The 72089-nt window shown below is 45.2% G+C and overlaps 1 protein-coding gene across 1 annotated transcript; it reads right to left on the bottom strand.

Moving 5' to 3' along the window:
* Window positions 1-17518: 17518 nt before the first annotated feature.
* On the bottom strand, window positions 17519-55524 carry LOC127602238 (aldehyde dehydrogenase family 3 member A2-like). Its single transcript, XM_052068262.1, has 10 exons — window positions 55340-55524; window positions 39601-39759; window positions 39267-39498; window positions 37247-37332; window positions 35591-35799; window positions 22057-22174; window positions 21827-21968; window positions 21589-21755; window positions 20166-20265; window positions 17519-19597 (listed from the first exon to the last, which is right to left on the bottom strand). Exons 2-10 carry the CDS (start codon window positions 39754-39756, stop codon window positions 19284-19286), a joined length of 1524 nt encoding a protein of 507 aa, XP_051924222.1. The 5' UTR covers window positions 39757-39759; window positions 55340-55524; the 3' UTR covers window positions 17519-19283.
* Between the last annotated feature and the right edge of the window lie 16565 nt (window positions 55525-72089).

Below are 72089 nucleotides of genomic sequence, written 5' to 3' on the forward strand. Positions count from 1 at the left end.
TGATCAAAACAGTGTCCCCCCCAAGAGGATACTCCATGAATTGCTATGTATTATAAATATTCATTCTGTGTCTTTTATACATTTTTTTCACTTTTAAATTATCCTGCAGGCGTGATTAAAGCTCCTTGCGGGCCGTATGTTTGACACCCCTGGACTAGACCATGGGTCGGGAACCAATGGCTCGTGAGCCATATGTGGCTCTTTTAATGATTGCATCTGGCTCGCAGATAAAACAAAATATTCTCGTTTGTTTAATCTCATCCATGGATTTTTTTACTGCTAATTTCCTGTTTAGGGCTGCAGTTGGTGCCAGGAGCAATTTTGATTGGATAATACTGGCCTACGTTGCCGTTGCTGCGGAAACAGGTAAACACCCCATATTGAATCAGCCTGCTCGGTCATTAGCTCAAAGCTAATCCTAAACGAATAAGATGGCGAAAAAGAAAAAAGATTATGAGTATGGTAGACTTCAGGACGAAAGGATAGAAGGATTTGTCTTTGTGGAGGGAACAGGTTCGGCAGTGTGTCTAATTTGCAATGACAAAATACCATCAATGTAACGGTCGAATGTAAAGCGGCACTTTGACACGCGCCATGCTATGTTCGCATCAAAATACGAAAAGGAAGTGTGCAAGCTACAGAGCAGGCTTGCCAGCAGCAACTCCGCGTATGGACCCAGCAAGCTGACTTTCATTCTGATAGTTTTGCTGGATTTTTAGCAATGTTGAGGAACGGAAAACCATTCACATTAATAGTGAGTATTCTCAAAAAATTAAGAATACATTTAGAGACTTATTATACAGGCATTTTGTTGAATTCACTTTTAAAATAAATTTTGTTATATACGTACTGTATATTGTTGAGGAATGGGAGCTGTCAATTTGCTCTTGGCCCTTCCTTGGTTACAGATTCTTTTATCTCTCTTTTATCTCTAAGGTGGAAGAAGACCCAACACCACGTAGTCTTTTCTTCAGTTTATCACAACGCAACACGAATCGATTCGGGCTCCTGTGAGTCTCAGATTTCATCAGGAAGCCCCGAGCAACTACAGTCACACGTACATATAGGCATAGTATGTTAATTATGTTAATTAGGGGCGGGTAGTCCTTCCCCTTATGTAAAAATCAGAAACAAAGTAAGTCAAGCAAAGTTCAATGTTGGCATTTTGACAAAGTGCAGACCATATCTGCTGGTTCACAAACCTTGAGACTAGGTTTACTCCTCGAAGGCACTTGACAGCCTTCAGGGACTTTTACGATGTGGGAGGCGGAAAGAAGATAGCCAGGTGGCTGTTAATCAACCAAGGGGAATTAGGGCCCCAACTTCACCCTACACTCTTTGTTTTAAGTACAAGCAAATGTTCAGGACAGAGACTAGTGTCAATAGTTCTCATAGCAAGATGAAATTCATCAACAATGTTCTACTACTACTTCTAGCGGAATAATTCCTTAACAAATCCCTCTTGATCACAATTAATATTGTGATCACAAAACTTTGGTGTCAAACTCCGTCGTCAAAGCGGAACAACCAATTCTGTCTTGTGCAAAGCATCATCAAACAAACTACAGCCGGAAATAACAGCTTCAGCGAAGCCTGACATCAGTGCCCACATTAGTAGAGAAATAGAGACCAAAATAACCAGTATAATCAGGAAGATATGTTATTAGTTCTGGGCCCCCTGAGAACTTTGTCTTGGTTTCACGTCCAGTGTCCTTCTGAATGTCACTTTGAAGTTGGAGACGCTTCTTGGGGCTGACGCATTCCTTCCCGGTAGACAGTATGATGGGTCCTTTCTGTCACTCTGCGTGGTCCCATTCATCTCGGCTGGTGCCACTTCCGCTGTAGGACCCCCAGATACACATGCTCGAGATACGTCTGTGGTTTCATGGCATGTTCACCCTGGAGTCTCGTCCGCTCCTGAAAATAGGAGACGAGAACACTTAATGACTCCTTGTCTGCTTCATGGGGAATCGTTTGATGAAGAGCCCCCGGGTCCATGAATTGCCATGGAGCGGGGAACTCCTGGTCCCGTCCCATCTTAAAAGGTGTGAGACCCGTGGTGGACTTAACGGTGGACCTCATGGTGAAAGCGCAAGTGGTAGCGCCTCATCCCAATCCGATTTCTCTGAGGTCATCACCATCTGAGTTTTTGATATAAGCCTCTGATACGTTGGTTCGAGCTTACCTTGAATTGCAGATGAAAAAACCCATGCCTCCCGAATTGGAGTCTTCAATTTAGTTGCCGACAGGACTGGACGTCCATCAATTTCATGCCGATACAAACCAGTCTCATCCCTGGCCACCCGGTTAGTTCTTCTCCTCCAGGATACCCTCTCTTGGTCTGAAATAAGGTTGTTAGTTTGGAAAACATACAATTTCCCATTTTTGATTCCACTTCCATCACTAAAGATCAAGTCGTCTTCTACTGTCTCTTTAGTCATCTTGTCTGCTTTGTCATTCCCTACTTTTACGTGGGAAAAGTCCTTCTAATATGTGTCCTGCATATAATAACTACTTCTTTTGGTTTTAGCAGAGCCTCTCTAAGTTTTTTTTTCTTTGTTTTTTCTTCACGCTATGTTGAATCGATGTTCCTGTGGCAGTTTTTTTTTTCATTGTAAAGTTTTGTCTCATGCTGCCGCATATCTGATGCATGCTGAATGTTTTTGTTCAATTGGGTCCAATTGCATGCTGACGTATGTCAAAATTCATCAAAATTTATTTTACTTCCCTGTTGTTCACGTTCCTGCCATTCACATTCCCCTCTCTTTTCTGAAAAAGAACTACAGAAACAGAACCTTCTTTTTCAGAAACATCTAAGTAAATCAGCTAGACCAGGCTGCACACAAGAAACCGGCATCGCTGTACCTTCTGATATGTTCAGTCTCCCCAAAAATATAAAGGCAATTCGCATTGTAATTTTTCCGTGCGATAGTTTGAAACTGCAAAAAGCCAAACGTCAAAGGAGCCACCTTGCGGCTTCCAAACAGCAAATCCATCCGTAGGTCGGAAAGAGTAGATTAGGTGTTTAAGCACTTGAATAAAAATTCCAGAAGACAAAATCGAATACGTGGGGCAACCGAGTGTAGTAAAATTTAACTCCAAGGTGAGAGAATGAGAAAATTCCCTATACGATTCTGAAAGTGGTATATAGAAAAAAACCTTAGCTAAATCGATTACAAAAAAGGTGTACGAATGAGAATTTTTGTATATTTGAGTAGACGGCAAAAACAGTATGAGCGGCGCGGCCATGTCAGGCCTAGATACCAGTCAATGAGATGAGATCCTCTGACAGGTCCACTCTGGCTACCACACCCTTCAGGACCTACAATAATTGAGGAGGAGGGAACATTAAATAAATTGCCTTGTGTTTCACCCAACCAGGCCATGCGATAAATTTCAATCTCTAGTTTGTCAAAAGCATTGTGCAGTGGGAAGGACCGATCAGCGCATGGTAAGTTCATATGGAGGAAGTCTAAGGAGACCAAAGCCGATACTGTTGGAAGACAGAGTTCAGTGGTGGGTCATTGGCTGACTTTAGCAACAGTCAGCCTTGTATCAGCAGGCATTGTGAGCAAGTGTGGTCCAGCATGTTCAAGTTCATGACAGTCTTTCAGTGAGGCCAGCAGTGATCCCTATCGTTGGGGATTCGGGTACCCATGGAGCAGATGGGTATTGTCCATTTGGGGGTGCCGTATCCTGTCATTGTTGTTGGTTTTGCGGAGGAGGAGTCAGAGCTTGTTGATCATAGCCTGATTGATGAACAGGTGGGTGCCGGCGGTGCGGGCATTTCCTTGTCCAATGATTCACATCACCACAAATGAAACAGCCAGCTTGGCTCCAGTGACTTCCTCGTCCACGCCCGCCTTCCCGTCTCAGACCTCCCCCCAGCCATGCGTCTCGGCCCTGCCTTGTGGGCAGGCCGTAATGTTGAGGTGTGGCTTGGAGCTGCGGTGTGGGTGTGATCAGCCGCGGTGGAGCCTGTTGAGAGACACTGATTGACATTTGATTAGATCTCCCAAGTTTCTCTTTTTTGCATGCATTACTGGAGGCTCTCTTAGCCTCTTGTATTTGTGAATTCAAAAAGTTGTTCTGTAGCTTGGATGTTTTCTCAGTCTCTTCCTCGGCTCTCATTCGAGATTGTTGCACATAATATAGGAAATGAGTTCGCCAATTCACGTCATCTGAAGTGGGGAGAGAGTGGGAGAGTTAGTCATCATTTTCTGCACATCAGACGGACAACCCCCCAGCACTGCTTGCCTGAACAAAGCTTGATTCAATGGACGACTATTGGGGTCCTGTCCTGTGACAGTCACCCAAGCATCCATACAATTAACCAAATACGTCATTGGGTGTACCTCAGATAGCAATTCAACGCCAATTGTTGTGAAGGACCCAATGTTGTTGGATAAATGGAACTCAGCGCGTCTGATTTTCTATCATTCAACCTAGTCAATTTGCAAGAGGCTATTCCCTCTAATAGGTCCATAATCTCTTTGGGTAAATACTTACTCTTAAGCCAGTCTATTGCCCACAACTGTATGTCATAGTCAATTTTAGGCATATCCAGCAACATTTGCCTCGTCAATTCAGTCTCCTTAGTTACAAAAGTGGTCGCATCCCAAACACTCATGCTTTCATTATCCTGTTTAATTTGCATACATTTTTCTACTTTTACCAATTGTTTATGACCCACCCTGGGCAGATCAGGGGGAAGCTTGGCACACAAGGGATTCAGGTGGGGGCCAGTAAAATGGCTCGTATGCGTTATCCCCCTTCCTGTAGGTTTGTGCTTACAAACCTGCCTGTGGAGCCTACACAATGATTAAAGTGCCCCTCTGTTAAGACGTTTATAATTTTTTTTTTTTTTTAATTCACTCAATATCTTTAACCCTCACAACAGTGTCTGCGATTGTGATGAATATAGACACATTTTCGTGTGTGTGGTGAGCTCAGGTCTCTCTGCCTGCAGATTGACCTTCCGCTCCAATTTCTTCTGCCTTGTCTAGGTACAAGTGACCACTCGGCGCTTGTAGTGAGGTCATAATTTTAGCGCTCGTCACCTCATGCGGTGAAGGAGGCATCCTCGCTGCCCTGTTTACCATAACTTTGTCGAGTTACTTTGGTTATATATTTTTTCTTTTTCCAATGTCGAAGGCAGTGGTCAAACTGCCCATGAAATGCAATATATAGAAGAACCTCTACTTGTCAACTTGACCCTCTCTTTTCCCCTCGCATATCAACCACATCATATTATCATCCTAGAAACATCCACCGGCTCCGCTCTTTTCTCACTCCTCACATTCAAAGCCATCCATAAACTAGCCCCTCCATACCTATCCGACCTCATCCACATTCCTACACTTATCCGCTCTTTTCGTTCCTACTCCTCTCTCCTTCTCTCTGCCTCCCCTGCTCGTCTCGTCACCATGGGAAACAGAGCCTTCAGTCGATCTCCTCCCCAGCTCTGGAACACACTGCCCGCTGACCTTCGTAATACAGACTCATTAACACATTTTAAATTCCGCCTCCAAACACATCTGTTTGGACAAGCCTATTCACTCGGACCATAAAGCCATTATTCTTTCTGTTGTTGTATTTTTTTTTTCTTATTTTATTTGATGTTGATCTTAACATTGTATTCGTGATTTTAACTGCTTGTTGTAAGGTGTCCTTGAGTTCATAGAAAGACCCCCACAAATAAAATGTATTATTATTATTATTATATTATTATTATAGCTCAAATTGAATACACTTAGTTTTTTCTTTTTATATTTCAAACTATTGTCTTATTCTTACAATTTATTCTTAAGACCTTGTTTTCTCGCTTTACTTACCCCTCTGTGCAGTGCATTCGCCCTTTTCTCTCTCTGCGCAATGCATTCGCCTTCCTTTCTTTCCTACTTACCACCAGACGGTATTTCAACTGTTTTCTTGCCTTCAGGCGTTCCGTCCATCTTACAGTTCACCATGTTTTTATCATACTCACCGTCCAATATACTCCCTTATGGACCATGTGACGTCACATAATTCTCCAATTGTAACAATGGAGCTGTCCCTAACTTGCCCTAAATATACAGCTGTTTACTCAGACCGCGATCTCCAGTCGTCAGTCCTACAATTTATCAGCATCCAGAATAATAAAAATTACCTGGACCTGCCTCAGCAATTAACCACTAATTTTTTAATTGCCTACGAACTCAGTATGGTCTTTGCTCGTCAGCTACTAGCCAAACCTACGACTCAGCGGTTCTACCTAATTTAAACCGCCTACGTGGTGCCTCAATAACTGTGCCAATTCAGTTATCTACGACTCAGTGGCAAAGTTTGGACGGTATATTGTTTTGAATATACCTCACACCTATACTTTAATTCCTTTTTCCTGTACAGTACTTCATTTTTCCATTGTCACATATTTCATACAACTCATTATCAATTTGTTATTTGCCACCTACAAGACCCAATCACTATACTTGGTTCAACACATTCAGGTTCAGAGCAGTTTGATTTGATCGGTCCTTATTGGACATAAGCCGAATCTTGACACTTCGCCCGTAATAACAGGAACAGGTGTGTCTTACCTGGTTATAGTGGAGCGCTCCTTGGTTACTGCCTGAGTCTGAAGGTCCTGAAACCGGTGTCGGTCTTTTTCCAGAGAGATCCTGTTCGCGACGCCATTTGTTGAGGAATGGGAGCTGTCAATTTGCTCTTGGCCCTTCCTTGGTTACAGATTCTTTTATCTCTCTATAAGGTGGAAGAAGACCCAACACCACGTAGTCTTTTCTTCAGTTTATCACAACGCAACACGAATCGATTCGGGCTCCTGTGAGTCTCAGATTTCATCAGGAAGCCCCGAGCAACTACAGTCACACGTACATATAGGCATAGTATGTTAATTATGTTAATTAGGGGCGGGGAGTCCTTCCCCTTATGTAAAAATCTGAAACAAAGAAAGTCAAGCAAAGTTCAATGTTGGCATTTTGACAAAGTGCAGACCATATCTGCTGGTTCACAAACCTTGAGACTAGGTTTACTCCTCGAAGGCACTTGACAGCCTTCAGGGACTTTTACGATGTGGGAGGCGGAAAGAAGATAGCCAGGTGGCTGTTAATCAACCAAGGGGAATTAGGGCCCCAACTTCACCCTACACTCTTTGTTTTAAGTACAAGCAAATGTTCAGGACAGAGACTAGTGTCAATAGTTCTCATAGCAAGATGAAATTCATCAACAATGTTCTACTACTACTTCTAGCGGAATAATTCCTTAACAAATCCCTCTTGATCACAATTAATATTGTGATCACAAAACTTTGGTGTCAAACTCCGTCGTCAAAGCGGAACAACCAATTCTGTCTTGTGCAAAGCATCATCAAACAAACTACAGCCGGAAATAACAGCTTCAGCGAAGCCTGACATCAGTGCCCACATTAGTAGAGAAATAGAGACCAAAATAACCAGTATAATCAGGAAGATATGTTATTAGTTCTGGGCCCCCTGAGAACTTTGTCTTGGTTTCACGTCCAGTGTCCTTCTGAATGTCACTTTGAAGTTGGAGACGCTTCTTGGGGCTGACGCATTCCTTCCCGGTAGACAGTATGATGGGTCCTTTCTGTCACTCTGCGTGGTCCCATTCATCTCGGCTGGTGCCACTTCCGCTGTAGGACCCCCAGATACACATGCTCGGGATACGTCTGTGGTTTCATGGCATGTTCACCCTGGAGTCTCGTCCGCTCCTGAAAATAGGAGACGAGAACACTTAATGACTCCTTGTCTGCTTCATGGGGAATCGTTTGATGAAGAGCCCCCGGGTCCATGAATTGCCATGGAGCGGGGAACTCCTGGTCCCGTCCCATCTTAAAAGGTGTGAGACCCGTGGTGGACTTAACGGTGGACCTCATGGTGAAAGCGCAAGTGGTAGCGCCTCATCCCAATCCGATTTCTCTGAGGTCATCACCATCTGAGTTTTTGATATAAGCCTCTGATACGTTGGTTCGAGCTTACCTTGAATTGCAGATGAAAAAACCCATGCCTCCCGAATTGGAGTCTTCAATTTAGTTGCCGACAGGACTGGACGTCCATCAATTTCATGCCGATACAAACCAGTCTCATCCCTGGCCACCCGGTTAGTTCTTCTCCTCCAGGATACCCTCTCTTGGTCTGAAATAAGGTTGTTAGTTTGGAAAACATACAATTTCCCATTTTTGATTCCACTTCCATCACTAAAGATCAAGTCGTCTTCTACTGTCTCTTTAGTCATCTTGTCTGCTTTGTCATTCCCTACTTTTACGTGGGAAAAGTCCTTCTAATATGTGTCCTGCATATAATAACTACTTCTTTTGGTTTTAGCAGAGCCTCTCTAAGTTTTTTTTTCTTTGTTTTTTCTTCACGCTATGTTGAATCGATGTTCCTGTGGCAGTTTTTTTTTTCATTGTAAAGTTTTGTCTCATGCTGCCGCATATCTGATGCATGCTGAATGTTTTTGTTCAATTGGGTCCAATTGCATGCTGACGTATGTCAAAATTCATCAAAATTTATTTTACTTCCCTGTTGTTCACGTTCCTGCCATTCACATTCCCCTCTCTTTTCTGAAAAAGAACTACAGAAACAGAACCTTCTTTTTCAGAAACATCTAAGTAAATCAGCTAGACCAGGCTGCACACAAGAAACCGGCATCGCTGTACCTTCTGATATGTTCAGTCTCCCCAAAAATATAAAGGCAATTCGCATTGTAATTTTTCCGTGCGATAGTTTGAAACTGCAAAAAGCCAAACGTCAAAGGAGCCACCTTGCGGCTTCCAAACAGCAAATCCATCCGTAGGTCGGAAAGAGTAGATTAGGTGTTTAAGCACTTGAATAAAAATTCCAGAAGACAAAATCGAATACGTGGGGCAACCGAGTGTAGTAAAATTTAACTCCAAGGTGAGAGAATGAGAAAATTCCCTATACGATTCTGAAAGTGGTATATAGAAAAAAACCTTAGCTAAATCGATTACAAAAAAGGTGTACGAATGAGAATTTTTGTATATTTGAGTAGACGGCAAAAACAGTATGAGCGGCGCGGCCATGTCAGGCCTAGATACCAGTCAATGAGATGAGATCCTCTGACAGGTCCACTCTGGCTACCACACCCTTCAGGACCTACAATAATTGAGGAGGAGGGAACATTAAATAAATTGCCTTGTGTTTCACCCAACCAGGCCATGCGATAAATTTCAATCTCTAGTTTGTCAAAAGCATTGTGCAGTGGGAAGGACCGATCAGCGCATGGTAAGTTCATATGGAGGAAGTCTAAGGAGACCAAAGCCGATACTGTTGGAAGACAGAGTTCAGTGGTGGGTCATTGGCTGACTTTAGCAACAGTCAGCCTTGTATCAGCAGGCATTGTGAGCAAGTGTGGTCCAGCATGTTCAAGTTCATGACAGTCTTTCAGTGAGGCCAGCAGTGATCCCTATCGTTGGGGATTCGGGTACCCATGGAGCAGATGGGTATTGTCCATTTGGGGGTGCCGTATCCTGTCATTGTTGTTGGTTTTGCGGAGGAGGAGTCAGAGCTTGTTGATCATAGCCTGATTGATGAACAGGTGGGTGCCGGCGGTGCGGGCATTTCCTTGTCCAATGATTCACATCACCACAAATGAAACAGCCAGCTTGGCTCCAGTGACTTCCTCGTCCACGCCCGCCTTCCCGTCTCAGACCTCCCCCCAGCCATGCGTCTCGGCCCTGCCTTGTGGGCAGGCCGTAATGTTGAGGTGTGGCTTGGAGCTGCGGTGTGGGTGTGATCAGCCGCGGTGGAGCCTGTTGAGAGACACTGATTGACATTTGATTAGATCTCCCAAGTTTCTCTTTTTTGCATGCATTACTGGAGGCTCTCTTAGCCTCTTGTATTTGTGAATTCAAAAAGTTGTTCTGTAGCTTGGATGTTTTCTCAGTCTCTTCCTCGGCTCTCATTCGAGATTGTTGCACATAATATAGGAAATGAGTTCGCCAATTCACGTCATCTGAAGTGGGGAGAGAGTGGGAGAGTTAGTCATCATTTTCTGCACATCAGACGGACAACCCCCCAGCACTGCTTGCCTGAACAAAGCTTGATTCAATGGACGACTATTGGGGTCCTGTCCTGTGACAGTCACCCAAGCATCCATACAATTAACCAAATACGTCATTGGGTGTACCTCAGATAGCAATTCAACGCCAATTGTTGTGAAGGACCCAATGTTGTTGGATAAATGGAACTCAGCGCGTCTGATTTTCTATCATTCAACCTAGTCAATTTGCAAGAGGCTATTCCCTCTAATAGGTCCATAATCTCTTTGGGTAAATACTTACTCTTAAGCCAGTCTATTGCCCACAACTGTATGTCATAGTCAATTTTAGGCATATCCAGCAACATTTGCCTCGTCAATTCAGTCTCCTTAGTTACAAAAGTGGTCGCATCCCAAACACTCATGCTTTCATTATCCTGTTTAATTTGCATACATTTTTCTACTTTTACCAATTGTTTATGACCCACCCTGGGCAGATCAGGGGGAAGCTTGGCACACAAGGGATTCAGGTGGGGGCCAGTAAAATGGCTCGTATGCGTTATCCCCCTTCCTGTAGGTTTGTGCTTACAAACCTGCCTGTGGAGCCTACACAATGATTAAAGTGCCCCTCTGTTAAGACGTTTATAATTTTTTTTTTTTTTTTAATTCACTCAATATCTTTAACCCTCACAACAGTGTCTGCGATTGTGATGAATATAGACACATTTTCGTGTGTGTGGTGAGCTCAGGTCTCTCTGCCTGCAGATTGACCTTCCGCTCCAATTTCTTCTGCCTTGTCTAGGTACAAGTGACCACTCGGCGCTTGTAGTGAGGTCATAATTTTAGCGCTCGTCACCTCATGCGGTGAAGGAGGCATCCTCGCTGCCCTGTTTACCATAACTTTGTCGAGTTACTTTGGTTATATATTTTTTCTTTTTCCAATGTCGAAGGCAGTGGTCAAACTGCCCATGAAATGCAATATATAGAAGAACCTCTACTTGTCAACTTGACCCTCTCTTTTCCCCTCGCATATCAACCACATCATATTATCATCCTAGAAACATCCACCGGCTCCGCTCTTTTCTCACTCCTCACATTCAAAGCCATCCATAAACTAGCCCCTCCATACCTATCCGACCTCATCCACATTCCTACACTTATCCGCTCTTTTCGTTCCTACTCCTCTCTCCTTCTCTCTGCCTCCCCTGCTCGTCTCGTCACCATGGGAAACAGAGCCTTCAGTCGATCTCCTCCCCAGCTCTGGAACACACTGCCCGCTGACCTTCGTAATACAGACTCATTAACACATTTTAAATTCCGCCTCCAAACACATCTGTTTGGACAAGCCTATTCACTCGGACCATAAAGCCATTATTCTTTCTGTTGTTGTATTTTTTTTTTCTTATTTTATTTGATGTTGATCTTAACATTGTATTCGTGATTTTAACTGCTTGTTGTAAGGTGTCCTTGAGTTCATAGAAAGACCCCCACAAATAAAATGTATTATTATTATTATTATATTATTATTATAGCTCAAATTGAATACACTTAGTTTTTTCTTTTTATATTTCAAACTATTGTCTTATTCTTACAATTTATTCTTAAGACCTTGTTTTCTCGCTTTACTTACCCCTCTGTGCAGTGCATTCGCCCTTTTCTCTCTCTGCGCAATGCATTCGCCTTCCTTTCTTTCCTACTTACCACCAGACGGTATTTCAACTGTTTTCTTGCCTTCAGGCGTTCCGTCCATCTTACAGTTCACCATGTTTTTATCATACTCACCGTCCAATATACTCCCTTATGGACCATGTGACGTCACATAATTCTCCAATTGTAACAATGGAGCTGTCCCTAACTTGCCCTAAATATACAGCTGTTTACTCAGACCGCGATCTCCAGTCGTCAGTCCTACAATTTATCAGCATCCAGAATAATAAAAATTACCTGGACCTGCCTCAGCAATTAACCACTAATTTTTTAATTGCCTACGAACTCAGTATGGTCTTTGCTCGTCAGCTACTAGCCAAACCTACGACTCAGCGGTTCTACCTAATTTAAACCGCCTACGTGGTGCCTCAATAACTGTGCCAATTCAGTTATCTACGACTCAGTGGCAAAGTTTGGACGGTATATTGTTTTGAATATACCTCACACCTATACTTTAATTCCTTTTTCCTGTACAGTACTTCATTTTTCCATTGTCACATATTTCATACAACTCATTATCAATTTGTTATTTGCCACCTACAAGACCCAATCACTATACTTGGTTCAACACATTCAGGTTCAGAGCAGTTTGATTTGATCGGTCCTTATTGGACATAAGCCGAATCTTGACACTTCGCCCGTAATAACAGGAACAGGTGTGTCTTACCTGGTTATAGTGGAGCGCTCCTTGGTTACTGCCTGAGTCTGAAGGTCCTGAAACCGGTGTCGGTCTTTTTCCAGAGAGATCCTGTTCGCGACGCCATTTGTTGAGGAATGGGAGCTGTCAATTTGCTCTTGGCCCTTCCTTGGTTACAGATTCTTTTATCTCTCTATAAGGTGGAAGAAGACCCAACACCACGTAGTCTTTTCTTCAGTTTATCACAACGCAACACGAATCGATTCGGGCTCCTGTGAGTCTCAGATTTCATCAGGAAGCCCCGAGCAACTACAGTCACACGTACATATAGGCATAGTATGTTAATTATGTTAATTAGGGGCGGGGAGTCCTTCCCCTTATGTAAAAATCTGAAACAAAGAAAGTCAAGCAAAGTTCAATGTTGGCATTTTGACAAAGTGCAGACCATATCTGCTGGTTCACAAACCTTGAGACTAGGTTTACTCCTCGAAGGCACTTGACAGCCTTCAGGGACTTTTACGATGTGGGAGGCGGAAAGAAGATAGCCAGGTGGCTGTTAATCAACCAAGGGGAATTAGGGCCCCAACTTCACCCTACACTCTTTGTTTTAAGTACAAGCAAATGTTCAGGACAGAGACAAGTGTCAATAGTTCTCATAGCAAGATGAAATTCATCAACAATGTTCTACTACTACTTCTAGCTGAATAATTCCTTAACAATATATATAAAAAACAAAAAAAAATCCTCGTCTCAACCCTCGGGTGGTGTCCGTCTCCCATTCAGCTCGGGTCCTCTGCCAGAGGCCAGGAAGCTTGAGGGTTCTGCTCAGTATCCTTGCTGTTCCCAGCACTGCACATTTCTGGACTGAGATGTCCGATGTTTTTCCCGGGATCTGTTGCAACCACTCATGTAGTTTGGAGGTCACTGCCCCGAGTGCTCCGACAACCACAGGCACTGCTGTCACCTTCAGTGTTCTCTCCAGCTCCTCTCTGCGCCCTGGGTATTTCTCCAGTTTCTTCTTTCTGATGTTTCCATCGCAACATCCACGACACCGGCTTTCCTCTGCCCTTTATCTATATCGTTTGCCCAGCCTTAATTTTTGCCATAATCTTAGCTCCCAGGTGAGTTGCTGCCTTGCTCAGCATTTCATTCATTGGGGCTGGCCTTCCAATCCCTGGTATAACCTCCTCCTCCTCCTTCACCATGGCATTGTACCTCATCAATCTCAAGTTGTGATAGCAATTGCCGTTTGTGGATGCTCCAAGTTGTTTCATGGTCAACCGTGACTGTGGGTTTCAAAGTAACCATTTAGCCCACATTCTCTGCATGCAATCCCTCTGGCTAGGGTTGCTTGAGTAGTAGTACTAGCATTCCAGCACAGCCATGAGCATCTCGCCCATCTCCACTTTGTTCCAGTCGCCCCTTTTTCATTAAGGTGCTCTGGTTCCCAACACCTGACGTCCGAGCTGGCATGTCATTTATTTTATTGTCTCTCATCATTGTGTGAGGTATGGTGGATGGTGTTATGTGCTCATATTGCCCCAATCGGGATTCGAACACCCGTCTCCCATATGCTAAACCGGTGCCTTACCAGCCGAGCTATCCAGCCGCTTATATACACATACATATAAACACATTATATTCCCAATGAGAAATAATTGAGGGGGCGAGCGGTGAGATCCTTGGGTAACGTGCAGAGAACTGAAACCTAACGCTTGGTTTGGTCGGTAGCAGAATCAAGTGTCTCCTCATTGGATCTTTATTATGAATGTCTAATTGATAACCCTGACAGTTTTTGGTGTATTGGTCAGGAACGCAATACTCCTCATCTACGGGCTGAGGGTTGACGTGTAGCCGGGGGGAGAGTGGATGACACTTGGTGAGTGAGAAACTCATGAAGGTAAAGATGAGTTTTGGCGCGCGTCGGGTCAGACAGAGTGGTCTATCAAGCTATTTCAAGCCCTGAGCCATACTAGTCCCTATCAGGCAGATAGACAGAGTTGAGTCTTTAAAACTGTTGAGGGCGGCGGTGTCCTGTATGTACTTAATCTCTACATTTACCATATATCGAACTATACCTATGTTACATATATTCAAATAAAACGTTGCTTAAAGAGTGAATGTGTAACTGTGTGAGTGGAGGTTTGCTACCTCATCCAAACAGGAAATTTTGTGTGGCAACTGTCTGAGGAAGCGGATGTTTGAATTTCCTGCCACCTTTGTGGGAGAAGGTTGGAAATTACCTCAGTCGGAGGAATTGTCACCCTGTTCAAGGGAAAACTCAGTGCAGTCAGCCTTGGTGAATCGCTGACTCTCAAATTTGCAAAATGGGGATGCAAATCAGTAAAAAACATGTAAAGCCGCAGATGACAAGGGTCCTGATAAGAAATTAAGGACTGGTCGTTCATAAAGAACCAATGCCCTTCCAGTATAAAACATCTAAATGTGTGGATAATATAATATGATTTTGCTGGCCAGCTAGACACACATAAAATAGTGCACCTGCAGGATTAAATAGTAACTGTAAAGGACTATGGGCTTATTTGCCTAATTGTCGAAATATTGGACCTTTCCTTGTTGGCTTCCTGTTCGAAGGAAGTCTTATTTTGAGGGAATGCGGAAAGGGATAATGGCTTGTTTGACGGTCAATTGATGGTGTATATCAAGGAGTTTTGGATGAGGCTAAGTGGTTTCGCAGATGACAAAATTAAAAGTTTGGAGGTACTTGGCCTGGTTGAGAGTGGTACCGAGGTGAATATTTTAGTTTGTAGAGTTATGTCTGTGATAAGGATATCTGCTTAATTAATCTTTGCATGTGTGTAGATAAGCGCGACTCTTGGCGCGACTCGTCAAGTCAAGTCAACAGTATTTATAGAGCGCTTTCAAACAGTCATCGCTGCATACAAAGTGCTGTACATGGAGCAATTTAACATGCACAATAAACAGTAAGACAAATCGGTAATAAAGGCGGTAGAAAGCACCAAACAACTCATGGCGTCGTGTTTGTGCTATTTTCTAGCTTTTGCGGTGTAGGGGGTTTGTGCGGCATTTTATGGAATTAACAGGAAACTTCCTTCCACCAGTTGAGCTTCATTATTTCAACCGGCGCTTCATGTTGTATGTGTAAAACTGATCATAAGAAAATGGATGAGGAAGTGAAAATAATGACGGGCAGGGGTTAAATCAAAGAGGAAAGACAAGGGGCCAGCCAGGCAGCCTCCTCAGCCAGGGTGCTCTGCACCTCACACATGTCTGCTGTTGCCTATCTGCTCGTTTGGACTGGTATAAATTGACTCACAGACCATTCCTCAGTGCAAGTTCGTGCCGTCACCACGCCAGTGGACTGTTGGCATCATCTGTAGTTTCTTGTTCCTTGTGTGGACATTCCCTTGTGGACTCCTCGTGCTTCCCCCTGAGCGTTAAAGTAAGTCCCAGTTTTCTCCCTGAGTTAGGGTTCGTTTCCTGTGGACATTTTCCCTGTGGCTTCTTCGTGCTTCTTCCTAAGTGACTTCGCTAAGACTCTTCAATAAACTACGCCAAGTGTTGGCTTCAACTATACCTGCCTGTTGTCGTGCTATTGGGGTCACATCCAAACCCTAACAGGTTGGACACAGTGATGCTACGAAAGTGGAGGTCATCATGTGTTTCAACCTAACAAGTATAATCACTGTTTACATATTTTAAACATGTTCGCACCCACATACACTTACACAAAAATTCTTAGTTTTAAGTAAAACCTCCTTCTCGGTTTTTCACTCATGGCATCTGGGTCTCTGTCCCCATTAACCGTGATAAGTGAGGGATCACTGTATAACATTCCAAGACAATTTCTTGGAGCCACACCATTAATCTATTCAGACATTCGCTATTTTAATTTCCTTTTTAAAAATTGTCTATAATTTTCCACCTTTTAAAGTGGCCATATTTTATTGTACCACCCCAAGAGATTTAATGTGATGTGCTTCAAACTTGGGCTGGTTCATTTGAAGATTTACCTAATGCATTTCATTTCATCAAAGGCTGTTGCCATTGTGACATACCATTATACCAAGTGTGATGTTTCTTCACTAGCAGTGAATGCAGGAACAGTAATTTGGTTTTCTATATATTTTCATGCGTGGACAATGTGTATGAGGGATTATTTCCAATGGGTTTGTGATGCCAAGCAAAACTAAACAGGAGTTAAAACCAACAGTGAATATAAGAGTAAAGATAAGTCAGGTTATTTTATTTGCATAGCTTATTGTCACAAGAGTCTCAAAGGGCTTCACGGGTTATTGGTTGAAAATGTTTGGTGAGATGCCATGAATCAAACCCCCAACTGGATGACCCCATTTTAGGGAAAAAGAAGAAACCTTGAGAAGAGACCACAGATGAGGTTTGAAAATCAGTGAAAGCGCGTGAAACTTTGTGCGTCTGACATTTATGTCTGAGGTTCATTGTGCCATTTTCAAAAATTTAAATTTTATTGTGCCAGGTCCGCCATAGCTTCTCGCAACTCAAGTTCAATGTAGTCATTTCATTTGAAGGTGCAAGTCACGCCAGCCACTGCAATGATTATTCATCCTGTAAATTGGCGGTGAAGCACTTCTGGCGCTGTGCACCCGCCTTCAAAATGAAAATCGAACAATGCATTAATGTCCGTGTAATTCATGGTTGGGCTTTCGTTTTGAAGTGGGCCCTTTGGTGCATGTGTTGTGATCTATTGCCGTGGCAGCTGGTTTGACTTGCATTTCACCATGAAAAAGTCTTTCAATTTTTCGACTTCTTGTGTCTCCAAAAAAACCCACTCTTCTAAGTAAAACATGTTAAGTGCTTTATTTTTTGGAATGTAAAAAAAAGTTCCCCAAGATGTTTTTATACCATTCATTTATTTATTTATTGTACATATCTTTTTGTTATGAATACAGTTTTTTTCACTCTATGTAAAACTTTATGGAATATAATTTATTATCGAGAGTGGAGCCCACATAGGAAGATATTATATTTTTGTGAGAAATGGTGATTTACCGTTTTGATGAAAAAGTCCTTTTACAGTGCATCACCGATAAATCCACCCGTTCTTTTCAATTAGTTTCATTTCAAAACTTTATCAGTGGTGGGCATTTCAGTCAATTTCATCTGCCCATCTTTAAAGCCCTCCTCAAAACCCACTTGTATTCTTTGGCGTTCGACTCAGCATGATTTTACTGCTTGGTGCTTTCTACCGCCTTTATTACCATTTCGTCTTACTGTTTATTGTGTATGTTAAATCGCTCCATGTACAGCACTTTGTATGCAGCGATGGCTGTTTGAAAGTGCTCTATAAATACTGTTGACTTGACTTGATTTGTATTCCATCCGTAATTCACTAGCGACGGCTGGCCCGCCAGGAGGTGATTATCCGTCCGTTATTATTTCAGGCCGGCCGAGTCCGTCAATCCATCATGCCGTCATCGTTATTTTAAACGCGTTTCCATCAATGCTTTTTTTGGAGCATCAGTAAAAAAAACTATTTAGAAGGGTAACAGCACACAATTTTATTCATTGGACAACATTTTATACACACACACACACACACAATTCTTATACTATTACTGCTGCTGCTCCTGCTTCTCCCTCCCCAAACTGCTCCCTTGTCGCTGGCGTATCCCAACAGGGACACGTTCCCCTTCAGGCAGTGGACTCCAACCTTTTTTGCGCCACAGACTGGTTAAAACAAGTACATGATGGGATGGGTGGATGCATGATGGAAAGATTACATGATTGATGGCTGCTTTGTCCGGTGGCGGCACGGCGACGCAGTCGCGGCTGAACTGCTTATGTGCCGTCAGCCTGCACAAACTCCTCGTGCATTAATTATCACGTGTTCCACAATATAACTTGGGTGCTACTTGTTCAAATGATTCAACGCGATTGACGTGTTGCTAACTTTTCTTGGACAATGGCTTCATTTACTCCATTTGGCTCTGGAGAAAACGCCACACAAGGAACGGTGTTGAACAATCTTGTTGAAATAGTTTCATCTTGGGAAGATTATGCCAAGTCGTAGCTGTCCATCAGCTGCGCGTTTGGTCATTTTTTTACTTCTTGTTCCTTTTGCTTTGTGTTCACATCTGAAACTTGCAAACCAAAGTAAAGATCTGGTCTCCGATCAGCTGCCGTCACGCACATTTCTGCCGCGTCTGATGTTCAGTCGCCAATCACAGCTCGCCACCGGAATCACAATTCTTGATCATTTTTTGCGTCTCTCTTTTCTGTGTGGCCTGGTACCAAGTGGCCTTTGGACTAGTGTTTGGGGATGACTTCCTTGAGCAACACCAGGTTCTGGAAGTTGGCACTGACCAGGGCGTCCCTCTTCAGCCTGAGGATGTCTCTCAGCATGCCATTCTATCCATGGCTTCCCGCTGGAGCTTCCAGAAGCAGAGAGCTCGTGACAGACGAACATTCATTGTTAATGGTAAATGGGCTGTTACTTTCAGTATAAAATGCTTTTCTACTTTTGGTACTCAAAGTGCTTTACACCGTTTCTGCATGACGTACTGATGACGCAGTATCAGGAGCAACTGGAGATTCAGCGTTTTGGTCAATGACACTTTGACAAGGTCACAATGTCCCCAACTTCTGCATTGGCAGACGACCATTCTACCACTGAGCCATACGAAAACCAGCAGGCTATTGATATGACGCAGAAATTTCCATCAGACGCGCCAACATGTGCTGCAAAACAATTGTTGAAGGTTGTCTTTTCTTTTCTGATGTGACCATTCGAGTCAAGGCCAAAAATCGCTTGTGTGGGCGCTTACTCCGCCAGTGTCTCAAAGTTTCCATCAATCATGAGTCAGGCAGCGAAACAGGAGTTTGTCAAGAACGGACCTTCGCTCGGTACTGAGAAACTGCCCACCACTGATACATAAGTACTGTATATGAGGTAATCCTTTGTCTAATTAAAAAAACCTCTCCAATACCAGCAGGTACAATTCAAGCCTGCGGCAATGAGAAGAATGACTAGCAGAGTGATGAGTAGACCAATTGCAATGACGGTCATACTAATGGCCCAGATATAAGTCTTCTTGGATAAGTCAATCAGGGGTGACATGAGGGCCAACCGTGCCCTGCTCGCTCGCTGACGGTCCTGCGGTGGGTACCGAGCCAGGTTGATACTTTCCATGCCAAGTGAACGAAGTAGACATGCCCTCTGGTGGCTCAAGCGGTCAAATGTGTGTTTGCCATGATAGAAGCCCATACCGCTCTGACCTACAAAATGAAGCAGTAATAATCTCACACAAAGTACCGGTATAGAGTGATGCAAAAAACAATTATTTACTGCAATCCTGCTAACAGAAGTACAAATAATAATGTTACTGAGGTCTAGTTTAGAAATTTTGTTTTGCTGTCTTGATTTTATGTGCAAATGCCTTCCATTGTGAAACAGCCACGCTTTAAGAACTCCTTTTAAATATATAAATTATTGATGATTTTAGGCATTCATAAAAAAGACACTTCTTATTGACAGCAAATGGCAGTGTCCCACTGAAATACACCGCATAACCATAAAGACAAAAGTGCATACATATAAACAGCTTCACAAAAATCCCGTGAGTTGCGCAACGGTCTGGTTGGCATTCAAATTCTGTGGATTCAATTGCAGAAATTATTTCTACTGCTCATCACACCAATTACACTCTAGTCAGTATAAAATTGTAATTGCAAGTTCATACTCTTACACAAATTACAACATATCTGAGAACTATACACACACACACACACACACACAAACACAATAAAACTAATAATTATACATATACTGTTTATATATACTTACCAACACCACCAAATGGGAGTGAAATGAGTGTGTAGTGCATCATAACATCATTGACGGTCACGCCTCCACTTGTGGTCTCCTCGATCATCTTCTTTGTGACCTTCAAAAAAACAAAGAGATCATCAAAGAAGAAAATAAATAATGGGTACTGTTATAAACGATAGCATTCATTTTCCATCCACTCGAAAATGAATTTTGCCATTTTACCTTTCCACATTGCCTCGCCTATAAATTCAAACCTGGAGTGGCCTGACCACCTCTTTGTTCCCTGGCAACATATAACTGAGAATTGTTTGTTTGAAATGTACCATGTGTGTTTCAAATTGAAACCGATAAGTTTTTCCATCATTGATGAGGATTGTTCATTTAACATTAAGGTTATTTTTTTTATTTTTTTTTAGTTCAACATTTTTCTTGTCACATAGGCACAAAAACACTGTCATCCCACGACTGCGTAGCTGTATAACAATCATTTCCAAATTCTCCTGAAATGACATTGTAACATTCTTTCCATAAAAAATACTCATCTGCTACCTGGAGTAAAAGCTCTCTGTCTGTGTGTGTGTGTGTGTGTGTGTGTGTGTGTGTGTGTGTGTGTGTGTGTGTGTGTGTGTGTGAGTGTGTGTGTGTGTGTGCGAGTGCGTGTGCGTGTGCGTGTGTGCGTGTGAATGTGTGTGTGTGTGGGTGTGTGTGTGTCCTGGTGCCATATTCAAAGAAAAAAAAATCAAGGGAAAATACAAAAAATATGTGGGTATTTTATCCCAATTTAAAGCCATTTTAACAGGACCACAATTATGTGAAAAAAATCAAGTGTCCCATCCAATATATTAAGTCATTTGCTGTACGTAGGTTGTCCATCTATTACTGATAGTCACCTTACATCACTCGTTAAGAAATTTCCATTTCTTCAACTGTCCTGTTTATGTGGGCTTGTTAGTCTGACAAAACACCTCAACCTCCTGTGGTGTTGAAAACAGATATATCTTGCCTTTTTGTGCAAGACTCTCAACCAGCAGGGATTGTAATGAAATCCTTGAAAGGCTCCGATATGCACAAATTGCTTTACAACCGTGGCAAAGTCTCATTGAATACGGACAGTCTCTGCTGACAGATCCTGGTAGAAAGTGAGTTTAACTCTGTCATGCACTCTTGCCTTCCCCATGAAACTAGTCTTTATGGTTTATCACCATTGCAAAGCATGTAATGCACCACCGCTTAAAATATAAGTGCCCCGTATGTCTCGACTCATAAGCTTTTTGGGAGCCATAGGTGGTGTGGGTCCAAATATCAAACAAAATCCGGCAAAGTGGCTAAAGAGTGCGCCGTCATCATCCGCCACTGATAAAATTCACCTGCAATTAGCAAGCTGGTGGGTGGTAATGGCATGCCCTGAGTTATAATATGCTTCCCACAGCTTTCTCACCTGCTTGTCAGAGGAAAATATGTAGAGGGCTAAAGGTTTGTCTCTCTCATTGATGAAATTGATGGCCTCATCCAAGCCACTCACAGTCACAATGGGCAACAGAGGACCAAATATTTCTTCCTGCATCAGCTTGGAATGAGGCGGCACATCCTTCAATATGGTTGGGGCTGTTTGAACAATCAGTTAGTGGACACAAACTAAAACCATACAGTACAGTTATATGAAAAGAGACACCTACCAATATAGCGCTGTGAAGCGTCACATTGGCCACCTAGTACTGGTGCATACCCCTCCATTAGACCCACAACTCTGTTGAAGTGAGTTTGGTTAATGATGCGACCATAGTCCGGTGATGATTTGGGATCAGGGCCATAAAATTCCTGTGAGAGATTAAAGTTTTACATGAATTGCAATTTCATTCACTCATACTGAGAGGGAAGTCAGAACTATTATGAGATTGTTCATTACCAAAAGAGTTTGTCGGATGCATTCCACCACATGGCCTTGGACACAAGGTTCACACAGTATATAGTCTGGAGCGATACACGTCTGGCCACAGTTGACAAATTTTCCCCAGGTTATACGACTAAACAAACAGACAAACCCCCGCCCCCCCAAAAAAAAATCAGTACCTAGTATGGGAGCAGATACAGTATAGTAAATTCATGCCTATTTTGCTACTCATTTGTCAACAGAATGTGAGAAGAATGCAGATTATAAATTGTACATGGCCAGAGTACAATTTAAACCCATGACACGTGGTAAGTATATACTTTAGTGCTTACTTGATAAACTACACAAGGGCTGAGATACACTACTTAATATTAAAATGGTAAAACTCTTGCAGATTACACAATGTAATAAGTGTCAGTAAGGGCATTCGTGTTCCCCCCATGGAGTACATTGAGAATCTCCAAAACAGTGATATCAAAGCAGTCATTTTATCCTCTTCAGTACACCTCTGAAATGTACAAGTCACAGCTGGTTGCCAGCGGGCCTGATAATTTTTGAACAGTCTGGAGAGAAAATAACAAAAAGTGTGAATGAGGCTGCTCAAGTCGGGTGTTGTATGTCAATGGTCAGAATACCGGTACTTGGAAAACTAATTTCCACGGACGCCTTCCAAATAAGGAAGAAGAGTGGACTTTGAGTTCGGCCTTTCTTTCTCAGGGGTTGCGGTTGAAAACCTCCTCAATGGCAGGGATTTTAATATGACACCAGTGTGGGAGAAGACATCTGAATCATTGTAGAAATACATTAATTGAACAAACTATAATAATCATCATATTATAAATATTTTAATAGCAACTACCTCATCATTGGAGAGTGGTGCAAGGTCGCCTCCAATTGCAGGCCAACTACATCATCTGAAAGGGGAGACATTACAGTTTGCCTGCCAATCACACCCTTCCAGGTCTCACTGTCATTGCCCATGTGAGCATTGAAGTCTCCCAACAGAACGAGGGACTTCCCGGAGGGAGTGCTCTCCTCCACCACCTCCAAGGACTCCAAAAAGGGTGGGTACGCTGAGCTTCTGTTGGATGCCCAGGCACAAACAACGGTCAGGACCCGTAACCCCCTACCCGAAGGCGGAGGAAGGCTACTCTCTCGTCCACCAGTGTGAATCCCAAGCTGTGTGGAGGCAAGTCCGACGATGTCAAGTTGAAACTTCTCTGTCTCCATGCTAAAGTCCCAGCGTTTGGCCGCCGCCCAGTTCACTTTTCACCCAACCTCCCTTGCCCCCTCCCTGAGGTGTTGAGCCCATGGGAAGGGAGGGGGACCACATCGACTCTTGGGGCCCATGGGTGTAGGCCATGCCACGAAGTGCTCGACAACGAGCACCAACTCCAGGCCTGGCTCCAGGCAGTGGCCTGCGTTCGGGCATGGGAATACACCGTTTAATGTTTTCATTCGTCATCAGTCAATGAGCCGTGCTTGTCTGGTCCCTCACCCAGGATCTCCTGCGGTCTAACAAAATCTTATCAATGACGTCTTGAAGGACCTGTTAGACCAGTGGTGGCCAACCCGCGGCTCGCAGCCGGCTATTTGGCTGGTTCAATGCGGCTCTCGGGCTTTCACACAATTGTGGAAAACGCCTCGGCGATGGCGCTGAACAACTAGTGATGCGTCGTTCGCGAACGATCCGGCTCCCAGAGCCGGCTCTTTGAAGTGAACGATGGGAGCCGGCTCCCACCTCATTGGGAGCCGGAACGGGAGGGTTATAGTGATGTGTCGTTCGTGAATGAGCCGGCTCTTAGAGCCGCCTTTTTTGTTTCTCCAGTTGTTTTCCCCCCCCTTCGGTTAAAGCCGCACGTGATTGGTCAAGATCTGTGGTAGACGGGGGGGGGGGGGGGGGGGGGGTTCACACACACACACACACGCGCACACACGCACACACACGCACACGCACACACGTCCGCACACACACGCACACGCTACAGTTTTGAGAGGGGGGAGGGGTTAGAGGAGAAGAGACACAGCAGCGCGCGAACGAGACAGACGAGGAGACGACAGAGCTAGTTAGCAAAAAAAAGAACACGGTGGAAAACGAAAAGGTGAGAAATGGATAGAAAACGCAGTGAAATTTGGACTCATTTCAATGTTATTGATAGTTCAAAGGCAGCGTGTAGACTCTGCAAAGTTAAAATATCCCATAAATCAGGCTCCACAAATAACCTGCACAGGCACATAAGAAAAGTCCACCCATCAGTACAATTGCGAGAGAAAAGACAAGCAAGGGAACCAGATGTTAATGAAGGTGCTAGCGTGTCTGCAACTGTTGCTGCTGCTCCAATGTCACAACAACTGCCTAGAAGTACAACCCAGAGCTCTATCCTGTGCAAGGGTCTTCAGAAAGTGACAGCTGAGCATCAGACCAGCGTACCCACAGGGAAAGTGAAAGAGTTAGTGGATGCTCTCTGTGCATCCATGGACAGAAAATTCCACAGAATGGAATGGAACACTGTTCTGTCAGAAACCACCATTCTTGACCCAAGATTCAAGAAGCTGGCCTTCACTGACAATAGAGCGGTTGATGAAGCTCTTCAAAGAATAACTGCAGCAGCAGCAAGAGCCAGCCAGACAACTGCACTGCCAGGAGGCGAAGAGGGAGAAGAGGGAGCAGAGCAACAACAAGAAGAGCCACAAGCATCTGCTGTTTGGAGGTTCTTTGAAGAACGAGTAACTGGAAGCACTACAAGACGGAATCCTTCATCAGATGCAATTCTGGAAGTGAGATCCTATCTTGAGGAGCCCCTTTTCCAGAGAAGTGCAGACCCTTTGAGCTGGTGGGAGGCCAAGGATTCACTGTACCCACGTTGTCACGTCGCGTGTCCGCCAGCAGGTGGCGGGTTTTCTCCTCCGCCATCGACACACCTGCCCGTAATTTCGGGCTGATTACCCCCCTTTATTTAGAGACTCCGGCAGTCATCTCACTGCCGGAGAATTCCTCGCCGAGCCATTATTCGCTCTCGTTCTCTATTTGCGCTATTGCTATTTGCCTCGTTGCATACTTGCCTTACGACCTATACTTGTTGCCCAGTTATTTCAACTTTCGATATTTCGTATTTTTCTACTATTACCACCAGCGCGATTATCTCCTCGCGTTTGCTTTAGCCGCGAGCGTTTTCTGTTTGTTTCCTGATCCTTATTTGATCAGCGTTTTCTGTTAATTTCCTGATCCTTATTTGATCAGCGTTTTCTGTTACCGTTTTTCCCTGTCGGGCTCTTTCTGTTGTTTTTTCGTTCTGTCATTAAAGACACCTTATTTTGTGACAATACTCTCTCTTGTCTGCTTTACCTGGGATCCAACTTATTTAATTCATTGTTCTGCTCGGAGCGATTTTTTCCCCTCGAGCAGAACGTGACAGAATTCTCCGGCCACCATGGATCCCGCGGATGTAGAGAGAATATTGTCCGCTCTTACCCGAAAAGAGCAGCAAATGAGTCAGCAGGGCCAAGCCATTTCGGAACTCCGAGGCACGGTCTCCATGCTGGCTCATCGGTTCGATGAACTCGAACCTCGTTTGGTGCGGGTGGAGGAACGGAGACTCCCCCCCTCAGGGAGCTATCCAACCACTCCGGAGGCACCCCTCTCTCAGACCACTATGTCGAGGGAACCCTCGCTCCCACACCCCCCTCGTTACGGGGGTGAGCATGGGCAGTGTGGTCACTTCCTCCACCAATGCTCGCTCATTTTTTGCCAGCAGCCGTCTGCCTACGCTAATGATGCCGCCAAGGTGGCCTACGTTATGAGTTTGTTGACAGGTCCGGCGGCGTCATGGGCGATTGCGACCAGCGGGGCCAAGCCAAATCTCCGATCATCGTACCCGGAGTTTGTGACAGCATTCCGCCGGGTGTTTCACCATCCCGTGCGGGGTCGAGAGGCAGAGGGTCGGCTACTCGCCCTCCACCAGGGGAGACGATCGGTCGCCGATTACTCCATCGAGTTCCGGATCCTGGCGGCGCAAAGCGGCTACGAGGATCGAGCGTTGTGTGGGCTGTTTCGCCGAGGATTAAACTCCCAACTCAAGGACGAGCTGGCGACCCGTGATCACAGCACCGACCTGGAAGAACTGATCGATCTCGCCCTACTCATGGACAATCGCCTGAGGGAGCGAAGCCGGGAACGTGGGGGAGTAGTCCGGGAGACAGCACCAGCAGAGGAGCCTATGCAGCTGGGAAGCGAGAACATTGGTGGCGAGGAGAGAGATTCCCTTTCAACCATCACCAATCACCCGGGATCATCTGTTTCCTTCGAACATGAGTACTGTGAGTCACCGTCACGCGCGTTAAACCCCAAGTCTGATCGAGTCGACACGCAACCGAACAGACTAGTACTTGAGGGAACGATATCTGGGGAATCCCGGTCTAAGCGGGTTCGGGCCCTGGTGGACTCAGGAGCGGACGTATGCCTGATTGACACCGAGCTCGCTTCCGAGCTAGGTTGTGCGTTAGAGAGACTGATCGATAGGAAGCGGATTCGTGATCTCGATGGGCGTCTCCTGGCGGTCGTAACCCACAGAACGGAGCCACTGAAGCTCCAACTTTCGGGTAATCACATCGAGCTGCGGCGCTTTCTGGTCATGCGGTCTCGCAACGCTCCCCTCGTCCTCGGGTTACCATGGTTACGAATACACAACCCCGCAATCTCCTGGGCGCGCCCAGCAATCAACAGCTGGAGCCCTTACTGCTATAGACACTGTCTACAGTCGGCCGTCGGGGGGTACGAACATGTCACCCCCTCCGTGGAAGTCCGCCTTGACGGAGTGCCGGATTGCTATCGGGACCTCGGGGAGGTATTTAGTGAGGATCGAGCGCGTTCTTTACCTCCACACCGCCCCTACGATTGCGCTATTGACCTGCAGGCGGGCGCTCCGTTACCGTCCTCGCGGCTGTACCAGGTGTCTCAACCTGAGCGCGAGGCGTTGACGGAATACATAAACAGCTCGCTCGCCGCAGGTCTCATCAGACCGTCGCGTTCACCGTTAGGGGCGGGTTTTTTCTTTGTGAGCAAAAAAGATAAGACTCTGCGCCCCTGCGTCGACTACCGTGGATTAAACGACATCACCATAAAGAATCGCTACCCACTACCATTGCTAGACTCCGCCTTTGCCCCATTGCAATCCGCCACTATATTCTCTAAATTGGATTTACGCAGCGCTTACCACCTGGTCCGTATCAGAGAGGGGGATGAGTGGAAGACCGCTTTTAAGACCCCTCTGGGCCATTTTGAGTATCTGGTCATGCCCTTCGGACTCACTAACGCCCCCGCTGTCTTTCAAAACCTCATTAATGACGTTTTAAGGGATATGATCAACATTTTTTGTTTCGTTTACTTGGATGATATTTTGATTTTCTCCCGGTCAGAAGAGGAACACCAGCAACATGTCAGGCGGGTGTTGCAGCGCTTATTAGAAAACCGGCTCTTCGTCAAGGCGGAGAAGTGTGAGTTTCATGTTCCCGTCATTTCCTTTCTGGGGTTTATAATCGAGCGGGGTAGAATACGAGCGGACCCCATCAAGACGCTGGCAGTCAGGGACTGGCCAGTCCCGTCTAACCGCAAGGAACTGCAGCGCTTTTTGGGGTTCGCAAACTTCTATAGACGATTCATCCGCGGCTATAGTCAGAAGGCGCTCCCCCTGACCCGCCTTACGTCAACTAAGACTCCCTTTAAGTGGGACTCTACCGCGGAGGCCGCATTCGTTAGCCTAAAGGCGGCGTTTACCAGTCCCCCCGTCCTTCAACATCCTGACCCTGATCTTCCCTTCGTTGTAGAAGTGGACGCCTCGGATTCAGGGGTGGGGGCGGTATTGTCCCAACGCTCTCCAGTCGACCAGAAGCTGCACCCCTGTGCCTTCTTCTCCCGTCGACTCTCTGCTGCCGAAGCCAATTATGACGTTGGCAACCGTGAACTGTTGGCGGTTGTCTCGGCTCTGCAGGAATGGAGACACTGGCTCGAAGGGGCAAAAGAACAATTCACGGTTTACACGGACCACAAGAACCTCGCTTACCTCCGTACCGCCAAGAGGCTCAACTCCCGTCAAGCCCGGTGGGCCTTGTTCCTGACCCGATTCAACTTCTTACTCACATACTCCCCAGCCTCCAAGAACACCAAGCCCGACGCTCTTTCCCGTCTCCACGACCCCCCGGAAGTGGACCGACCCCCAGAGACCATCCTCCCGGCTCAGTGCATCGTGGGGGCCGTTCAATGGGAGGTGGAGCAGCGGATCCAGACCGCCCTGGAGGGGGTGCAGGTACCGGCGGGGTGTCCGGCGGGGAGACTGTTCGTGCCTCCGTCCCTGCGGTCGGAGGTTCTTCAGTGGGGACACGGGTCCAAGGTGGCATGCCATCCAGGGGTGAACCGGACGGTACAACTTGTCGCCCAGCGATTCTGGTGGCCGGAACTCCGGAACGACGTGACGGAGTTCGTCAGGGCCTGCACCTCCTGCGCATGCGGCAAGTCCTCCCATCGACCCCCGGCCGGATTGCTCCAGCCGTTGCCCATTCCACCTCGCCCCTGGTCACACATCGCGCTGGACTTCGTGACGGGTCTTCCCTCCTCCCGAGGTCACACAGTCGTGCTCACTATCGTGGACCGCTTCTCCAAAGCGGCCCACTTCGTGCCATTGTCCGGGTTGCCGTCGGCATTGGAGACCGCCGACCTCCTGGTTAAACACGTTTTTCGTCTCCACGGCCTCCCTACAGATATTGTGTCGGACCGGGGCCCCCAGTTTGTGTCACGCGTCTGGAAGCGGTTCTGCCGGTCCCTCGGAGCCACGGCCAGCCTGACGTCCGGCTACCACCCCCAGTCCAACGGACAGGCCGAGCGCGCCAACCAAGATCTGGGGTCGGCCCTCCGCTGTGTGTGCCTCCACCAACCCGCGACATGGGTCGACCACTTGCCATGGGTGGAGTACGCACACAACACCCTCGTCTCCTCCGCAACCGGCCGATCCCCGTTCATGACGGCGTACGGTTACCAGCCGCCGCTGTTCCCGTCGCAGGAGGGGCAGGTGGAGGTCCCTTCCGTTCAACACCACCTCAAGCGGGCCCATCGCATGTGGAGGGAGGCCCGGGCGGCATTGTCCCGCACGGCGTCCCGAAATCGTCAAATCGCGGATCGTCGTCGGCGCCCGGCCCCCTCCTATGTGGTGGGGCAGAAGGTATGGCTGGCTACTCGAGACCTTCGCCTGGCCGGCTCCTCGGCGAAACTGGGTCCTCGATTCACTGGTCCCTTCGAGGTCGAGGCCGTCATCAACCCGGCTGCTGTCAGGCTCCGTCTACCTCCTACCATGAAGGTGCACCCCGTCTTCCACGTCTCCCTTCTCAAACCTGTTTCTTCCAGTGACTTGGCTCCTCCTCCCACGCCGCCGCCCCCTCCGCGGGTCGTCGACGGTGACCCGGTGTACACGGTTCGTGCCATCCTGGACTCTCGGCGCAGGGGAAAGGGGTTCCAGTATCTGGTCGACTGGGAGGGCTACGGGCCTGAGGAGCGGCAGTGGGTGCCTCGCTCCTGGATCCTTGATCCGTCCCTTTTGCGCGACTTCCACGCTGCACACCCTTCCAAACCGGGTAGTCCGCCGGGAGGCGTCCGTTGAGGGGGGGGTACTGTCACGTCGCGTGTCCGCCAGCAGGTGGCGGGTTTTCTCCTCCGCCATCGACACACCTGCCCGTAATTTCGGGCTGATTACCCCCCTTTATTTAGAGACTCCGGCAGTCATCTCACTGCCGGAGAATTCCTCGCCGAGCCATTATTCGCTCTCGTTCTCTATTTGCGCTATTGCTATTTGCCTCGTTGCATACTTGCCTTACGACCTATACTTGTTGCCCACTTATTTCGACTTTCGATATTTCGTATTTTTCTACTATTACCACCAGCGCGATTATCTCCTCGCGTTTGCTTTAGCCGCGAGCGTTTTCTGTTTGTTTCCTGATCCTTATTTGATCAGCGTTTTCTGTTAATTTCCTGATCCTTATTTGATCAGCGTTTTCTGTTACCGTTTTTCCCTGTCGGGCTCTTTCTGTTGTTTTTTCGTTCTGTCATTAAAGACACCTTATTTTGTGACAATACTCTCTCTTGTCTGCTTTACCTGGGATCCAACTTATTTAATTCATTGTTCTGCTCGGAGCGATTTTTTCCCCTCGAGCAGAACGTGACACACGTCTTACACATGTGATGACACGGAGGCTGTGTGTTGTCGCAACATCTGTGCCCTCAGAAATAATCTTTTCCAAAACAGGGCAAATGTTAAAAGAAAGGAGAAACAGGATCAACCCCTCAAAGCTGAGGCACTTGGTTTTTCTTAATGCCAATCTTCACTAAAGACATATTAAAACTTTTACCTGGATGCTGCTTTTTTCTTTTTGTTTTACAAATTTTAAGTTATAATTTGTTGTGAGTCGTCACCTTACCGTGGTGGAGGGGTTTGTGTGTCCCAATGATCCTAGAAGCTAAGTTGTCTGGGGCTTTATGCCCCTGGCAGGGTCACCCATGGCAAACAGGTTCTAGGTGAGGGGCCAGACAAAGCACGGCTCAAAAGACCCCAATGACGACAAAAATAAATGGATCTAGGTTTCCCTTGCCCGGACGCGGGTCACCGGGGCCCCCCTCTGGAGCCAGGCCTGGAGGTGGGGCTCGTTGGCAGGCGCCTGGTGGCCGGGCTTACACCCATGGAGCCCGGCCGGGCACAGCCCGAAGAGGCAACGTGGGTCCCCCTTCCCATGGGCTCACCACCCATGAGAGGGGCCAAAGGGGTCGGGTGCAATGCGAGCTGGGCGGCAGCCAAAGGCGGGGACCCTGGCGGTCCGATCCTCGGCTGCATAAGCTAGCTCTTGGGACATGGAATGTCACCTCTCTGGCAGGGAAGGAGCCCGAGCTGGTGTGTGAGGCAGAGAATTTCCGACTGGATATAGTCGGACTTGCCTCCACACACAGCCTGGGTTCTGGTACCAGTTCTCTCGAGAGGGGTTGGACTCTCTTCCACTCTGGAGTTGCTCACGGTGAGAGGCGCAGAGCAGGTGTGGGCATACTCATTGCCCCCCGGCTCAGTGCCTGTACATTGGGGTTCACACCGGTAGACGAGAGGGTTGCCTCCCTCCGCCTTCGGGTGGGTGGACGGGTCCTGACTGTTGTTTGTGCATATGCACCAAACAGCAGCTCAGCATACCCACCCTTTTTGGAGTCCTTGGAGGGTGTGCTGGAGAGTACTCCTGCTGGGGACTCCATTGTTCTGCTGGGGGACTTCAATGCTCACGTGGGCAATGACAGTGATACCTGGAGGGGCGTGATTGGGAGGAACGGCCCCCCCGATCAAAACCCGAGTGGTGTTTTGTTATTGGACTTCTGTGCTCGCCACGGATTGTCCATAACGAACACCTTGTTCAAACATAAGGGTGTCCATATGTGCACTTGGCACCAGGACACCCAAGGCCGCAGTTCGATGATCGACTTTGTAGTTGTATCATCGGATTTGCGGCCGCATGTTCTGGACACTCGGGTGAAGAGAGGGGCGGAGCTGTCAACTGATCACCACCTGGTGGTGAGTAGGCTCCGATGGTGGGGGAAGATGCCGGTCCGTCCTGGCAGACCCAAACGTATAGTGAGGGTTTGTTGGGAGCGTCTGGCGGAATCCCCTGTCAGAAGGAGTTTCAACTCCCACCTCCGACAGAGCTTTTCCCATGTTCCGGGGGAGACGGGGGACATTGAGTCCGAGTGGACCATGTTCCGTGCCTCTATTGTTGAGGCGGCCAATCTGAGTTGTGGCCGTAAGGTGGTTGGTGCCTGTCGTGGCGGCAATCCTCGTACTCGCTGGTGGACACCAGCAGTAAGGGATGCCGTCAAGCTGAAGAAGGAGTCCTATCGAGCCTTTATGGCCTGTGGGACCCCAGAGGCAGCTGACGGGTATCGACTGGCCAAGCGGACCGCGGCTTCGGAGGTCGCCGAGGCAAAAACCCGAGCGTGGGAAGAGTTCGGTGAGGCCATGGAAGCCGACTTCCGGACGGCTTCGAGGAAATTCTGGTCCACCATCCGACGTCTCAGGAGGGGGAAGCAGTGCACCACTAACACTGTGTACAGTAGGGATGGGGCGCTGCTGACTTCGACTCGGGACGTTGTGAACCGGTGGGCAGAGTACCTCGAAGACCTCCTCAACTCCACCAACACGCCTTCCTTTGAGGAAACAGAGCCTGGGGACTCTGAGGTGGGCTCTCCTATCTCTGTGGTTGAAGTCACCGATGTGGTTAAAAAGCTCCTCGGTGGCAAGGCCCCAGGGGTGGATGAGATCCGCCCGGAGTTCCTCAAGGCTCTGGATGTTGTGGGGCTGTCCTGGTTGACACGCCTCTACAACATCGCGTGGTCAACAGGGAGAGTGCCTCTGGATTGGCAGACCGGGGTGGTAGTCCCTCTTTTTAAAAAGGGGGACCGGAGGGTGTGTTCCAACTACAGAGGGATCACACTCCTCAGCCTCCCTGGTAAGGTCTATTCAGGGGTGCTGGAGAGGAGGGTCCGTCAGGAAGTCGAGCCTCAGATTGAGGAGGAGCAGTGTGGTTTTCGTCCCGGCCGTGGAACAGTGGACCAGCTCTACACCCTTAGCAGGGTCCTTGAGGGTATGTGGGAATTCGCCCAACCAGTCTACATGTGTTTTGTGGACTTGGAGAAGGCACGTGTCCCTCGGGGAGTTCTGTGGGGGGTGCTTCGTGGGTATGGCGTACCGAACCCCCTGATACGGGCTGTTCGGTCACTATCCACCGATGTCAGAGTTTGGTTCGCATTGCCGGCAGTAAGTCGGAACCGGTTCCAGTGGGGGTAGGACTCCGCCAAGGCTGCCCTTTGTCGCCGATTCTGTTCATAACCTTTATGGACAGAATTTCTAGGCGCAGCCGAAGCGTTGAGGGAGTCTGTTTTGGGGGCCTCAGTATTACATCCCTGCTTTTTGCAGATGATGTGGTGCTGTTGGCTCCTTCAAACGGGGCTCTACAACTCTCACTGGAGCGTTTCGCAGCCGAGTGTGAAGCGGTTGGGATGAAAATCAGCACCTCCAAATCTGAAACCATGGTCCTCAGTCGGAAAAGGGTGGATTGCCCCCTCCGGGTCGGGGAGGAGATATTACCCCAAGTGGAGGAGTTTAAGTATCTTGGGGTCTTGTTCACGAGTGAGGGCAGGAGGGAGCGAGAGATCGACAGGCGGATCGGTGCAGCGTCTGCTGTGATGCGGACGTTGTATCGGTCTGTCGTGGTAAAGAAGGAGCTGAGCCAAAGGGCGAAGCTCTCAATTTACCGGTCGATCTACGTCCCAACCCTCATCTATGGCCACGAGCTATGGGTCGTGACCGAAAGAACGAGATCCCGGATACAAGCGGCCGAAATGAGTTTTCTCCGCAGGGTGTCCGGGCTCTCCCTTAGAGATAAGGTGAGGAGCTCGGTCATCCGGGAGGGGCTCAGAGTCGAGCCGCTTCTCCTCCACATCGAGAGGAGCCAGATGAGGTGGCTTGGGCATCTGATTCGGATGCCTCCTGAGCGCCTCCCTGGGGAGGTGTTCCGGGCATGTCCCACCGGGAGGAGACCCCGAGGAAGACCCAGGACACGCTGGAGAGACTATGTCACCCAGCTGGCTTGGGAACGCCTCGGAATCCCCCGGGGAGAGCTGGAAGAAGTAGCTAGGGAGAGGGAAGTCTGGGCTTCCCTGCTAAAGCTGTTGCCCCCGCGACCCGGCCCCGGATAAGCGGTAGATGATGGATGGATGGATGGATGAATTTGTTGTGTTGTATTCAATGCTTACTTGTTGTTTTACTGTAAACAGTTAAAAGCTTATAAATATAAATATTCAGAGATTGGAACTTTTTGTTGACCTTGTTTTGAGGTGGGTCTTTGTACTTTGTTTTTATTTTTGTAGCACTCCATGTTGTACTCCATGTTGAGTATAAATAAATATTTGATATACTCTCTATTTTTTGCATTAGTAATTCATTTTACACATAAAATTACGTTATTTTTGGTAGTAAATTAATTTAAGCAACAAAAAAACTGAGGAGCCATTGGGAGCCGAAAGAGCCGGCTCTTTTTAGGGAGCCGATCCAAAAGAGCCGGCTCTCCAAAAGGAGCCGGAATTCCCATCACTATGAACAACAGTGCTGAATACACAGTTCGTACTACGGCAGCCAATCAGCAATCCCGTAATATGATTGACATAGAGGGCAACCAATCAGATAACTGAATCACCGCTCATCCGCAGACAAGGCGCTAAATGCTAAGCTAGTCAGCGATTTACCTCTGTTTTTAAGGCAGTGGTGCACAATACGTCGATCGCAATCGACCAAGAGCCAGCGGACTGGTCCCAAGTCGACCGTGAGCGGCGGGAGGAAGAATTGGGCGGAAAAATAGATATGTTTTTGTCACTTTCGGTTTCATTTATGTTCGGGCGCTTCGGCTCTTGCTCGTCGTGGCGTGCATGCAAATGTGCGCGAGTGCACGTTTGTGTGCGTGCGTGCGTGCGTGCGTGCGTGTGTGTGTGTGGGAGTGTGTGTGTGTGTGTGTGTGTGTGTGTGTGTGTGTGTGTGCGTGCGTGCGTGCGTGCTCAACGAACACCAGCAACATCTTCCACCGTGAAAGAGTGGTAATATACAGTGGTACCTCTACCTACGAACGTCTCTTCAAACGAAATTTTCATGTTATGAAACGCCTCAACAGGAAAATATTGCCTCTAGCTGTGAAATAAATTGCAAGATACAAAAGGTAAAAATACAGTATAGTCACAGGTCTGAGTTTCATGAACGGACCATACTTATAGCTGCTCTTCCATTGGCTATTCCCATCATCATCCTGGCATCCCATTGGCTAAAAGGGACCTCTACCGGTAAGCGTGTAGATCGATAGATATTATGCTGCTCCCTCGTCATTCACCTGTCCTATGAGGTGCTCTGATAGTTTTACATAAATGTGAATCCCCAGAAAAAGTGTTCACCAGTCCGGCGATCGCTCACTACTCTGATGTTTACCTTGGACATTTTCAAAGGATTGTTAAAAGCCGACAAAAGCAGACGTCCTCTGCTCAGTTCTTTACAAAACGCCAGGCAAAAACCACTTCAGAGAGAGAACATGGACGAAAGAGGGCAAAAAGTTAAAAGACCATCATTTTTATTCTTTACTCTATTGTTTTTTTTTTAGATTATGCACAATTTTCATTTATTGTGCAACAGTCTAAATTGTAAAATTTGTTTGCTACATATTTTGATGCATTTTTCTGCTTTATAAAATGAATGTTGTGGGGCTTGGAACGGGTTAGGCCATTAACATGGAAAACTTTACTTACAAAATTTTCCAGTTAAGAAATTTCTTCCGGAACCATTTCATTTCGTAAGTAGAAGTACCAGTGTACATGGTTTTGGCAAAATACCTATTGAATTTTATTGTTAAAGCAAAGGTTACAACAAACCAGATTCATGCACATCAACACATTAATTTGACAGTGGTTTTGCATGACTGCTGTCATTCACACAAATTTTACCGGCAGGCAACTCTGATGTCACAATTCTTGTCGATGTAGCAAGGACTCTTCCCTCCCAACTCCAGAGTCACCGGGGTGATATGTCGTGCTGCAGCCTCCATCACCAATTTGCCAACTGCACTACTTCCAGTATAGAAGATGTGGTCAAATCTCTGCTTCAACAATTCCTGTGTCTCTGGCACTCCACCCGTCACCACCGGGTACAGATCCTGAAAATAAAAGACATGAAACAGATCTAAATTATCACACATTAATATTAATTTAAAATACTGATCATGATGTATAAAGCTGTCCATAACCCCACTCAACCATATATTTCATTCTCCTCATAAAGCCTGACACTTATGCACTCTGTTTAGCTTCCAACCTTGATCTCACTTTCCCCTCCGCTTGTCTGTCCACCATGGAGTGCAGCCTTCAACTACTCTGCACCCCAACTTTGGAATTCATTACCATTTGACCTCCGCACTACTGAGTCATTTTCCGTTTCTGGATTTAAAATATACCTAGACAAAACATTTTTCTCCATTTAAACCCATCCATACACTCACTTTTTGAATTGACCTCATATGATTGATATTTGTTTTTGTCGTATTTCTTGTATTATTTTCTTCAGATGGTAAATAGGCTTTGACTTATTTTGCACTTCTCTACCTTAGGTACTCAAAGCAATTTAACACTATCTCCTCATTTTATCTACTGATGACGCAGGATCAGGAGCAACTGACGGTTCAGTATCTTGCTCAAGAACACTTTGACGTGATCACAAGGGGTGAGGATCAAACCCACAACCTCTGGGTTGGGAGATGACTACTCTACCCCATGAGCCATCACCGCTTTGCACCATACTTTTGGAACACTTTATCAATGGACTTCCACAGTGGCAAATAATTCAATATTTTCAGATCCAGGCTTTAAGCATACTTATCCCATGCATTTTGCTCCATCAAACTTCAACCATGAATTTTGTCTCACCTTTTTAATTGCTTCCTATGATTCATATATATATAATCATATATATAATATATATAAGAAATTTCTTCCGGAACCATTTCATTTCGTAAGTAGAAGTACCACTGTACATGGTTTTACCTATTGAATTTTATTGTTAAAGCAAAGGTTACAACAAACCAGATTCATGCACATCAACACATTAATTTGACATAATTATAAATCCTCGTCTCACCCATCGGGTGGTGTCCGTCCCTCATTCAGCTCGGGTCCTCTACCAGAGGCCAGGAAGCTTGTGGGTTCTGCGCAGTATCCTTGCAGTTCCCAGCACTGCACATTTCTGGACTGAGATGCACTAGGGGCATACTGATGCATAGCTATAGATGCATAGTGTATGCAAGCTTCCTGGCCTCTGGTAGAGGACCCGAGCTGAATGAGGGACGGACACCACCCGAGGGGTGAGATGAGGATTGTTTTTATATTGCATTCCTTTTATTGTTTCTTTATTTTTGTTTCTGGTATTTTTTTGTTCTGGTATATTTATGTTCTATGAGGTGTCCAGAAAGGTGCAGATAAATACCACATTTTACCATTATTTTTACCTGCGCTGTATTTATTCAAAGAAAAACATGCTGGAGTCATTTATTTTATGTTTTTCCTGTGTGCAATCACGGGTAAAAGAACAAGAAGAGGTGGGAATCAAACCTTATCCAGATAGAGAGGCAGCAGTGTTGCGAGGAGAAGAGATGAGTAGCCACTAATCTCTGAGGGTTTCACCACAGCTCCGTTGCCTGTAGGGTTTTGACATAGAAGCTAGTCAATAGGGAAGAGCAGATAACTGGGAGTAGATGATTGGATTGCTGGAATGATAAACAGAGCTAAATGTCTTTGCTCAGCTTCACAATTGCTTGTTTTTCATCCATAGAGAGCTCTCTGCCTTCGCGTGTTGGTTTGACAGCTAGCAAGTGCAAATGCACTCTTCACAAGCATGACCCATATCTGAAACTGAGCCTATCCACTCAGTGCTACTTATTATTAAAAACAAATTTCTTAATGAGTGATGTAAGGTGACTATCAGTAATAGATGGACAACCTACGTACAGCAAATGACTTAATATATTGGATGGGACACTTGATTTTTTTCACATAATTGTGGTCCTGTTAAAATGGCTTTAAATTGGGATAAAATACCCACATATTTTTTGTATTTTCCCTTGATTTTTTTTCTTTGAATATGGCACCAGGACACACACACACCCACCCACACACACACACACACACACACACACGCACACACACACACACACACACACACACACGCACACACACACACACAGGTCACTTATTCTAATACTTTTGCTCAAGTGAAAAATAAGTGCATTTAAACAATCATAATGTGACAAAAAATATCTCGCAATTAATCAAATTCTTTGAACAGGTTCTTCAGTGAGCAATTTAGTGAGTTTAGTGAGATTTTTGAGACTGAAATACAACTTTTGAATAGGTTTGGAAAGACAACATCTGCTTAAACATACTGTACTCACATTTTAGAAATATGAGTTAGTTTGGTAATCTTCAATATGTAAATTATTCAAAATGATTAAAAAAAAAACACTGAGTCACTGCCTGTGCCAGACTACATTGTTCACTGCCTCAGTTAAAGTTTCTACGGTTGAACTTTAGCTCTTGCCTCTCTATATAGAAATGTTGTGTTCTCCCCATGTTTGTGTGGGTATTATCTTAGAATATTCAGCTTCCGCATGTGTTCCACAAATATGCATGATATGTTAATTAAAGGGCAATACAGTGGTCGACCGGTTCGCACACCCGCTTCACAGTGCAGAAATCTTATCCACTGTAGTGCAAAAAAGTCGCCTCTCCTAACGTGACTAAGCACGTTATGATTTGAAGTAATCTATTCAGCTTGATCTTAAGTCAACTGAGGAATCAAATTCATGTTTTTACCACGCTGATTTATTATCCATGCATCTATTTTCTAATCTTCTCATCTTCATGAGGGTCACGGGCGTGCTGGAGCCTCTCCTAGCTGTCTTCAGGCAGTCGGCGGGGGAGACCCTGAACCAGTTGCCAGCCAATTGCAGGGCACACATAGACAAACAACCGCTTGGGTTCACAATCACACCTTGGGACAATTCACAGTGTTCCATTAACCTGGCATTGTCTTGTATTGCTCGCTAGTGACCAAAATACTTTTCATTTGAAATAAACCATACAGCGGGGTTAGCATTGGAAATAAAATACCAAGACGCTCAAGAATCGGACAAATGACATAGAAACACACACTAATGCGATTAGTGGGCACCTCATGTGCAAATGATAGGCCTACATATTTTTGCTGGCAACCATAATACCTGTCCTTAATAACTGTCTAAAATTATGAATATCTGATAAATGTAGATGCTGTGGAAGACTGTGACTAAATGTAGACAGTCAAATATTTCAAATACAAATTTTAATTGTAGTTGTTGATCATTGATTTTGCATAGTCCTAGTGCTCAACATTAACCCTTTCACGGACAGCAGTTACTACAGGTGACAGTTTACCATGATATCAGGTTACAGGATGCGTGGAAGGGTTAAGCTGTGTTATTCACGTAACTTGCTGAGAATGCAGAAACTGAAACTGAAAATATGGCGGACCCTGGGTTGAAATACGTTCCCACCCTTCACAGCTACAGGGTGCGGGTGACTGATCTGTCTGTACCTGCAGCAATAGCTCCTACAAGGGGTACCAACGTTACGGCCCACGGGTAATTCCAGGCTCCAATGATCAACACCACTCCCAGAGGTTCTGGCTGGATGTAAGCCTCGTCTGACATCGTCAAGAGATTCTTCTCCACCAGCCGAGGGGCTGCCCACTCTCGCAGTTTTCCCAGAGCCAGATTAATCTCATTATTTATTCCAATCAACTCCAAAAGTGATGTGTCATACTGGCTCTGTAGAGCATACAACACAATATATAAAAGTGCAGCGCCAGAAAAAAAAACATGGCACAGAGATTGCAGTATAGACACAGTTTGTCATGTGTCTTTACTCACCCTGTTAATATCCTGTTTTAGAGCTGTGATGATTTCAACCTCCCTTTCACTCATCATCTTCTGCAGGGCCTGAAGCTGGTGCAGCCTGAACTCAAGAGGACGTGTTCTTCCACTCCCAAAGGCCTCCCGGGCACACTGAATAACCTGCCTCTCCATCACCTCAGGTAGTATAAACAGCAAAGAAAAGAGAAATAGATTATGTTGTGGACATGATCATTTGAAATAATAAATCTGAGCACCTCAGAAGGAGCTGATGGATGATTCAGACATTTGTAATTGAATCACCAAATGATGTTGTCAAGCCAGTATATATGAAATTCAATATTTTTGTTTTGGCAGGTAAATGGAACACCACATTGTCCCTTCGTGTGAGTGTGTATGGTTGTTTCTGTCGTCTCAGTGTGCCCTGCGATTGGCTGGCAACCAGTTCAGGATGTCTGCCGCCGACTGCCCAAAGATGCCTGGGGGAGGCTCCAGCATGCCCACGACCCTCATGAGGATAATCGGATTAGAAAATGGATGGATGGATGGAACCGCCCAAAATCTACAACAGAGCCTTTGGAGCCATATGCTCAATCTAACAGAAATCTGTCATTTTAAATTTGATTTCAAATATGGTGTCACCTTGACTACAAAAGCTGTTGTAACTTCACCTGCAAAATCAATCTTGTTAATATTGTCAATCTACCTTCATTATCTGAAAACATGACATTTGCGTTGTAACACTGTTGCCAGGGCGACCTGCAGTTCACCAAGAAAACAATACTAATTTTGAGGGTCTAAACATAATTTATGAAATTTTCGACACGCACTCAGGTCTGGCAAAATCATAAATACTTTCTGAGATTCATTGTGCAGTTTTTTAAAAATTGGTCAGTAGCGCTCCCTACAAAGTTTTAACAAAGCAGCCCCAGTTGCATATTTCACCTTGCACGATGAAAATTTGGTGGTATGTACTGTATAACTGCTCAAGACCTACAACAAAATCTCTTGGAGGCATGTACTCACTGAATAGGAAGTCCACCATTTTGAATTTACTTTACACTCGTGATCTTATTTTGTCACCAACACACTGTCGGTTGTAAATGTCTAAAGGCCCGACACACTTCGCGAGTCTGGCCTGAAGACATTTACAATCTTATTTTTATCATTGAGGCAGAAGGAAATTTATGTTTCGTCTGTTGTTTTTCTCCCAGCAGGTTGATTTCCCTCCTATTGGCTTGGAAGTGTGACTAGGTCTTCACGATGATGCAACATCAAGTTTGTCAATTTTTGCGAAAAGCTGTTGTCAAGGCATCTCGCTACAAAAAAGTCTTCCGGAACCATATGTGAAAGCTAACAGGAAGTCTGCCTGCATTTTGAATTTTCTTACACATTTGGGGACATTTTTTTGGCCTTTTATAGAGGTCATATATAGAGGCTCCATCCTGAAAAGGGCCGGGCAGCGGATGTACTTCCTGAGGCTGCTGAGGAAGCATGGCCTGCCACAGGAGGTGCTACGACAGTTCTACACGGCAGTCAACGAATCAATCCTGTGTTCTTCCATCACGGTTTGGTTTGGGGCCGCCACAAAAAAGGACAAAATCCGACTTCAACGGACAGTTAGGACGGCAGAAAAAATCGTTGGCACCGCCCTACCCACTCTTGAGGACTTGCACACTGCAAGAATCAAGACAAGGGCACGGAAAATCCTCCTGGATCCCCCGCACCCTGCCCACCACCTTTTTCAGCCACTCCCCTCAGGCAGACGCTACAGATCCATGTGCACCAAATCCAGTAGACACTCAAACAGCTTCTTCCCTCTAGCCATTAACTCCTTAAACAGTCACTGACATAGTCACTCTTCTTGCACCACAAAATGGTACTACAAAACTACTGGTTACTCTAAAATGGTTCAATGATTTTGTTGTTTACGATGATACTAGTGCAGCGTGTTATACCGGAGACAAATTCCTTGTGTGTTCTACATACTTGGCCAATAAAGATGATTCTGATTCTGATTCTAATTCTGATATTAAAAAAAAAACATGAGCGATTTCATTCAGTTGTCTTGAAACTGTGAGTGGTTCATTTTAACATGTTCAGATGATTGGAATGAGCAAAGGGTTTTATTTTATTAAACACTGTTGCCAGAGCGACTGTTGGACAATACCAATACAATAACATATGTGTTTAGTTATGTAGCACTTCCACAACAGCCCAAACAAAGCACTTTGCAGAATGTTTAACATAATAAAACAATCATACAACAGAACACATAACAAAAAACATTGACAATGGTTCAATTATAAATGTTTTGAAATGTGACGACGTTTGTTGTGTCTACTGTGCTGTCTTAATGTTTACATGCTTGCAGCCTCCGTTAGCTAGGGGCTGGTAGAGTGTAAAAGAGAAGGAGAAAGAGAAGGGAAAAAATATTTCTAAGGGAGACCTTGTATTGAGGCAGTCTGCACACAGCCCTTCAGCACCCTGTTGAACTGTTCAACTTCTCCATTAGCACGGGGATAGGAGACCCACGTTTTCAGGTGTACAATTTTTCTCTGTTTCAGGAAGTCCTTGAACTCAGCAGGAATAAATTCTGGCCTTCGGAAAGCCACGTGGTCTGCTCGTTTCATTGAATTTGATTATGGCATCAAATACAGGCCTGTTTCAGAGAATGATTTTGCTGATTGCTTATCTAGACTGCCACTCCCTGAAACTGGCATGGACCTGACAGAGAAAGGGTGAAAGGCATACAGGACAAGGTAAAGCAGTCCACAGATGTGAGGAGAGGTGCAAAACACCAGCAGATCCACCTTGGAGACCAGGTTAGAATCAATAAGCCGTGAAAAGTAAGAAAAGGGGAACAAAAAGTTCACCGAACCACGAATGGTGGTGAGGCAGGAAGGTCCCAACTCACACCTGCCGGATGATGGTTGTACCTGGAAAGCATCACAACTGTCTGCATTTCCGCCACCGGATGTAGATTTGGATGTGGACATTGAAGTGAGGAATTCTCATCCTGGGATCCATGCTCACACAGAGAAGGATGAACAATGCAAGCATTCTATGTCCAGGCAACTGTGATGGGCTGAGGACGCGCCACACCAGGGGAAAAAAAATGCTGCTGTTGCTGTTTTGCGCATTGTTGATTAATTAGGTTATGCGAATGGTGATGGAAGTTGTTGGCTTTTTTTAAAAGTGGGAAGATTTGTCTTCTGTACTTTTGAAATGTATGCATGCTTGTGACCTCCACGAGCGCGGGGGTGGTAGAGTGTAGAAGAGAATGAGAAAAAGAAGGAGAGAAGAGACTTGTTCTTCTTGCATGAGAGAGAGTAGAAACAAATAGAAACCCACTACAATCAGGAGTGGACAAACTTTTTGGCTCTGGGGCCACATTGATTTTAAAATTTGACAAATGGGCCGGGTCAGCACAAGATACGCTACATACATACAGTCTTCGATCCGCTGGTGAAAAGGACACTTTGATTCACTCCTCTTTCATCTATAACTGCTTCAGACAACAAAGTGTATGCAGGAAAGTGGTAAGATTGCACAATTGTCTGTGTCTAATGTGTTGTCTTGTATTATTTTGTCATTTTATGTTAACTTTTCTTTTGATGGTGGCGCAGGCACCCGGAGCGGCTCCTCTTGTTGTATGTTGTGAGAGGGAAGACATTTCATCTGTGCTGTATGATACAGCACATTTGACAATAAAGTTGTCCTTGATACTTGCTACCAAAAAAAAAACGGCATTTGTTGACAGTCCATATCAAACATCAACAGAACAAAAGCATTCAAGCATGTTATACTTTAATGCTTTTGAGAACAGTGTTGCTGATCACCCATTTTAGCCAGTGCATTGCTGCCGATGGGTTGTGATCTGACCAGTAGAAGTAGAGCGATGCAGTATTTTCTAGTTAAGGAATCATATTTGCGGTGTCCGATCTTTCATTGTCACAGAATTTCCTTCTGTGGGAAACAACTAATGTTAGATGCCTGTATGAACGTCCAAGTATGTTAACAACGTATATGTGTGACAACACAAGCAACGAAGTGCAATAATATATTGGCCAAAAACTGTTTATAACACAAGAACTGCAGTATACAGGACAGGTATATGAACAAAATATAGTCTAAAAAAATTAGGACTATTGGCTACAAAATGAGACTAGTAACAGACCTTAGTCGCTTTTCTTTCCATTCACTCAACTGTCTCTAACTTGACCTCCCCGCAATCACCACCAAAGACAATGTCGATGAGCTGATGTCATGCAACCAACTTTTGAACCCAACCACGGAATGCTTCAAAGTTCTCGATGCCCATAGTTTGTGCCATAGCTCTCCTTCTCTCTTATCAGCGGTCCAGTTTGCGGAAGGTTATTTTTTAAATTGTGTTAATCTACATTTAAATCTCTGCCTTTATTGTTTTTGTAGGTGGGTTGCCTTTTTCTAATAGCCCTTTTTATGCGTTGGCTTCCTGTGTTTGAGTTGTTGAGGGTGGGGAAACAGCTGTCAGTCACAGCCTGAAGCGGACATTGATTGGCTGCCATTATGTTATGTTGGGGCTTGTTTAGCTGAAGCTGGTGGGCTCTCATTGGAGTTGGGTGGGCTTATTAAGCAGCAGTGAGGAGTGAAGAGGTGAAAAATGGAGGTAGTGATGGGACGATGATACCTCAAGGAGTGTATTGACCCACCTCACAAACTGTGTCAGCACTATATTGACACTGTGTTGGTCACCCAACAGTGACCCCTGCAGTAGTTATAAAATCATTGCAGGTAAAGAAATTCCTTGTTTGTGTAAATGCTAAACTGAGTTGGTATGTAAAATATAGCACATTTGAGTTACAATTCAGATTTTTAAGTTATGTAGAAAATTGTGGTTAAATCATGTGAAATAAAAGACAAAAGTGATTCGTTTATGAATTTCTATTGAGGAACAAACATTTTTTTGGAATGTCTCTGCTCCAAGGCGATTTCTCCTCTTCGACACCAGCTCTCCAGCCTCAGAAAATACTCTTTCACATGGTTCAGATGATGATAGTGAGCAGAGAGTTTTCAACGAAAGTTGATGCAGGTGTGGATATGTTTTTCGGTTCCATTTCCAATATTGTAAAGGGTCTTTGGTTTCTGGGTGTGTTTGCTTCTGACAGGCAGCCTTGAACTTCAATTATGGAGCATCTTGCAATTATAAGATAAAACGAATAAAGCAACTGTAAGGCTCTTTAATTGACGATCATATGTATAACAGGTCATTCACTTGATAAACCGATAAAGTGGGTGCAATGCGCCACGGTATAAAAAAATTGTATATCACAGTAAACAATGCTCAAAGGAGAAAAAGATTTACCAAGATCAAAATTATTCCACACCGGAGAAAACTTAATAGAACAAGCCATAATTTCGCAAAACTCCAGCCAAAAAACCCACGACATGTTGATACAGTTTGTGTCCTTATAAACACACTTTGGCGCAGCAAATTCAAACGATTCAGTTCCTGCAATACATGCACCAATAGGGGGTTTCACTCTTGAGTGCTCGGCACTGTGCTAACGTACCCATGTCGCTCGTCTACTAGATGGAGGAGTGTGTGAGAGTTCTCGGCACAATTAATGGACAATTTACATTCCAAAAACGCCATGATGACACAAGTGATGAAGGAAGAGCGTTGTGCCTAATTTGTAAGGAGGAGTTTGCTTACCACCAAGGCAGCTCAAATTTAGCCTCCCACATCAATGCAAGGCACCCAGGCGCAAGTGCAGCCACAGCTAACGTTAGCACCAAAAGCATTAGCAAATATAGCGAGCGAGCCATACAAAGCAAAGCTCTTCAGCAAATTAAATTTGAGAAAACCCGACGTACGAGGCATGTTGATGTGTCCTCTATAGACGACTAGAAGTGATGGATTTGTTTTCAGCACTTTTAGTTTGTCATGATGAACAGTGTTATTTCTGAAGTGCAAATTTACAGCACTGTGATTTAAGGGTCTGTTTTATTTATTGTTTATTATCTGAAGCAAATTCAGTGTTGATTACTTATGCTATCCACTAAAAACAACTAACCCCTCAACTTACACTTGTATTGCTCAGATAATTGTTCTTACTGTTTTTGATGTTAACCTAAGCACTTTCTAAGGACCTGATGTTCTTTTTCATTTTTATTTTGAAATTCTTTGGAGATTTACAAACCAAACAAAACAAATACAGCAGGAAGTAAATGGCGAGGACATCTGTCCAAGTCTGCTGAAGATAAATGAAATACGTTATAATGCCACTTTTTCTTTTATCTTTTGATCTTCCTCAATAATGTAACAAATTTAAAATGAAAATATGGGTTTTCTCAGCATTTTTATATGAGATTAAAATATAGATTAATTAGATTCACTCGTCTTCTTCTTCTTTTGGCTTGTCCCTTTTCAAGGGGTTGCCACAGCGAGTCATTAATTTAAGATTAATTACAGACCCCAAATAATATATATGTATATATGTATATATGTATATATGTATATATATATATATATACAGCTTCGATGCTGAAGCGTATATCAGCTCATTGGTTTCCGTGATCGTTACGGTAGGGATCGCCCTCAGTGCTGCATTCACACTTTCCATGAGACTTTCAGGTGGTACTTCACATAGCCGTTGTAATCGGTTTCTAGGTTGCCCAGGTTTCATTCTCGCCATGATCTTAGCTTTCAGGTCAGTTGCTGCCTCGCTCAGCATTTCATTCATTGGGTTTGGCCTCCCAATCTCATCATCTGCATTCATTGGAGCTTGCCTCCCAATCTCTGGTATGACCTCCTCCTCTAATCTGGCAGCCTGGGGCCCTTCACAATGGAACCTGCGTTGTACATCACCAATCTCAAGTTGTGACAGCAGTTGCCGTTTGTGGATGTTGGAACACTGTTGGATTTATTATTGTTTAGTAATCATACATTCACGTATTATTCGGTTGATTCTCGTGTCGTCATTTTATGCTCGCAATGAAGAATGCTTCTGCCTGTCAGTATAGTTTGATTTTGCTTGCAAAGAAGAACGCTTATGCTTGCAATCATTAGTTGGCTTTGCCTGCAATGAAGAACGCTTATGCTTTCAATAAAGATTTATCCTTTATTATTTACTCACATCTATAATCATTATATGTTCTTCATTATTTGCTCACTTTTGCTTGCTGTACTGTGTGAGAAGTTAGGGTCGCAACCACCTTTCCGAGGACGTGGCTGGGAAGAGATAACTGTTAAGACTAAACAGCGAGCAAGGCTGAACCGTGAATGGAGACATCAACACCAGCTGCAACGGGATGTTTATGTCTATTTGCACACATGTACGTAAATTGCACTCACATACACACACATAGTCAAACAAGTTCAGTGTGTGTTCAACAGCCTCCACCCTTTAGGTTGGACACACCTATGTAGTAGCTTTTCCCAATAAATGAGGAGGTGAAGGGGGAGATCGTTAGGGTTCCGTGTGGAGAACTGAAACCGAACGCTTCTCCTCGTTCCCTCCTGGTACCAGAATCGAGTCTCCTGTCTCCTCCTTTTGGTTATTCTTGAGTGTCAATTTGGACCAACCTGACATTTTTGGGGGCTCGTCCGGGATCGCAACATACCTGACGCCTCCAGACGCTGAGTCGACGGCCAGGAAGACCGTGGCCACGGCAAAGACACCCTTTCTGGGACTGGGTTTCGGCTCCTCGTCTGGGGGCTGAGGGTTGAAGCGAATCCCAGAGGAGAGAGGACTACTCTTGGTAAGTAGGGCGGCGGTGTCCTGTACGTACTTAAACTCCGCATCGACACTCGAGGAGTGTTTGCGCGCCGGGTTTGTAAAGACGGAGGTCGGGGTCTTTAAACCTGTTTTCAATTGAAACACTCTCAGGGCAGGTGTTGTAGTTTGGTTCGAACGCTTGGTTCGAGACCCTGTGTGAGCCTGAGAGGGGTTTGTTGAGAAGGAACTCTTTCAACGGTGATTGAGTGTTTGCGCGCCGGCAAAAAGACGAGGTCTTTTTAAGCCGCAAAGCCCTGAGCCATACTAGTCCCTATCAGGCATACAGACCGTGCAAGTCTCTAAACTGATGAGGGCGACGGTGTCCTGCACGTGCTTAAACTCCGTGTGTAAATAATGTGTGTTAAACCCCGGGTATAAATAAGATAAGATATCCTTTATTCGTCCCACAGTGGGGACATTTATAATAATAATGTCTATATAGTGCGTTACCTCTGGTCAAGGTAATAGGATAAAACCAAATTAAATGCGCATAAATGTATGACTGTGTAACTGTGTGAGTGGAGGTTCGCTACCTCATCTGAACAGGACATTTGTTGTGGCAACTGTCTGAGGAAGCAGAGGCAAGAATTTCCCGCCACCTTGGTGGTAGAAGGTTGGAAATTACCTCAGTCGGAGAAATTGCCACCCTGTTCAAGGGAATAGTCAGCCTAGTTACCCTAGGTAAATCGCTGACTCTAAACAAAAAATTCTCAAATTCTCAAAGTTCCACCCCCTAATTCGCAAATGAGGGTTCATAATAGTAAGACCGTGGAGAGAGGTGATTCCAAAAAGAAGTTAACATGTAAGGACTGGAGATTCGTAGAGAGCCAATGTCCTTAGAAGATAAAACATTTAGATACGTGGATAGAAAAATACACCACCGTTAGATCCGACTCTTCCGACATCTCCTCCTTTTCCACCCTCCTCTCCACCCTCTTACAGAGGGGGCCATCCGATGGCCACCAGGGGAAAAGGAGATTTGGGAGTGGAATTTTCAAAAAATTGGAGTAGTGTTTTTTCCCCTGCTGCGACGAAGGTTGACTCATCCGGGAGTGAGGTACGAGACGCTTTTCCCATGATTGAAGTTGCAAATCCAGACATAAAAGATGAGTCGCCTGTCATTCTTGTTTATAGAACATGGACACAAGAAGATGTAAAAAAAGCCGTAGACGGCATTACATCACATAAAATTGACGTGGTACAATTTGTCCAGGAAATGGAGGATCTGCGAAAATCATATCATCTAAATGGAGCTGAGGAGCAACAAGTTTGGATGGCGGCTTGTTTGACAGTAAATTGATGGTGTATACTGTATCGATATTTGGATGCAGGGAAGTCTTCTCGCGGATGACAAAATTAAAAGTTTGGATGTGCTTAACTTGGTTGTGAGCGGTAGTAAGGTGAATATTTTGGTTTGTCTGTAGGGTTGTGTCTGCGAATATGTGTTGGATTAGTCTTTGCGTGTGGGTGTGTAGATATGCGTGACTCTTGGTGCGACTCATGGAGTCTTGTTTGTTTTTTTTTCTGGCTTTTGCAGTGTAGAAGGTTTGTATGGCATCTACTATAATTACCGGTACTTGTAATTGAAACTGTTTTTATTATAATTCCTAACACCACTTCAGCTTCATAATTTCAACCGGCGCTACATGAAGTATGTGTAAATCAGGTAAAGAAATAAAATGGTTGAGTATGGGTGTGGTGACACAGAGAGTTTTGGATACTTATACTGGGTGACAGGCAAGTGAAAATATTGATGGTGAGACGTAAGGTGATGATGGAAGTTGAGTATGTTGAGAATAAAGAAAGGCACAGGCAGGTGAGGTTTGACACAGTGATGCTACGAATGAGGAGGTCACCGTGTGTTTAGGTTGAAAAGGGCCGGAAGGTCACGAGATGCTTAGATGGTTGTTTGTAAGTCGTAAACAGTGGACGTGTGTGGGACGTTGTTAACTTTCTGGGAGGAGTTAGAATGTGTAAGTATACAGTGAAGGCCTTGATCTGGATGATTTGTGAATGTTAATGTCTGTGGGTTTCAGTTATCTTATTTGTTTTATAAATGCTTCTGTTATGCTGCTAATTGCCAGGATGTTCCGATTATGTTCCAATGTTTTTTTTAGATTACGTTCATAAGATGCACATTTCTCTTGAAACCTGAGAAGAGCCATCACGGCTCCTGATGTGGGAGGAATGATGGTCTTGTCTCATGAATTTGGAAAATTCTGTTACAACTTTGCTATCCGTGGATTGTGTTGTGCCTTCCGTCATTATGAAATTTAATGACTAGAGTTGAAGCTATCGTCGAACATACAAATTCTTGTTGGTTTGAGTCATAAAAAAAACCCGTCAGATTTTACGACACATCTCATTTGTGCATACACAGGCTAGATTTCTAATTTCGTTTGTCACAAGAGCAAAATCTTCCAGCTTTAATCAGCACGTTTCAGGGTCACGTGTGAATAATTTACAATTGGCTTCGTTAACTTAGTATGACTGCACGTTTTAAGGTCAACAGTGGCATTTTTGAGTATCACGCACCCTAGGTGGTGTTTACCAAAGACAGTTGTGGCATAGATAAGCCTTTTGGCAGCAGTGTATGGTGTGAACTCTGCATGCTGGAAGAGTGCTAGAAAAAAAAAAAAAAACAAAGATAAAGGGATGAGCTGTTGCACACTAGCATGACGTTTTTTTGTTGCATGGTTGGCATTTATTTTGTGTGTCTATGTTGTTATGTCGATCCCCTTTAACGCTGGAAAAATGCACAATGCTTAACCGTGCTACTAGGTTGTGGCTTCCTGATGGGTGTTTGTTTGTTTGTTGGAATGTGAACAGGTAATAGTGATTTGAGAGGTTGTAGGAGGAAGTACAACAAACTCATCTCATCTTATCTCCCGTTTTGTGTGTGTGTTGATTTGTTTCATATTAATATTGCGATGACCTGCATGACTGCCTGATTGGAAACTCTAAATTGTCCCTAGGTGTGAGCATGGGCTTGGGTGGTTGTGCTTGTGTCTGTGTGCCCTGTAATTGGTTGGCGACCGGTTCGGGTTGTCCCCATCCTGCTGCCCGGAGTTGGATGAGCTCCACTCACGCCCGCGAACCTCGTGAGGATAAAAGCGGATCGGACATTGAATGACTGAATGTATTGCTTCATATAGTGATGGGTCGTTTTTTTGGGTACATCTCGGTTTAACGGGCGAAGGGAGGAATCTAGATATAAACAAGCGCGTTTTGCGGGCTATATTTAGGTAGGTTTGTGCGACTTTCGGTTTGTGCACAAACTGTTTGAGCATATACGGGAGCATATTTATGCGTCGCTTTTCAAAATTGGTGCCCCGTTACATTACGGGCTACTAGCTACTAGTTGTTTCGTGGTCAACCGTGACTGTGGGTTTCGAAGTAACCATTTAGCCCACATTCTCTGTATGTAACCCCGTACGCCAAACCGATGCCTTATATGGCATTAAACCGATGCCTTATATATATATCGATCACGGAAACCAATGAGGTGATATACGCTTCAGCATCAGTGATCCTTGAGATGCTTGGCTATGAGAGCAACCATGGAAGCCATGAGATACGTTACCCACCATAGAAAAGACGGTTGGAGGTGAAGATCAAGGCGGCTCGGAAAGATGTGAGTCAATTGACGGAGGCCCAGAGAGGTGTGATGAAAAGGCCGATACCCGAGAGGTACATCCATATGACCATACCCGAAGCACTCGAAACTGCCAAACAAAGGCTCCAAGCCTTGTCCAGCCGCCTAAAGCAGTACACAAAAGAGAATGAGGCCAGACGAATAAACAGGCTGTTTGCAACACAACCTGCGAAAGTGTACGCTCAGTGGCAGGGTCCTAACAACAGAGCTGACCCACCAAGACTGGAAACTGAAAGGTACTGGAAAGGCATATGGGAGAAGGAGGTTGCACATAACAGCAATGCACAATGGCTGGTGACCCTGAGAGAGGAGCACAGCAACCTCCCTGAACAGAACCCAGTTACCATAACAGTGGCAGACATACAGGAAAGAGTCTCAGATATGAAGAACTGGACAGCACCAGGCCTGGGCATGGTCCACACCTACTGGCTAAAGAAACTCACAGCACTCCATGAGCGCCTAGCAGCACAAATGAACCAACTGCTGAGGGATGGGACTCACCCAGGATGGCTAACCGAAGGGCGAACGATCCTGATCAGGAAGGATCCCTCAAAGGGTGCAGTCCCATCCAACTATTGTCCCGACGTACCAACCTGTGCACAGCCTGGATTGATTACAAGAAAGCCTTTGACTCGATGCTACATACATGGATCACTGAATGCTTGGAGTTGTATAAGGTGAACAGGACCCTAAGAGCCTTCGTTGCGAACTCAATGAGGATGTGGAAAACCACACTTGAAGCCAATGGCAAGCCACTTACCCAAGTGTCCATCAAATGTGGCATATACCAAGGTGATGCACTCTCCCCACTGCTGTTCTGCATAGGACTGAACCCCCTAAGCCAAGTAATCACTAAGACAGGCCATGGATACCGCCTCAGAAATGGAGCTACGATCAGTCACCTCCTCTCCATGGATGACATAAAGCTGTATGCTAAGAGCGGAAGGGACATCGACTCCCTGATGCACACAACCAGGATCTACAGCAGCGACATCGGGATGTCATTCGGGCTTGAGAAATGTAGTCGGATGGTGACTAGGAGAGGAAAGGTTGTCCGCACTGAAGGGGTCTCACTCCCTGAAGGAAAAATAGCAGACGTTAAGGACAGCTACAAGTACCTCGGTATACCACAAGCCAGTGGCAACCTCAAACTGGCAACAAGGAAAGCAGCTACGGCCAAATACCTCCAGCGAGTGAGGGAAGTCCTAAGAAGCCAGCTCAATGGCAAGAATAAGACCCGGGCAATAAACAGCTATGCCCTGCCAGTGATCAGATACCCTGCAGGAATAATAAGGTGGCCAAAGGAATAGATTCAGACCACGGACGTTAAGACCCGAAAGCTCCTAACCATGCATGGAGGGTTCCATCCCAAATCCAGCACCCTGAGACTGTACGCAAGCCGAAATGAAGGAGGCCGGGGACTAGTAAGTGTGAGAGCCACTATCCAGGATGAAACATCTAAGCTCCATGAATACATCAAGGAGAAGACTGTAACGGATGACGTACTCAGAGAATGTCTCAGACAATGGGGAACAGAGGATGAGGAGCTGGAAGAGGAACCATCATGGGAGGACAAGCCCATACGTGGGATGTACCACCGGACCATAACTGAAGTGGCCGATCTCAAGAAGTCCTATCAGTGGCTAGAGAGGGCTGGCCTGAAAGACAGCACAGAGGCACTCATCCTGGCTGCTCAGGAGCAGGCCCTGAGCACCAGAGCCATTGAGGCCCAGATATACCACACCAGACAAGACCCAAGGTGTAGGTTGTGCAAAGAGGCACCTGAGACGATCCAACACATAACTGCAGGGTGTAAGATGCTGGCAGGGAAAGCCTGCATGGAACGCCATAACCAGGTGGCTGGTATAGTCTACCGAAACATCTGTGCGGAGTATGGACTGCAAACCCCAAGGTCAAAATGGGAAACACCTCCGAAGGTGGTGGAGAATGCCAGAGCGAAGATCCTGTGGGACTTCCAGATCCAGACTGACAAGATGGTAATGGTGTACCAACCAGATATCGTGATCAAAAATAAAGGGCAGAGGAAAGTGGATGTCGCGGTCCCAAGTGATGGAAACATCAGAAAGAAGGAACACGAGAAACTCGATAAATACCAAGGGCTCAGAGAGGAGCTGGAGAGAGCCTGGAAGGTAAAGGTGACAGTCGTGCTTGTGGTGGTCGGAGCACTCGGGGCAGTGACCCCCAAACTCGATGAGTGGTTGCAACATATCCCAGGAACAACAACAGTCCAGAAATGTGCAGTGCTGGGAACAGCAAGGATACTGCGCAAAACCCTCAAGCTTCCTGGCCTCTGGTAGAGGACTCGAGTTGAATGAGGGACGGACACCACCCGAGGGGGGGTTAGACGAGGATTTTTTTTCATTATATATACTGTATATATCTCAGCTAATTCATTGCATACACTCATCATACATGAAAACTCACCACATTTTGCATACCCTTTGCGCCTGTTGAAAATGTCGATATTTTAAAGTTGTCTTCAGCGTTACAAACAAAATGGATCTGTAGCACCAACTAAAGTGGAAAAACAAAATCAGATCCAAGTCAGTTTGCCCTCGGGCTACGAAAATTGAGATATTAATTTTTGAATGTCTAATTTTGGCCGTGGTTCATACTTTTGCACCCTTATCCTCAAGGGTGCAATAGTCAGACTTGAGCTATGCCATCATCAGCCCTGGGAAACCAACAGCGCAACAAATCTTCAGTTTTCGAAATACAATTTACAATTTCACAGGTGAGTGATCCTGCCGCCAACAGGTTAAAGGACATATATGTTTTATTCTTTGATATTTTCCATTTGCAGGTGAACCAGGTCTCATATTTGCTCAGAAGAGTGTTAAAGCTTTCATGATGTTAAAATACAGTCTTGCGAAACGATGTTGGTGTGATGTTGTGTACCTTCACCAATAACACAACACTCTTTTAGAGTTTCTAAACCTGCTTAAAAACTCTTGAAACTTTGCACACACATCAAACCTGCCAAAATCCCCAATATATTTTTTTTCATTTAAATATTTTTCAAAAGATGGCTCATTCGAGTTCCCTACAATTTTTTAACAATGCATCCTGGGTGTATTTTTCACCTCAGTCTACAACAATTTGGTGGTCACAGCATTTGTGAAAACATGACATTTTGCACGTATCATACATCACACAGATCTCACCTGATGACATAATAAATATCTTGTTTATTGTGCGTTTTTTACAAAATGACTCAGTTGTGCTCCCTAAAAGGTTTTTATGGAGCTGCGGTTATGCATTTCATCAAGATCTACAACAAGTTTTGAAACTGTTGGGAGTTTCATCTAAAGATGTTCAAGATGAAAGGTCAAGATCAAAGTTTTTTATTTTGTCGAATGCTGATGTCGTGATGATGCGCTGTGTCCCATGTCACCTAAATTCAAGAAAAATTATGCTGATTTTGATGGTCCTATTTTGCACACACTTCACACCTGGCAAAGTGATCAAAATTATATTAATTTATTGTGCGGTTTAAAAAAAACATGACTTAATTGTGCCCCCTACAAATTTGTAATGTCACAGCTCCAATTGAATATTTTACCAGGATCTACCAAAAGTTGGAATATATAACACTCCAAACCCAACAAACGTTTCTGTAGCCCTACTCTAAACTCAACAAAGTTCAAATTTTGCCTTATTTTTCGCTTTTTTCTAGAGGACATATTTTATCAAAGTAGATTTTAATCTGATGTACTTGATGTAAAAAAAAAAAAAAAAAAAAACTTCCAATGTACCAGCAATCCAATGTGCCTGAACTGCAACGTAGCTGCCGGCAAGTCTAGTTCCTAATTTTAACATTACGTACCATATCTACACTCGTAGAAATGTATGCTGTTTTTAAATAGAAATTCAAAATCGGGAAGCACTCCAGTTTCTCATGTAGCCGCTTTGCAAAATTAATTGTCCCATCACTGGTGTACTATGGATATAGTTGGCACGACAATTCAGTTGCGCCTGATTTTATGTATGTACTCTTTTGCAATCCAAATATTGGAAGCATAATTTTGTGTTGAGAATATTGAGTTATCGTAACAAATGTGTAAGATTAAAAAAAACGTAAATAAAAAAGGAATTTCAACATAAATCATCCATCCATGATCTCAACCGCTTAACCTTACCAGGCATGTTTTTGGAATGCGGTAGCAAACCAGAGTGCCCAGAGCAAACCCACGAAGGCAACGGAGAGAACATGCAAACTCCACACAGGAGAAGGCCGAGGCCGGATTCAAACCCACAACCTCTACACCGTGAGACGGACATGAAGCATTCAAATTTTATTCAGCCAAGTGAAACTTACCTTAATGGAAGTCAGATCATCTGTCTTTCTGCGGACTGTGGAAAGGGAACGACAGAAGAGATCTTATCAGAAAGAAGATCCGATGTCCAATGGGCAGCAGCTTTGTTGAGTAACAGACTGAGGCTTGTTGTTCACGGTCCGTCCCTCAGCTTGAAATACGCCACAAGTGAAAGGAACTCTATTCAAGGGACAAACCAATCGTCCCTTTATGTAACTCTGTCTGGGTGGAGTCATCATGTTGAAAGAAATGTCCACATTCTGAATCCAGTAAACAGAACAAATATTTCTTATTCATCTGCCATAATCACAATTTCATCCAATTGTTTTCAACTTTATAATTTTTTTAAAGGTTTAAAAACGGATAAATAGCTAATTTACTCATTACGACATTCACTACTTACCAATGCTGATACAAAGATGTGTTTACACTGCCCATGATACTCAATGGGGAGCATGCTTTTAATTTGTCGTCAAATATGTCCACCGTATAGTAATTCTGGGAATGAACCGTACAGGCAAATCATTTATCAACACTTATCAAAGTGAGGTCAATATTCTTCAATCATTAATCAGCAGTCATTCATTTGTGGTGTCGCAAAGATCTATGCAAATGTCCTCAACAATCTAACAGAATGACCGCAGTCCATCGACTGCATAGCTCTCTGTCTATATACTCCAGTAAGAGTACTGTACATTGCTCTATTTATACTCCATTGCAGATCTTGATAACATCTAAGTGGCTGCGACTGGACAAACTCATATCTGTCTTTTTTTTTTTTCATTTCACTGTATTAAAATAAGTGTAAATTGAGTAGAATGATTAGCTTCTAATGCTAATCAGAACAATTAAAACATTAATATGTAGGTAAAGTATTTACAAAACTTTCTCCCTCTATTAATGTTTCTGCTGTAAATTGGGAATTTCTCCATTGTGAGTCAAATAAAGTTTTTTTTAATCTTATACAATACAATACAATACATGCTGATTTATATAGAGCTTTCACAACAGCGACAGCTGTAACAAAGCGCTTAACAAAACATAAAGTAAAATAATAAACAAAACACATAACATAAAACACTGACAGTCGTGCAATCCTAACCACTTTTCCGTCACACACTTTGTTTTTTGAAGCAGTTTGAGATGAAAGAGGAGAGAATCAAAGTGTCCTTTAACCAGTGGATCAGAGATGTCATGTTCAAAATGTGCACACGTTGGCTACAAGCTAAGCTTCAAAGTCAACAAGAAGCTGTACCATCCATTGACAAAAAAAGTAAGTTAGATATACAATACAATACATGCTGATTTATATAGCGCTTTCACAACAGCGGCAGCTGTAACAAAGCGCTTTACAAAACAGTAAAATAATAAAGTACATAAAGTAAAATAATAAACACAACACATAACATAAAACACGGACAGTCGTGCAGTCCTAACCACTTTTCCGTCACACGCTTTGTTGTTTGAAGCGGTTTGAGATGAAAGAGGAGAGAATCAAAGTGTCCTTTAACCAGTGGATCAGAGACGTCATGCTCAAAATGTGCACACGTCGGCTACAAGCTAAGTTTCAAAGTCAACAAGAAGCTGTAGCATCCATTGACGAAAAAAGAGATTGGTTCACTTCTCCTGTCCCATGGAAATCCATTTCAATTCCAAGCGGCAACTCACGGTTCCAAATACGCATCGGCGCTCTTCGCCAACGCTCCTCTCTCCTCATCCTCAACTTCAGCGGCCATCCATCCAGCCGCACCAACGCCAACTGTCCAACAGCGCTGACATAGCCACTGAACAAATCGGGGTTGTGAAAAATGCTGCCCATTACTGGCGCAAAAAACACAAGCGCCCCAGGTCTATCCAGCACCGACAGTCAATGGCGCCGACATTCCTCCCAATCAAAAATCTGTGCTGGTACAGGCGTGCTGCCGAGAAGGCGCAACCACCAAGCACAGATACTGCTCCTTTGACGAATGTCGTGGCCAAAAAGCGCTGAAAACAGTCCACATCAGGTCCACACAATGAAACAACAAACAACATGTGACAAAACAAAAGACAAAAACAGCAAAAAAGAACAAAAAAGCAAGGCTCTTGAAGAGCTTGAAGAGATATCCTTTATTTGTCCCACACTGGGGAAATTTACAGCCTCCAGCAGCAAGAATGTGGGTAGAAAGAAGAAAGAAGAAAAAACAAACAAACACCGTCCAGTAAGTGCAATATAAATACAAAATGGATAAATCGCAGTGCTATTTACAGTTGTTTTTCACATCACACACATCACATCATTTAATTATCAAGTCGAGTCAAGTCAACAGTATTAAGATAAGATAAGATAAGATATCCTTTATTCGTCCCACACTGGGGATATTTACAGCCTACAGCAGCAAGAATGTATGTAGAAAGAAGAAAGGAGAAAGAGAAAAAAAAACAACAAACATCTTTCAATTAAATACAATATGAACACAAATGGATAAATCGCAGTACTATTTACAATTTTCCTTCACATCATTTAATTATTATTATTATTATGATTGTTATTTTTTATTCATCAGCCTGACAGCAGTCGGTAGGAACAAGCGTCGGTATCTCTCCTTCTTGCAGCGCGGGTGTAACAGTCTCTGGCTGAAGGAGCTACCAAGTGCTGTCAGGGCGGGCTGGAGGGGGTGGGAGGGACTGGCCATCATAGCTTTTAGCTTACCGTATTTTCACGACTATTCGACGCATCGTACTAATGGCCGCAGTCTCATTAATGCGTGACATTTCTGTATTTTACACATACACAGGACGCATCGTACGAATAGCCGCAGTTTTACAGTGGTAAAACATACGCCAGCTTAAACATACGGCATGCATGCGCGCACTCTAACACGTTAGCATGAAGCATACGGTAGCATGCCAAGATATACAGATAAGCTAAAAACACGTTTTTAAAAAGGCAACGAAAGCAGAACTGAGTTCGGGTGTATTTTATTTAGCCATCGTACAATGTTCTCACGTTTATCGATCAATCATCACCCAGAAATCCATCAAAGTCCTCATCCTCTGTATCAGAAGCAGAGGACTGGACATCTCAGTTGTCAATGAATGCATCACATGCTAGTGTGAGTTGCTACGCATTGCCGAGCGGAAAGAAGGAGTAGCAACAGCAAAGTCAACATTTCTCTCGTGTGAAGCTTTCCCACATTTGAAAGTAAAGAACAGAGCGAAACATGGTGGCAGCGCGTGTGTGTGTAGAAAGAATTGAACAATTGTGCAAGTACCGTAATCCATCAAAAACGCCGCGTTCCCCCTCGTTGTTGCGTATTGTGGCGTAACTCGCCAAGTGCTGCCTCTCACTCTTTGTAAAGTTGTGTTTGCCACCGATCATCCATTGTTCCCATGCCGTTTGCAACTTTACTTTGAACGCCCGGTTGATGCCAATGTCCAGCGGTTGGAGTTCTTTAGTCAAGCCTCCGGGAATAACGGCAAGCTCAGAGTTCATTTGCTTGACTTGTTTTTTTTCACCGCTGCTGTGAGATGGGCACGCATGCCAAAAGCATAACCGGTGGCTTTAAGTCTGAACTGAGCTTCGTAGGCGTGTCTTTTTGTCGAATTTATTATCAGGGGTTCTTCGAAACCAAAACCGGAGCTGTTTTGCAACAATGCACATTGCCACACTCTATACAAGTGTTGGTACTGGCTTGAGACGTCCCTTTAGCGTCCAACACGCCCACACTTCACCATTGGCGGACTAGCTTGCCTGTCCTCTCTCTCCCTCTCTTTCTCTCTCTCCCTCTCCATATATGTATATATACACGCCCACCCTTCCCTGATTGGCCAACTTCTTCCCGCATGCCTGGCCACAGTCACTTCCGCCTTTTCTCTATATAAACAGCGTGTCGGCTCTCAGTCAGATTTTGGAACTCAGCGCATATAAAGGACGCTCCGCACCATAAGGCGTCCTGTCCATTTTGGAGAAAATTTAAGACTTTTAATGGCGCCTTATAGTCGTGAAAATACGGTAGTTAGCATCCTTCTGTTGCCCACCTCCTCCAGAGTGTCAAGGGAGCAACCCAGGACAGAACTGGCCTTCCTGACCAGTCGCTCCAGTCTCTTTCTGTCCTGGGCTGAGATGCTGCCTGACCAGCAGACAATGCCATAATGGATGGCCGAGGCCACCACCGAGTTATAGAACGTCTTAAGGAGTGACCCCTGAACCCAAAAAGACCTCAGTTTCCTGAGTAGGAAGAGTCGGCTCTGTCCTTTCCTAATCAGGGTGTCCGTGTTTGTAGACCAGTCCAGTTTGTCGTTCAGAAGAACACCAAGGTACTTGTAGGAGGTCACCCTCTCTATGTCCATACCCTAGATGTTCATCGGTGCTGGTGAGGACTTTTTCCTGCAGAAATCCAAAACCAACTCCTTAGTTTTCCTAGGGTTGATCTGGAGGAGATTCTGCTGGCACCAGTCCACAAAGTCCTTTGTCAGTCCCCTGTACTCCTGATCGTCCCCTTCTGTAATGAGGCCAACAATCGCAGAGTCATCGGAGAACTTCTGAAGGTGGCAGTTTGGAGTGTCGTGTCTGAAGTCCGAGGTGTAGAGGATGAACAGGAATGGAGCCAGAACAGTCCCCTGCGGCGCTCCAGTGCTGCAGAGAAGCCGGTCCGACTCATAGCTCTGCAATCTCACGTACTGCGGCCGATTTGTGAGGTAGTCTTTGATCCATTCTGTGAGATGGTGGTCCACTCCGGCGTTCTGCAGTTTGCCTCCCAGCAAATTGGGCTGGATGGTGTTGAAGGCACTGGAGAAATCAAAGAACATGATTCTCACAGTGCTCCCAGCCTTCTCCAAGTGTGACAGCACTGAGTGGAGGAGGTAGATAATGGCGTCTTCCACGCCGATGCCAGGCTGATAGGCAAACTGCAGCGGGTCCAGTGACGGGCTCACCAGCGGTCGAAGGTGGGCGAGGATGAGTCTCTCCAGCGTCTTCATCAGGTGAGACGTCAGTGCCACCGGTCTGGAGCTGTTCAGCTCCTTAGGGTGGGGGGTCTTGGGCACTGGGACCAGGCACGAAGTTTTCCACAGCTGTGGAGCTCTGCCCAGCTTCAGGCTCAGGTTGAAGATGTGCTGGACAATGTTACACAGCTGGTCAGAGCAGGTCCTGAGGAGCCGGGAACCTTCTGCCTTCCTCACATTCATCTTCCTCAGTTGGTTCCTTACCTGCTCTGTTGTGACGACAGGCAGGAATCAGGTGACATACTGGGTTGATGAGAGCTGGTCGAAAGAGGAGGGAGAGGAGAAGAAGTCCTCAGTGAGAGAGGTTGCAGTTTGTGGTTGGGGGAAGGGACAGACGACTGGTCGAAACGGTTGAAAAAATGGTTCAGTCCATCTGCCCAGTCCTTGTCCTTCTCGATCACTGTCTTTGGGCTGTCATGGCCTGAGATGGTTTTCAGGCCCCTCCAGACACCAGTGACATTGCTGGCCTGTAACTTTTGCCGAAAAGTGATGCTCATAGCAGAGGATATAAACAGAACTCGTCATTTAATCACTGCAAGCACAGGGTCTACTGTACGTGGCGAATTAAAAACCAAATACAGAAGGGCTATAATGCTAAATAACAAATGATAAATATCAAGAGTCATAATAAATGATACTTAATAAAGTAATCTATATATATATTGCGCGTCGTCCCGCACGCGGTCTGTCCTTCCGTCTGTCCCTTTTCAAAACGTACCTAATTCACCGCGCCGCTGCGCGCCACCACTGCGCCGCTCAGGCAGTGGCTCACTACGATCGCGCGTGCATCTTAGCAAAAAAATGTTGTCTACCCACAAGCATTGCAATGAAATTGTTAGTTATTTAGTAGAGCTAAACATCTCTTTATTTTCGCGATAAGCAATGAAGATGAACAAAAAGTTGAACCAAGCAACAACACTTTTGTGGGCCAAAGGCCCACCTTACCAGCCTTCCGCAGGAACTAGCTGATGAGCCGCCCGGAGGGCGGCGAACCAGCTAGTTGATGATAAAAGATAACGAAAGTAATTCAGAATTAAAAGACAATTATATACATTTGAATCAGAATCAGAATCATCTTTATTGGCCAAGTATGTAGAACACACAAGGAATTTGTCTCCGGTATAACACGCTGCACTAGTATCATCGTAAACAACAAAATCATTGAACCATTTTAGAGTAACCGGTAGTTTTGTAGTACCATTTTGTGGTGCAAGAAGAGTGACTACGTCAGTGACTGTTTAAGGAGTTAATGGCTAGAGGGAAGAAGCTGTTTAAGTGTCTACTGGATTTGGTGCGCATGGATCTGTAGCGTCTGCCTGAGGGGAGTGGCTGAAAAAGGTGGTGGGCAGGGTGCGGGGGATCCAGGAGGATTTTCCGTCCCCTTGTCTTGATTCTTGCAGTGTGCAAGTCCTCAAGAGTGGGTAGGGCGGTGCCAATGATTTTTTTCTGCCGTCCTAACTGTCCGTTGAAGTCGGATTTTGTCCTTTTTTGTGGCGGCCCCAAACCAAACCGTGATGGAAGAACACAGGATTGATTCGATGACTGCTGTGTAGAACTGTCGTAGCACCTCCTGTGGCAGGCCATGCTTCCTCCGCAGCCTCAGGAAGTACATCCGCTGCCAGGCCCTTTTCAGGATGGAGATGGTGTTGACTTCCCACTTCATGTCCTGGGAGACTGTGATTCACAGGAACTTGAAGGTCTCAACGGTTGACACAGGGCAGTTAGATAGTGTGAGGGGCAACCGTGGAGAAGAATGTTTCCTGAAGTCCACGATCATCTCTACAGTCTTGAGCGTGTTCAGCCCGAGGTTGTGTCGGCTGCACCTGAGCTCCAGCTGCTCCACTTGTTGGTGGTACGCAGACTCGTCGCCGTCTTTGATGAGACCGATGACCGTGGTGTCGTCTGCGAACTTTATGAGTTTGACAGCTGGATCTGTTGAGGTGCAATTGTTTGTGTAGAGAGAGAAGAGCAGTGGCGAGAGGACACATCCCTGTGGGGCTCCAGTGCTGGTGGTGCGTATTGATGATGTTGTTGCTCCCAGTCTCACCTGTTGTGTCCGTCCCGTCAGGAAGCTGAGGATCCACTGGCAGATCGTAGGGGACACACCGAGGTGGAGTAGTTTGGGGGTGAGGAGTTCCAGGATGATGGTGTTGAACGCAGAGCTGAAATCCACAAACAGAATCCTTGCGTAGGTCCCTGTGCTGTCGAGGTGCTTGAGGATGTAGTGCAGACCTATGTTGACTGCGTCTTCCACAGACCTGTTTGCCCGGTAGGTAAACTGGAGAGGGTCCAGCAAGGGTCCAGTGACGTTCTTTAAGGTGGTTCAGCACAAGGCGTTCAAAGGACTTCATGACCACAGACGTCAGGGCGACAGGCCTATAGTTGTTCAGGTCCGATGTTGCCGATTTCTTGGGAACTGGGATGATGGTAGACTGTTTGAAGCAGGATGGGACCTCACACAGCTCCAGGGATCTGTTGAAGATTTGTGTGAAGACCGGAGCCAGGCCATTCCATACAGATGCAGAGTCGTTAGCAGAGAACTGTTTTTTCAGCCTCTCTGCACAGCTTCCCTTAGCGATGTTAATTTCCTTTGTCAATTGGTTTCGGGCATGTTTGTACAGTGCCCGATCTCCACTTCTAAATGCGGCCTCTTTCTCTTTCCTGAGTTGCCTGAGTTTGGGAGTAAACCATGGCTTGTTATTGTTGAAGGAGCGGAAGGACTTCGTTGGTACACACATGTCCTCACAGAAACTGATGTATGATGTTACAGTGTCTGTGTATTCATGCAGTGTGCCCGTTGATGTTTCAAAGACGCCCCAATCAGAAAAAGCAACGTGTTGTTGACTTCATTATATTTATTGATGAATTTTGTTTATCTCTATGTCCCGACTTTATAGACTCACTGTAGAACGGAGTGGGCGGCCTGGTGGTCCAGTAGTTAGCGTATTGACCTCACAGTGCAGAGGTACCAGGTTCAATTCCAGCTCCGGCCTCCCTGTGTGGAGTTTGCATGTTGCATGCGTGTGTTTTCTCTGGGTCCCCCGGTTTCCTCCCACATTCCAAAAACATACATGGAAAGCTGATGGAACACTCCAAATTCAACTGGTTCAGGTTTTCCCCCACCTACTGCCCGAAGACAGCGGGGATAGGCTCCAGCACCCCCCGCGACCCTTGTGAGGAGAAAGCGGATCGGAAAATTAATAAATGATTGTAGAACGTAGTGTCGCCAACCACCGGTCTGCGAAGCAATACTGGGCCTCGTCCCATTTGGGACTGGTCAACACAAAGACTGACCTGCGAGCTGTAAGTACATTAGCAAATTTCAGACATGGGGAAAATGTGCGCGACTCCATTCAACCTTCTAACATTGGTTTGCAAGTTCAAATAAACAGAATCCACAAACCAAATGGGATAAGAAGCAGTCAATAGAAAGTTATAGGAACAAATTGACCAACCGTACTGCTAAACGCACAGGTTGACGGGCAGCCATGACTTCAAAAGATTAAGCAATTTTGACAAGAGAGGTCCCTTAGCGGTCTCCGGAGCGAAGTGGAGGAAGAAGCTGTTATGAATAGTATGACATCAAAAACAAGGCAATACGAGAAACTTGTGTAATCATTTGAACACGTAGCACCTATGGGATCACGTGGAAAGCGTGAAAATGCGAACAGTGCGCAGAATCACCAACATTAGCAGTTTAGGCGCAAATACCGAGCCAGCAGCCACTGGATGAAAGCAGCAATCATCGTACCATCTTTTGATTGATCACATTCGCAAATAGCAATAATGCCATCACCATAGACTTAAAATGATTGTGTTTACATTACAAGGCGTAATTATTATTTCTGATTGGTTCATTTCTTAATAAGGTAGTTCACAGTGTTATTTTATTTTATTCTATATTTGTTGTACAGTACAATAACACTGTTTGAAATGAAATGAAACAAATCCATGTTAAGAAAATGTTTAATTGCTCTGTAATTATCTTCATTGGCAGTACCTCTGCTTTAAAACGAGTCATTTGAAAGCAATGGAAAAAATGGTTGCCGGTTCGCAAACAGCACGGACTTGTCTCAACTGCTCCATGACACACATAAGTTTGGGGACATAAGTCTGCTGGAGAACATACAATCAAACGAATTAAAAAATAAAAATAAAAACACAACTAAAATAAAAGAAAAAATATCTTGTGGCCAGAAAAGGTTTCCAATCAAAATGTTGTTGCAAAGAATTAAATCCCAATACAACAGTGCCTTCAAGTACCATTTAGGCCAGGGGTCAGGAACCTCTGGCTGACGAGCTATATGTGGCTCTTTTGATGATTGCATCTGGCTCGCAGATAAAACAAAATATTCTCGTTTGTTTAATCCAGCCATCAATTTTTGAATTGCTAATTTCCTGTTCAGGGCTGCAGTTGGCTCCAGGAGCAATTTTGATTGGATTATTATTATTATAATACTGCCCTATGTTGGCCGTTGCTGTGGAAATAGGTAAACGCCCCCTTTTGAATCATCCCGCTCGGTCTTTAGCTCATAGCTAATCCTAAACGAATAAGATGGCGAAAAGAAAAAAAGATGACGAGTATGGTACACTTCAGGACGAATGGACTGAAGGATTTGCCTTTGTGGAGAGAACAGGTTCTGCGGTGTATCTGATTTGCAATGACAAAATACCATCAATGAAGCGGTCGAACGTAAAGCGGCCCTTAGACTCGCACCATGCTATGTTCGCCAACCAGCAGCAACTCCGCGTATGGACTCGGAAGCTGACTAGAATTCCACTAGAGTTTTAGCAATCGTGAGGAACGGAAAACCATTCACATTAATGATGAGTATTATCACAAAATTATTGAAAATAGTACATTCAGAGGCTTATACTGATATTTTGTTGAATTCACTTTTCAAAAACAATATGTATGCATACATTAGAGCTGACACTTCAGCGCGTTTTTATCGGCATTAATTTAAATGAATTTTAACGGGATTAATTTTTTTCTCGCGAGATTAACACGGACCACGTCACAGCATATGTTACGTTGCTCTATAAATAAACCAGAAACAAAACAACACGTGCGCTGCATAGCGCACGTTTGTTTTGCCAGCCACGGCAGCGCAAGACACCAAAAAAGGATACTTAAAGAGTTTATGAATGGAAAGTTTAATTTTAAAAAGTTGCCAGATTGTTCCACTGATAAAACCAAAATTTGTAAAATGAGCTATCATCATAGCACGTTGAGTCAGAAATCCCACTTAATGCCCAACCTGTGACGTGAGTACTCCGCCCCTTCATCTCAGACAGACAGCTATGGATCATTTCAAAGCTAAGAAAATGGATGACATGACGAAGAACAAATTTGCTGAAGACATAGCTAAATGTATAGCTAAAGAAATACATGACTGATTGCTGAAAAATCACACAGTTTAAACTTCAATGTGGGCGGCCTGGTCGGCGAGTGGTGAGCACATCTGCCTCAAAGTGCAGAGGTGCAGGATTCAATTCCGGCTCCGGCCTTCCTGTGTGGAGTTTGCATGTTCTCTCCATAACTGCGTGGTTTTTATCCGAGTGTGCCGGTATGTTCCAATTACGAAACATTCAATGCAGCATATATCTAAAGAAAATCTCACTTAGTCCAATCCAAGTTGCATTTGAGCATAATTTTTTCGAAACAGTGAATTGTTTCTGTAAAAATAATGTAGTTATGTAGGTTTGACAAAAACAAAGATGCCATTTTGAAAGAGGGAGAAAAATGCTGGTAACTGGGGAGGCCATCCCAGGCAAGAGCGTGATTAGATTTCCATAATAAACGTCGGCATTGTCTTTGAAAACAAAAAGCTATTGTATACAGTGTACAGGCCAGTGGAATTATGGGACTTCGACATCTTTGTCACTGTTAAACTATCAACTGTTGTAGAAAATTGAATATTTTGATCATGTTTATTAAATTTTAATTTTAATGTAACTAATTTTAATCTTTGGGAAAATAAATGAATCTCTTCAATGATGTGTATACATACATACATACATACATACATACATACATACATACATACATACATACATACATACATACATACATACATACATACGTATATATACAGTGCACTCCGCTTAATAGAACACCGGTTAATAGAGTAATCCGCTTAATAGAGCAAAAGGCTCTGGAACAGATTTGCCTAATGCAATTTCCTATAAAGATACTCCGCTTAGTAGAACAGATCTCCGTTTAATAGAACAGGCCGTAAGCAATGAACATTGTAAACTAGTGGTTTTCGAAGTGTAGCTATCGCGATACTGTACCACTATCGCGAGAAAACGCGGTAGTTCTAGCCGTATACAGTAACAGGTAGCACGCGTCACTCCACACATAGACACACGCACGTCACAATGGCTTCAACTTCATTCAAGAGACGAGAGAGAGACGAAGTGTAGCTATCGCGATACTGTACCACTATCGCGAGAAAACGCGGTAGTTCTAGCCGTATACAGTAACAGGTAGCACGCGTCACTCCACACATAGACACACGCACGTCACAATGGCTTCAACGTCATTCAAGAGACGAGGGCCATCACCTGCAGATAAGAAGGACATACTCAGACGATACGATGCATTGCCGGATTCTCAGAAGGTACGCCCGCGGTTTCCAGGACTTCCCTCTTATCCAGCGCATTGAGAGGGAAGTCAACCGCAAAATTACGGACTCCTGTTTCCAGACAAAAGTAACGAATTTTTTCTCGTGATTTGAGATGTTTGACTGAAGTTGATTAAAGTTGTTGTTTGATTAAAGATATGGACGTCCACAGTCGAAATATCTCTTCTAACTCGTCAGCAGGGGTTTTTCTGCGTGCATAACTTGGTCGTCGACGTGTCTGAAGGTGTACCTAATAAAGTGTCTCCGGTTAATAGAAACCCCGCTTAGTAGAACAGAAGCGCTTCGGCCCAATGGTGTTCTATTAAGCGGAGTGCACTGTACTGTAATAAATAAAAAACATTCTCGTCTCACCCCCTCTCGGGTGGTGTCTGTCCCTCATTCAGCTCGGGTTCCGCCTTCTCCGAGCCGACCGCGACACGGAGCTATCAGGGAAATCGAAAGGTGGTGGGATTTGTTTCTATATCAACGAAGAATGGTGCACTGATGTCACGAAGCTCGACGCACACTGCAGCCCGGACCTGGAGTCGATGTCTTTAAAGTGCAAGCCATTCTACTCGCCACATGAGTTCACCTCCTTTTTACTAGTCGGTGTTTGCATTGCGCCACAAGCTAACGCTAACGTAGCGATACAAACGCTAGGCGAACAAGTAAACAAACTCGAACTAAAATACCCAGAGTCACCCCTGATCATTTTGGGCGATTTTAATAGAGCACATCTTAACCGTGAACTTCCCAGATATAAGCAGCACATCGGCTGTTTCACCAGAGAAGGCAACATTCTAGACCACTGCTATACAACAATGAAAAATTCATACCGATCGGTCACCCGGGCAGCATTGGGTCTTTCTGACCACAATTTAATCCACTTAATACCTACATACAGACAGAAACTCAAATGTGTTAAACCGGTTGTTAAGGCTGTGAAAAAATGGACAGATGAAGCAAAGCTAGCTCTACAAGAATGCTTAGACTGCACTGATTGGGGCGTCTTTGAAACTTCAACGGGCACACTGGATGAATACACAGACACTGTAAAATCATACGTCAGCTTCTGTGAGGACATGTGTGTACCAACGAAGTCGTTCTGCTCCTTCAACAATAAAAAGCCATGGTTTACTCCCAAACTCAGGCAACTCAGGAAAGAGAAAGAGGCCGCATTTAGAAGTGTAGATTCGCCACTGTACAAACATGCCCGAAACCAATTGACAAAGGAAATTAACATCGCAAAGAGAAGCGATGCAGAGAGGCTGAAAAACCAGTTCTCTGCTAACGACTCTGCATCTGTATGGAATGGCCTGAAAGCAATCACTAACTATAGAATGCCATCCCCCCAAACAGTGATCAATAAGGGTCTTGCTAATGAACTAAACATGTTTTTCTGCCGATTTGAAAAGGACACCCCCATTTCCCACACACACCCACCTCTACCAGAAACCACTCTACCTACCCCCCCCCCCCCACCCTCTTTTTCGCCACTACAGATCCACGAACAGGACGTGAGACGGCTCTTCAAGCAGCAAAAGATCAAGAAAGCTCCGGGGCCCGACAAAGTGTCCCCCTCCTGCCTGAAAGTCTGCGCTGACCAGCTGGCTCCGGTCTTCACACAAATCTTCAACAGATCCCTGGAGCTGTGTGAGGTCCCATCCTGCTTCAAACAGTCTACCATCATCCCAGTTCCCAAGAAATCGGCAACATCGGAACTGAACGACTACAGGCCTGTCGCCCTGACGTCTGTGGTCATGAAGTCCTTTGAACGCCTTGTGCTGAACCACCTAAAGAACGTCACTGGACCCCTGCTGGACCCTCTCCAGTTTGCCTACCGGGCAAACAGGTCTGTGGAAGACGCAGTCAACATAGGTCTGCACTACATCCTCGAGCACCTCGACAGCACAGGGACCTACGCAAGGATTCTGTTTGTGGATTTCAGCTCTGCGTTCAACACCATCATCCCGGAACTCCTCACCCCCAAACTACTCCACCTCGGTGTGTCCCCTACGATCTGCCAGTGGATCCTCAGCTTCCTGACGGAACGGACACAACAGGTGAGACTGGGAGCAACAACATCATCAATACGCACTACCAGCACTGGTGCCCCACAGGGATGTGTCCTCTCGCCACTGCTCTTCTCTCTCTACACAAACGATTGCACCTCAACAGATCCAGCTGTCAAACTCATAAAGTTCGCAGACGACACCACGGTCATCGGTCTCATCAAAGACGGCGACGAGTCTGCGTACCGGCAACAAGTGGAGCAGCTGGAGCTTTGGTGCGGCCGACACAACCTCGGGCTGAACACGCTCAAAACTGTAGAGATGATCGTGGACTTCAGGAAACATTCTTCTCCTCAGTTGCCCCTCACACTATCCAACTGCCCTGTGTCAACCGTCGAGACCTTCAAGTTCCTGGGAATCACAGTCTCCCAGGACATGAAGTGGGAAGTCAACACCATCTCCATCCTGAAAAGGGCCCGGCAGCGGATGTACTTCCTGAGGCTGCTGAGGAAGCATGGCCTGCCACAGGAGGTGCTACGACAGTTCTACACGGCAGTCATCGAATCAATCCTGTGTTCTTCCATCACGGTTTGGTTTGGGGCCGCCACAAAAAAGGACAAAATCCGACTTCAACGGACAGTTAGGACGGCAGAAAAAATCGTTGGCACCGCCCTACCCACTCTTGAGGACTTGCACACTGCAAGAATCAAGACAAGGGCACGGAAAATCCTCCTGGATCCCCCGCACCCTGCCCACCACCTTTTTCAGCCACTCCCCTCAGGCAGACGCTACAGATCCATGCGCACCAAATACAGTAGACACTTAAACAGCTTCTTCCCTCTAGCCATTAACTCCTTAAACAGTCACTGACAGTCACTCTTCTTGCACCACAAAATGGTACTTCAAAACTAGTGGTTACTCTAAAATGGTTCAATGATTTTGTTGTTTACGATGATACTAGTGCAGCGTGTTATACTGGAGACAAATTCCTTGTGTGTTCTACATACTTGGCCAATAAAAATGATTCTGATTCTGATTCTGATTATTTGGCAGTTTCGAGTGCTTCAGGTATGGTCATCTGGATGTACCTCTCGGGTATCGGCCTTTTCATCACACCTCCCTGGGCCTCCGTCAATTGACTCACATCTTTCCGAGCCGCCTTGATCTTGGCCTCCAACCGTCTTTTCTATGGTGGGTAACGTATCTCATGGCTTCCATGGTTGCTCTCATAGCCAAGCATCTCAAGGATCACTGATGCTGAAGCGTATATCAGCTCATTGGTTTCCGTGATCGTTATGGTAGGGATTGCCCTCAGTGCTGCACTCACACTTTCCATGAGACTTTCAGGTGGTACTTCACATAGCCGTTGTAATCAGTTAATCTACCGAAACATCTGTGCGGAGTATGGACTGGAAACCCCAAGGTCAAAATGGGAAACACCTCCGAAGGTGGTGGAGAATGACAGAGCGAAGATCCTGTGGGACTTCCAGATCCAGACTGACAAGATGGTAATGGCGAACCAACCAGATATCGTGATCATAGATAAAGGTCATAGGAAAGCCGTTGTAGTGGATGTAGCGGTCCCAAGTGATGGAAACATCAGGAAGAAGGAACATGAGAAACTCGAGAAATACCAAGGGCTCAGAGAGGAGCTGGAGAGAGCCTGGAAGGTAAAGGTGACAGTCGTGCCTGTGGTGGTCGGAGCACTCGGGGCAGTGACCCCCAAACTAGATGAGTGGTTGCAACAGATCCCGGGAACAACATCGGACATCTCAGTCCAGAAATGTGCAGTGCTGGGAACAGCAAGGATCCTGCGCAGAACCCTCAAGCTTCCTGGCCTCTGGTCGAGGACCCGAGCTGAATGAGGGACGGACACCACCCGAGGGGTGAGATGAGGATTAATATATATATAAAACAGACATCTCCTTACCTCTGCCTCCCTTTGGGACTCAAGGAAATTTCTCAGTCAAAACAAAACAACAAAAAAACTACGACACACACGCGCGCACACACACAGACGTGTTTTGGTGCATTTTCAGGACGTCCGATTGTTCATCCGACATATGGGTACATGCCTTTCCCGTGGTCCTACAGGCTCCAAAAAATATAGTAACCATGAAAAAAAATCAGGAAAACACCCATCTATTCAGATTTTGGCTACGTTTTTTATTTATTTATTTATAACAAAACTACCACATATGAGGACATTGACAGGTTTTTGTGTATTATGGAGACAGTCACCTCAAACACAATGCCATTTCATGTTTTGTGAATTTTGAGCCCCCTAGATACACATCATTTTCAAGTATATATGACTTATGAAGACCAGCTAAGAGTAAAGTGTGTATTTTTAAATTGACTCCTGTTACATACCAACAGTATATGTTAGGCACATGTGTCCAATTGTCATGCTCGGGCATGGGGAGACTCTACAAAGGAAGGAAGCCCAGATTCAAACTATCAATTGCTGAACTGTGAGGCGAATGTGCCAAACAGTCCTTACACCGATGTCAACCAAATTCTGGAGGCTATGGCGAAGGGACACGCCGACGGGAAGCTACAAGCTATGAGAGAAAAGTGACCTGGGCAGAGCTTTGGAAAGCAGAGCCTCAACGCATTAAATTCCTCATCCAGGCAGTTTATGATGTGCTCCCAAGCCCGTCAAATCTGCACACACGGGGCATAGCAGAGACACCGGCATGCCCAATGTGCTCCAAGCGAGGAACCCTGGAACACATCCTCAGTGGCTGCACAAGGGCACTTGGAGATGGACGGTACAGGTGGAGGCATGATCAAGTCCTTAAGACTATCGCGGAAGCCATTACCGCAGGGCTGGCATGGGCTAAACAGTTCCGCCACCCCAATAAAACCATCGCCTTTGTCAGAGCTGGGGACAAGCCTACCGCGGCCAGCAGAACATCATCTGCAGGCATCCTGACATCTGCAAGAGACTGGAAGTTGTTGGTGGATCTTGAAAAAAAGCTGAAGTTCCCCAGCCATATTGCAGTTACCACAATACGACCTGACATTGTCCTCGTATCGGAGTCCACCAAAAAAGCAGTGCTGCTGGAGCTGACAGTGCCGTGGGAAGATCGCTTGGAAGAAGCCTTTGAGAGGAAGCTCTC

This window comes from Hippocampus zosterae, chromosome 6 (assembly GCF_025434085.1).
Source record: "Hippocampus zosterae strain Florida chromosome 6, ASM2543408v3, whole genome shotgun sequence".
NCBI lineage: Eukaryota > Metazoa > Chordata > Actinopteri > Syngnathiformes > Syngnathidae > Hippocampus > Hippocampus zosterae.

Bases quoted from the DNA above. Each gene is read 5' to 3' on its own strand.
- LOC127602238 (XM_052068262.1), bottom strand. From the start codon at position 39,756: ATGGAGAGGCAGGTTATTCAGTGTGCCCGGGAGGCCTTTGGGAGTGGA. The intron at 37,333-39,266 runs GTACAGACAGAT...AAAACCCTACAG, and splicing joins TGTAGGAGCTATTGCTGCAG to GCAACGGAGCTGTGGTGAAA. The intron at 22,175-35,590 runs GTAAAATTTGTG...CTGTTTGTTTAG, and splicing joins GACATCAGAGTTGCCTGCCG to TCGTATAACCTGGGGAAAAT.